The sequence below is a fragment of the Castanea sativa genome, chromosome 10 (assembly GCF_040712315.1).
Source record: "Castanea sativa cultivar Marrone di Chiusa Pesio chromosome 10, ASM4071231v1".
Lineage (NCBI taxonomy): Eukaryota > Viridiplantae > Streptophyta > Magnoliopsida > Fagales > Fagaceae > Castanea > Castanea sativa.
In genome coordinates this window covers 6,555,337-6,627,425 of record NC_134022.1, presented here as the reverse complement: position 1 = coordinate 6,627,425, position 72,089 = coordinate 6,555,337, and the positions used below count along the sequence as shown (strand labels likewise).

At 32.0% G+C, this 72,089-nt stretch overlaps 3 protein-coding genes and 3 long non-coding RNA genes across 6 annotated transcripts; 5 read left to right on the top strand and 1 right to left on the bottom strand.

Annotated features, from left to right (window-relative positions):
- Window positions 1-973: 973 nt before the first annotated feature.
- LOC142612583 (akuammiline synthase 1-like) lies at window positions 974-2,590 on the top strand. Its single transcript, XM_075784683.1, has one exon. The coding sequence runs from the start codon at window positions 988-990 to the stop codon at window positions 2,314-2,316; it is 1,329 nt and encodes a 442-aa protein (XP_075640798.1). The 5' UTR covers window positions 974-987; the 3' UTR covers window positions 2,317-2,590.
- A 31,587-nt stretch (window positions 2,591-34,177) lies between these two features.
- LOC142613787 (7,8-epoxymelianol synthase CYP88A154-like) lies at window positions 34,178-37,562 on the top strand. The gene is made up of 8 exons (XM_075786288.1): window positions 34,178-34,453; window positions 34,880-35,357; window positions 35,690-35,959; window positions 36,197-36,286; window positions 36,526-36,604; window positions 36,692-36,798; window positions 37,040-37,161; window positions 37,279-37,562. The coding sequence occupies exons 1-8, from the start codon at window positions 34,221-34,223 to the stop codon at window positions 37,370-37,372; spliced, it is 1,473 nt and encodes a 490-aa protein (XP_075642403.1). The 5' UTR covers window positions 34,178-34,220; the 3' UTR covers window positions 37,373-37,562.
- Window positions 37,563-44,003: 6,441 nt separating this feature from the next.
- LOC142612716 (uncharacterized) lies at window positions 44,004-47,359 on the bottom strand. The gene is made up of 2 exons (XR_012840176.1): window positions 47,149-47,359; window positions 44,004-44,156 (listed from the first exon to the last, which is right to left on the bottom strand). It is a non-coding gene; the product is annotated as an uncharacterized LOC142612716 (long non-coding RNA).
- Window positions 45,958-46,599, top strand: LOC142612717 (uncharacterized). The gene is made up of 3 exons (XR_012840177.1): window positions 45,958-46,091; window positions 46,195-46,276; window positions 46,468-46,599. It is a non-coding gene; the product is annotated as an uncharacterized LOC142612717 (long non-coding RNA).
- A 2,154-nt stretch (window positions 47,360-49,513) lies between the features above and the next one.
- On the top strand, window positions 49,514-50,868 carry LOC142611936 (uncharacterized). Its single transcript, XM_075784085.1, has 3 exons — window positions 49,514-49,766; window positions 49,869-50,029; window positions 50,146-50,868. Exons 1-3 carry the CDS (start codon window positions 49,514-49,516, stop codon window positions 50,866-50,868), a joined length of 1,137 nt encoding a protein of 378 aa, XP_075640200.1.
- Window positions 50,869-62,286: 11,418 nt separating this feature from the next.
- LOC142611761 (uncharacterized) lies at window positions 62,287-63,439 on the top strand. The gene is made up of 3 exons (XR_012840113.1): window positions 62,287-62,486; window positions 63,090-63,141; window positions 63,279-63,439. It is a non-coding gene; the product is annotated as an uncharacterized LOC142611761 (long non-coding RNA).
- The last annotated feature ends 8,650 nt before the right edge of the window (window positions 63,440-72,089 follow it).

Sequence of the window (72,089 nt, the reverse complement as noted above, 5' to 3'; positions counted from 1 at the left end):
TAAGATATAGCTATCTTTTTTATTAAATATTGTATAATTTAAGTTTCTTAATAACCACCCTAAAAGAAATTTCTGGAGCCGCCATTGAAAGTAACATGCGTAATTATTTTAAGTGATAAATTGTTTGGTAATTAATATGCGGTGTCTTGTACTGGCTTGTTCCAAACTCTTTAGTTTTAATGCAATCTAATATATATATATGTGTGTGTGTGTGTGTGTGTGCGCGCGCGCGCGACAATGTATTTTAAGAGTTAGGTTCTTTTAGATATATACTAATGAGTTGAGTTCAAGTTACACCTAGTATAACTCTAAGTAATATTATACTACTCAATATTTTTTAATTGGATGTAAATATTGACAAATCTATCGTTAAATTAAATTATCTTTGTATATTCTTCATGCTTGCAAAGTTTCAAGGTGTTCAAAAATTAATAACATATCGTCAATCAATTGTTTAAATTCAAGTTTTTATAGTTTAAGATAATGCATAAAAAACGAGTTTATAGATTGAATGGTAAATAACGTCCAATTGATATAAAAATTGGTATATATGTTAAGTACATATAGAACATGTAATTCAACAGCGGAATTTTCAAAATATAAATCTTATAACAAGTTATTCGGTGATATGACAATATTTAGAATTATACTAGGTGTAGCTTGAACCCAACCGTATACTAATATCAATTTATTTAAGATATTCTTCAATCTCCTCATGTGTATTAAAATACTTAATATTCTAAAAATAAATTAAAATAATTGTTCGGTTGGTGATACAAAATACTTAATTTTATGCCCTATAACGTGAAAGCAAATCAAAACTTTAATATCATTTGTTTTTTGTTTGACTAGTTTTTGTAAGTAAAATATTTCCACTCTACCCATCTTCCCATGTACTAAAGTCCAAAAGGCATATTTCTCCTTCCATCTATAAAAACAAAGAAAGGCCTACATAATGCATAGTCATAAAATCAAAAGCAAGCAAACATGACTCAGATGAAGACTAAGATTGTTTCCAGAACTTGCATCAAACCTTCTTCACCTACTCCTCACAACCTCAGAATCTTCAAACTCTCTCTTCTTGACCAGCTCTCTCCGGCCATCCATGGCAACATGACCTTCTTCTTCCCCGCCGATGCCGCCGCCACCACCGACCCTGATTTGGAATTCTCACGCAAATCCCAACTCCTCCAGGAATCCATATCCGATACCCTCACCCGCTTCTACCCCCTCGCCGGCCGCCTTCTTGACGCCTCCACCATCAACTGCAACGACTCTGGTGGGTTCTTCATCGAAGCCCAATGTGATAGCCCGCTTTCCGACTTCCTTAGCAAACCAAACTTTGAGACACTTGATCAATTCCTTCCCACCACTGACCCTCAAACCATGGAATTGTCCAAGGGTTCCATGTGGCTTATTAAGTTCACTAAGTTCAGCTGCGGTGGCACCACCATTAGTGTTTCCCTCACACACAAGATCGCCGATATCGCTGCGCTACTAACGCTGTTAAAGAGCTGGACCGAGGCATGTCGAGGTTTGAGAGAACCTACTCTCCCCGATTTCACCGGATCTTCTCTCTTGCCGCCTAGAGAGATTCCAGGCATGTCCGGATCTCTGAATATTGCCGGCGATAGGTTCATAGCAAGGAGGTTCGTGATCAGTGCCTCTAAAATTGCGGAGCTTAAAGAAAAAGTTATAAGCATGACTGGACGAGAGCAGTACTATCCTTCACGTGTGGAATTAGTACTAGCAAAACTCTGGAAATGTGCAGCAGCGGTTGTCAAATCAAAAACCGGGTCTTTCAAGCCCACCGCGTTGTTTCAAGCAGTGAACCTCCGAGGTAGAATGGACCCACCTCTGCCTGACGCGGTGTTCGGGAACTTTGTGTGGCCGTTTGCAGTGTTTGTTGAAGAAGAGAGCGACCTGGAACTACACAAGCTAGTGCAAAGCATGAGGGAGACAAAGATTGACTTCCTCAACAACAAGGCAAACAAGTTCAGAGGGGAGGGAGGTTTCTCAGCTCTAATGGAAGCTCTCAAGGAGAGGGCAGAGATCTTCAGGAATAGGAAGGAATTGGTGGTATACAAATGCTCAAGTTGGTGCAAATTTCCATTGTATGAAACCGATTTCGGGTGGGGCAAGCCGGCATGGATGACAAGTATAAACAAGCTTGTGAGTAATACCATTTCTTTGCAGGACACGACTGACGGTGCAGTTGAAGTTCTTATGACCTTGGATGAGGAAGAGATGTCCATATTTGAACGCCACGAGGAGCTCTTGGAATTCGCTTCAGTCAACCCCGGCATTGATGTTTGATTTCGTTTATTACTGCTTAAATTTGATGGTTTCAGGGTTCTCCAGGTGTTCATGAAACTTGTAATTGTCCTAGTTTATTACATGTCTTGGCTTTCGTTCATGAATAAGTGATTATTTTTATTTATTTTTTTCTGGAGAAAATAATTATGAAATGTAAAATACAAGTTTAGTTTGGTGGGGTTGTAAGAGGACTGTAATTTTATATTGGGTAGGATTGTTTTCGGGCAATGATAATCTCACATATACTATTTTACATCTATTTCTTTTTCATTTACTTTCATGTTGTGAATGTGGACCTAGTTTTTTCGCCTTTTAAAATGTGCTCATTTCAACATCAATTATGTAAAATGGAGGATCTACACAGGGAAATAGTATGTTTGCCTCAAAAAGTCTTGTTTGAATGAAAGTAAAATTTGGGTTTCGTAATAGAAAGATATATGAAGAGCGCTAAAGGTTATCTTTTCAAGACATGGATCCAATCTTAAATTAAAATTGAAATCCGTCCCAGAAATATAAAGTTAACACGAAAGCAACTAATAAGTCCTTGCATAATCATTTAGCAAAAACAAAAAAGTCCTTGCAGAGTCGAAGTTAGTTGAGACCGGCACCTTATCCCTGAAACCCATCTTTGCCTATTCCAATTAAAATGAAATAAAGTACGAAAAAAATTTTAAACTTTTATAGTAAGTAAGAAAGAAATTAATAATTTTTTAAAGGAAATGGAGAAATGTGAGTTATATTTAATTAGAGTTAATAGAATTTTGATGTTTAAAAGAGAGTTGAATATCAAAATTTAAAAATATTTAATTTCTTGTTTTGTAGTAGTTGGTAGGCACGTTGAGTAAGTCAAGTCTTTTGTTTTGTTTTGTTTTTTTTTGTTTTTTTTTGTGACTCACCTTTAGGAAAAATGGTCTCATAGGAAACTCACCTACTGCCCACCTGATGTGGCCCAGCTGACAGTCAAAATGTTCAATGTACATTTTTAGACTCTTTAAACACAAATAGATTAACCTAGTTATTTAGCTAAGTGATTAACTGTAACAGTCTAGTCCAAATTAAGAGAAAAAAAAAGAGGTCAAATATTTTTTTAAAGAGCCACACGTGTCACCCACCTACCCCACTCCCCTCAACCACACATTCTCACCAATATCACCTCCTATCTCACCCTCTTGGCTGGTCACCTCTACCTCATTTGCTTCCTTCTTTGTCAACCCTACATACACTCCTCTTCCCCACTTTCCCGCTAGTAAACTCCATAGCACCACCTCCACCATTATTTTTCCGGCAAAGATCACCGGAAAACTTCATAGGAAAAACTAAGGCTCACTCATCTCTACTATTTGAGATAAAAATTTCTAATCTTTTTATGGGTATTATGCTTTTGTTAGAGGTTCTCCTTATCTAAGTTTTGATAATGATATTCATGTGATTTATGGGCTTTGGAAGTAATATTTATGTGTTTAAATGTATGGGTTTTGGTCTTGGTCGATGAATTTGATGAGTGGGTTTATGATTTTTACAATGGTGGTTAGCTAAGTGGTGAAAATTTGGGGGTTTTGGCTTTTTAATGTGAAATAAATGGTGAATATAATTTTTATTGATTATTTGGAGCTAGTTAACTATTCAAATCATTTGTCTTGGAGGATATTATGATATTTGGTATCATGGGTCTCTTATTGATGTGGTGTAAACCTTGTGGGAAGTATACTTAGAAGGTGTTGAGATTTCGTTGTTAGAGATAATACCTTCAATGGGTTAATTTTATAAATTGGAGTCTATGCCTTGTGAATGAATTGGTTGAAAAACTTTGGAAGTGAAAAATATTATTTGTGAGGCTAAATACTAGGCTTGCCTAATCAAAGTGCTTATTTGAAAATTCTTAATTTGTAGCTAGATACAATTTCAAGCTTTATGCTTGTTGTGATAGGTTTGCCTGATATTGTTTAGGTTCTAGTTAATCTCCTTTGGAGCTTGGAGAGTTAAGCTTTTTAAGGGTTGCAAGGTAAGTAGTTTTTTAATGGGATTTTTTACCATGTTGCATAAAACATTATTTTTGGGTAGTTAAACACATTTTGGGAAGTTGTTATGGAAATTATATTTTCCTAGAAAGCTTTACGTGGCAACTTTAATGTATGAGATTATTTGTGAAGAAGTCATCATATTTGGCAATGCATATGGGGAAATGCATGATTTGTTAGCATGGAAAATATTAGCATCTTTGATTAAATTCTTGAGAATGAATTTTACTGATTTATTGCATTATTTGAAAATTTAAAGATGCTTTGATAATTGGGAAAGTTGATGCAAAATATTATTGACAAGAAATGATTTTGGAAAACTTGAGAACCTTGTGAATATATTAGGTATTTCAAAGGTTTTTGTGAAACTACTTGAAATTGAACAATGTTTTGATTTCATGTAAACTGTGAGCTCTTTATGTTTTTATCCTTGGGCTACGACATGAGATTACCTGGTGATTACCCAGCCAGATGCCGTAATCTTTGTGACATTGATATCTTGGCACCTCGTCTTTGTGGCGGATTGATGTCTTCGTGGCAGAACTTGATGCCTTCGTGGCATAATTGATGTCTTCATGGCATAACTGATGTCTTTGTGGCTTAACTTGATGTCTTTGTGGCATACCTAGCATCTTTATGGTGGCTTGTCATGTGGCCTTGAGTTGGATTTTTAGGTTTTAAAAAGGGTATTTTGATAGCTCATAGTAAATAGTATGTAGTTTCATGTTGAAATATTTGGAGAAAGCTTGGTGCTATATTCTTGTAATCATTCTTGTCAATTTATTAAGAAAAATGGATTTGCATGATCCTAATGGAAATTCTCATATTATAACATGTTTTGTAACTTGCTTATCATTATGAAACTTGCATTTCCCCCACCCCCATTAATTTTGCTACTTACTGGGCTTTGTCTCATCCCATTATTTTATAAACTTTTTAGAGCATGTAACAATCTTTTGAGATAGCTTTTTGGTGGCTAACAAAAGTTAGACTAACTACTGATGGAGGCTGAACTTTTTGAAATGGAGATATTAGATGATATACATCTTAGAATAGGCTTGACTCTTTTTTCTTTTTTTTTTTTTGTATATTATAGTGGTTGTGAGGTTATTCCCACTGATGGGATAAGCTGATGATATGTAATTATTAATTCAGACCTCTATTTTTTTTTTGTGGCCTATGGTGCTTGTAATTATTGTTTAGAGCTCTGATTTACTTTTGAGAATATATTCAATGGAATTATTATGATAATTATCGATGTTGGTACTTGATATGATTTATGTGAATTGAATTGTCAAAAAGGAAAAAATCTACAGGCACTTTGAGACGTTTTCTCATGCTTTAGACCTTTTGGGGTTTGGGGCATGACATTAACTTAGGTAAATTATTCAAATCTAGGTTAACACAAGTAAATCATATCATTGAAACAGTGTAAATCATATCATTGAAACAGTGTGGAAACTAAAGAACACAACGATATGATAACCCAGGAAAACCAAATCGGTAAAAAACTTGGGGATGATTTAACCTAGCTATTCTCAAGGTAAAACAAGATTCCCTATGAAAGAATTGAAGTTTTACAATAGCAACTTAAACCACTAACATCCTATTACTACCTCAAGTAGAAAACTTAATACCACGACCATGTGACAACTCCAAGTCCACGGACTACTTCTTTCTCAGATCCATACCACTTGTTTTTCTTTAAGCTCTTTATGCAGCAATTGAAACAATCATCAAGCTCTCGTCATCAATCTCGATCTTAATAACTCTAAGTACGTATGAAGGCAAACACCCCTCGATCTTACAAGAGATTCACACACATAGCATAAACAAAAACTACAAAACGTGGCTAGGGTTTTTTCTTTTATACTTAAGGTAAAACATCAAACCCTACACGTTATATGGGTTTGGGCTGAGTTGGGACTTCTGCAGAAAAAAAAAAAAAAAAAAAAAAAAACATTCTGCATGAACTTCAATCGATTGAGTCTAATTTTCGATCGATCGATCGAGCCTTGCAGAAATTGAACAGTAATTTTCTACAATTATTCGATTCCAACTTTATACATACGTCACTTTGAGCAGCCTAAATCTAGGCTCTAAGTTTTGATCATGATTTGCCAACATTACATATTGAAGTTCTAAAATATTTAGATCCTAAATTCTTAGAACCTAACGTTCAACTGCATATATTAGTAGGAATAAGAAACATCCAAAAGATGTTATTTCTTCCCAAAATGCCTTTTGATTCAAGCTTTGGGGTAGTAAGAACCATGTTTTTAAAAACTGGTATGGTGAAAGAATCGGAAAATGAGCTAATTACCAGTTTTATGGTTGGACAGAGGTCTGACAGATGGTCGAACCGGTGACGTCATAAATAATTTAATTATTATTTATTTAAATTATATAAATAATTAATAATTTTTTTAATATACTAAAACTAACAACCCAATAGTAATAAATATGTTTCCTTTTAAAAAAAATACAAGTATATAAGTATATAACATTTTTTTAAAGAATTTAACATAATAACATTACAAAACAATCATCCTTAACATAATAAACTTTCAACAACACCAAATAAATAAGTTCATTAGTCATTACATTTACATGATTACATCCAAATGGCAAATAACAAATAAGTTCATTACATCCAAATAGCAAATAAGTTTTAAAATTTCAAATAAACAACTACTAAGTTTTAAGACCCAAGCCTCATTTGTTATGAAGAAAATTGTAATCAATATCATCATGTAAACCAAATGCTCCACCACTAGCATCATTATCATCATCGTCATCCTCATCTTCTTCATCTTCGACATGAATAGGATGATTTTTATCTCTAAATCCGGGAGGAGCATCATCTTCATCACCAAATTATTCCAAATTGATATCATCATCATCCTCAATCACTTCATTGTTCATATCTATACAAATTCCAAAACCAAAGAACAATAAATGAAATAACAATTCTAATAATCATTTCTAATAAATTATAAATAGTGTAATTAAAATATGCAACTAGGCAAAGAATTGTAATAAGCTAACCTCTTTGTACATGGCTAGAAGACTCTTCTTCGATTGGATAGGCTCCCTCTTCATATAATGCATTCTCTATCTCCTCATGATCCAAAAATGGAGGTTCCTCATCTTCCACTACCCAAAATTCATTTTTATCGATACTCGCATAATCAATAGGATCAAAATTGAACTTCTTCCTTTTGACTCTATATCATAAGATGAACATAATGAATAATTAGTAACCAAATCACTTATATTTCACAATCACAAAAGATCTCACTTGACCAAATCAGTGAATCACTCATATTTCCCCACAAAACATTGAAACAAAGAGATTATATAATATATACTTTTCTTTCAATCGGTAATTATAATGAACATACACAAGATCATTAAGTCGTTGATGCTCTAGTCTCTTTCTTCTTTTGGTATGTATTTGTTCAAAAACACTCCAATTCCGCTCACATCCTGAAGAGGAAGCTGTTTGGCTAAGGATCTGAATTGCAAACTTTTGTAAGGTTGGAGCACAAGATCCAAACAACTTCCACCACTCATCTAAGTTCCATATACAACACAAAAGAAAGATACAATGAATCAATAAACACAGCTATACTTATCCCAATAATTTCAAACTGACAGCAACTAGTTTATCAACAAATAAATTCATCAACACAACATACACAAACAATGTCAATAATTTCAGACTGGCACAAACTATATTTCCCAGACAATAATACTTTGTAAATCAAATCCATAATGTTAGGACATATGTGTTTCACTTATTTAGAACATATGTCATTAATTTATGTAATTGGCTAATCATTTGACAAAACGCACTTTACTTGTAATTGGGTAGAATTAGGATGAGTTTTATACTTCAAGAAACTGTGTTTCAAGATCAAGTGTTGAAGTCATCAAGTTTGTCCAAGAAACAAGCTGAAAAGTGCAAGTTTATTAAAGCTTGACAGCTAGCTCGATAGTTAGCATGTGTCGAGGTTTAAAGAGATGTTCCAGCCCCGTGGCTCGACAACTGTTCGACAGCATCTCAATACCTCTATTTGTCGAGGTTTAAGAAAAACAGATTCTGAGTTCTGTTTTGATTCCAATCTGTGGATGTGTCTTTGGGCCTTTTTTTCTCCTAACCCTAGACATATAAAAAGATTATTTTAAGGGCCGTCAAAGGGATGCAAGTTGCACAAGTATTGAGAAATCCTTTTTCATGCAAATTGTGACTTGAGACAAAGTTCTTGCCCTAGTTCATCTCTCATGTGAAGAAGTTGCTGTGTCTTTGCACCGTAGGGTTTTGTAACCAAGCATCTTCTTGATCTTCATCGTGTAGATGAATTGAAGAACTTTGCAGCCAACAATCTTTTCTAGTTGGTGATTGAATTCGTGTACTGGGATCCGCGCAATTGGTTAGTCACGTGCTTGGGAGCCGTGCATTGAAAGGAGAAATTGTCACTACAGAACAAGTCCAATTGGGTATTGGGGTAACGGTTCAACTGTAGGTTGGTAAGGTACTTGGGATTCTTTTACTTGTAACCGCTTGTTATGATAATAGTAGAATTTCGGGAGTGGTGACCTTAAATTCACCCGGTGGGGTTTTTGCCGTGTACGTTTTCCTCATTCGTAAACAAATCACCGTGTCATTTAATTTCTGCTGCATACTTAGTTTAATTAGTGATTTGTTTGTGCTACCACGCGTTTGCATGTTACCTTGATTAATTAATAACTTGGCTAATTAATCAACTTAATTCATCACAAGGAGTCAATACATTTTTGGCCTATCACACAACATACACAAAATCACAAATGAACTAAAATTCTATTGTAAAATAATAATTGAAGCTACTAGTTACCACTTACTAGTGAAGTCACGAAAGGAGAACTTGAGATGAAGCCGAGAACATGAATTGAGAATTTGAGATGAAGCCGAGAGAAATGAAAAAAAAAAAAAAAAGAACCGAGAAAATGATCAAAATCAACATTAAGTAATCAAAATCATAAAAAAGAAAAAGAATATTAATTATTACTTGATGAAGCCGAGAGAAATGAAAAAAAAAAAAATTCCAAACCAAAATAGAAAAAGAAAAGAATATTACAGAATGATGCGTGAGATGTAGCAGAGAGTAGACTACAGAGCTCAATGGGCGATGGCATGCCGCTATGCGTGAGGCGGAGATAGGGGTGTCATGCGTGCCGCTGTGTGTGAGGCAGAGAGAACGGAGTGAGGTAGAGAGAAGCAGAGAACAAAGTGAGGTAGAGAGAACAGAGTACGCTTCAGTTGGGAGCTTGAGGTGAAGGCGTGACGGATAGAGTGAGGGCATGAGGACATGAGGGCGTGAGGGAGAGAGTGAGCCTTGACCTTGAGAGCTTGAGGTGGGGCGTAAGGGCGTGAGGCCGTGAGGGAGAGAGTGAGGCAGGGAGTTTGAGAAGAGGAGGCGTGACTGCGTGAGTGAATCGTGAGGAGAGATTGAGAGAAGTGAGAGGGCTGATCAGTTTTTAGGATTTAGGGTTAATTTTGTGGGGCAAAAACGACATAGTTTTGTCTAATGAGCAAAATTGGTTCGACCGATCCGGTTTACGGTTCTCAGGTTGAATCGGCCGGTTTGCACTAGTTACCGTTTTTTATGTTATTTCTGATTTTTTACCATAACCAGACTGGATTGAAGGCTGGTTCCTAGTTGAACTGGTCGCTCCAGCCCGGTTTTTAAAACTATGGTAAAAAAAATGGTAAAGATCGTAGCCAAAATAACACATCCCCTCTTAAGAGTACCCTAGACCATTGAGGTGTGATGCCCTTTTATAACAAGTGAACCAAGTGGATACCTTTAGGTTGAAGCTCTTGCAAGAACTATTCCATAACTTTGAGCTTAAATGATGGGTCAATGAAATGACAATGACAGTAGTGCTAGGGATGGAACCGCTTAAATGGAATCTTGGGAGAAAAGATCGATCATGACAAGCCACTCAAATAGCCAAATCTTCAAAATAGAAAAAAATAAAAAGGTGAGGTAAGGTGCCTCTTGGTACTTGCAAATAAGAGTTTGAAAGGCAAGAATAATTTCCATGGGTTGGGGGACTTCCCCTCATTGGGTCTGTGATTCCAAATTGTCCATAGGATAGTGAACAAGGATTGCAAATGGAGCATCTTCCTCTGGTCCATCAATTTATAAAGCATGTTGCAATCTACTATCCATTGCTTAGCAAAGATTTAAATCAAGTCTAATGTTTTAATTGATAAGGGAGACATATGCCAGACTTCTCCAGCTAGAGGGACGTGCATAAAAAAGTGTGAGATAGATTCCTCATCCTCTTTACAAATATATAGGACAGGTGCTAATGGCTAGGATACCCTTGTTACACTATCAAATTGACTGATATGCAATCTTATAGAATTTTCATCATGTGAGTCCTTGCCTCTCTTGGTAGACTTTGAACAAATCCTTCTAGCTCTCCTTTTCTTATTGGTTTTTTTCCTTCACCAGTGTGTCATCTATGGACCTCTCATACACCACCTCTTGAAACCACATGTCAACCTTACATATTCAACCCTGATAATTGGCTCGCATGTCCATATCCACGAGAACCTTGCCCGCCTTTTTCTAGGATCATCTCTTTGCAAGCTTTATGGACTTGAATTATGCAATAAACACTTGTGTGAGCTCCCAACTACACACCCCCAACCTGGCTTGAACTGCAATAGGGACCCTTAACACCTTGCTACCTTGCCACACACCATCATAGACTCGAATACCTCTTTTTGGAGAGATAACACATTGGGTAAACATCAATAAAGTAGTTAGTTTAACATATAGGAACATCACTTAGAAAATTGTATCCCAGGCTCTTCATATACCTATTTTTCATGATCCTACCTAACCATACAATCCTACTCCTCATACTGATGATGTCATGTCTCTTTTTTGTGGCAAACCTGTCACATGGGGTTCAGAACCAAGAATTCATTCTCATGAGATAATTTAGTATCACTATATGCTCTTTAGGATAGCTTGTGATAACATCTTCCCTATCTCTCATGTACATGCTATTCTTATAAATAGATGTGTTTTCATGTATACTCTTAATACCGATGGTTCTATTGGTTTTCACTCTCTCTTCATTCAAACCATCGTAGAAGTACATAGGCGTAAATCTAAGAAACATGCTTTCGACTTCCTAGTTTTCATACATAAGATCTTAGAATATCTTCAGCTTAAGGATTTTCCTGCCTTTGATTCTGTATACCTCACTGCACCCATAAGAGCCTCTTTTCTTAGACAGCAGAGTACACAATTGAGGACGGTTGAGCCAAGTGCCTGATCCTTCTCAACCACTTGAGGAGAGACATTTGGACCCTACAGCTACAATAGCTAATGATGATGTGGATGAGGTAGATCTTGATGCTGATGGTGTTCAGACTGCTGATCCTTCTGTTCCTCCACGTCTCTCACTTAGATCTATGATGGAGACGTTCATGGCTACATAGGCAGCTCAAGGACAGCTTCTTGATGAGTTTCTTATAGAGAGTGCTGCCTTGAGGATAGACTTTGATGAGTATAGGAGTGTTTTCCCACCTCCTCCACCTTTAGACAGTTGAGTGTTGCTTTGGCAATGCGTAACAAAAAGGGGGAGTAGGAATGTGTGTAGCTCTTGTACTTAGGGGTAGTGAACATGAGAAGGAGTTTTTTTTTTTTTTTTTGTGCTTATGTACTTACGGGGAGATATTCTTTTGTGATTTTTTTATCTTTTGTTTTGTTCTTGTTTCACAAACAGTTTATGATTGACTATGATAGTTTATTTGATGATTATTCATTTGAAATCTGCCTATTTTTATATTTTGTGAATTCAAGTTTAGTTTTTAGATTTTGGATTTATACTGCATTTTTCACACCTGCATTTATGGTTTGTTTCAATATTTCAGGAATTTACAGGTTAATTCTTTCTCAACTAATGTCTATTCTAGCAACTATTAGTTAGTGTATTGTGATAGGATTATACTAGGACAACACTTTGTAAATTGGGCTAGTTCTTAAGTTGAGCAATTCATATATATGTGTGTATTTTGTCACGGATTTTCAATGGGAGAGATTGTTAGGTTATAAATATTTAAGATTAAATGTTTAGAGTCCTAATTTGTTTAAGTTAGCAAACCAAGAACAAAAATATGTCTAGAATGAGTGTTAAACATTGCTCAAGGTGATTCAAGTTTGGTCTCAAGAACATTCAAGCAACAGAAAAAGAATTCAACAATTGAAAATTACATTCGACCGATCGAAAATCGCAGAAATGCATATTTAGCAGAATTTTCAATCAGACCCAAGCCCATGAAAACGTTTAAGGTTTCAGTCCAACACTCTTAAGTATAAAAGAAAACCCTAACCACGTTTTGAAGACTCTTGGAAGACTTGTGAGTTACTCCTGTGAGATTTGAGAGGTTCTGTACCTTCTAACTCAACAAGCATCTACCAGATCAAGAGATCTACAATCAAGAATTGGTGAAACCAAGTTGCTGCTGCAAGATCAACTAGTGGTGATCTAAAACCTTTGAGTGAAATTTCAAAGTCATAAGCGTGGGAGCTTGTGTGCTGCAAATCCAAGAGAGAAGAGTTTGTGAATTTGGAGCTTACACATGGTCATGTCAGTAAGTTACTACTGGAGGTAGCAATAGATTTAGAGTTAAATTTTTTGTAAAAACTTCAATTCTCTATTAGTGGATTTGTTTACCTTGAGGATAGGTAAGTCAAATCCTCCCCAAGTTTTTACCTTGAAACAGTTCGTTTTATTGGTTTTCTTGGGTGATCATGTCTGTGTGTTATTTACTTTTCCGCTATTTGCATGATATAATCTTTCACTGTTTAACCTATATCTCATAATTAACTTAAGTAATCACTTGGCTAATATATTAGGCTAAACAATCTATTTTAAGAGGTCTAAACAAACAAACAAACAACATCCACAATATTTTACCACTATTTTACAACAAATTCTAGTTGCGAGACCCACCACTAACATAACTTTTTTACTCACAAATAATAGTCTTTCAATTAGAATTTATTTTGAAATTGTTTTTAAAAGAATGTTAACATAAGATTTCTCCTTGAATCTATATGCGAAACTCATCCTGACCAATAAAAATTTGTGGTTAACTAAGTAGTTAAAAGAGGAAAGATAATATATGTTTTCTAAGTCTCTCTCTTTAATAACAAATTCTTACTTTCTTCTTCGCCATCTGCTTAATTATATATATATACACATATACCAATTTTAAGCCTCAAATAAAATACTACCATTTTTATATATACATTTATGGGTAAAAGAAATACTATTTGAGAACTTCTCACCTTATAAATAGTGTATACTTGTAAAGGTATACAAATTAGTAGCTGGAATAGTTGTATCTTAGGGATAGCATGCAAAATTGTTAGTCTATTACACTAAAAAAAATTATAAACGGTGTGTGAAGCGTTGTCAAGAGAACGACCTAATTTGCACCTCAAGTCCACCAACTTTAAATTTATGGAATTGATGGTAATATTTTCTTATATTATGAGATACATTCTAGCACCAACTAGGTAATATCTCTCAATATATTCTCCATTTTATGGTAAAATAGTGTATATGGAATAACATTATATAAATTATGAAATGCATTTTATTTATTAATTTATGCTCATAGGAACAGTATATAGTTGGCAACTTCAATTCTCCACTACCCCAACCCAGGAGTTAGTAACGTACACACTAAGGAACACCTAGCCCTAACAAGTTTCATGGAAAAACCTAAATGCGATCATTCGAAAAGAGGTCTGAGATGGTATGTGTGGGAAAATTATATCACTGGTGGGAAAACATATTAAGTACTTGTTTCGAATAATTTATTCTTTAACTTTTCAAAAGTAAAATATATATATATATATATATATATATATATATATATATATATATATATTATTTTAAAAAATATATATTTTGAAAAGAAAACTAAACAACAAGAAAGTTTTATCCTAAAACAACGTGAACATAGCAAGGTAGTCAATACTGTACCGGTACTAGCCGTACAAGCCGGTATGTACCATACCGGTATGTATACTAGTTTCGGAACATCAACATTTCGTACCGGTTTAAATACTAGCTAATTTCGGGCAATACCGATCGGTACAAAAATTTTTTTTTTTTTTTTTTAAAGTTTCGTAATTTCTAAATTTTTGTTAAGGCAGAATGGTAACTTATTTGTATTAACTTATTAGTATTATGTTTTCTTAGTATGCAATGGTAACTTTTAAGCTTTCTATTTTTTATATTATGTTTTTTTTTTTCTTTTAATTGATACTAAAGTCTAAAACCATGAATAATTTGTTCTGAATTGAGGAAATGTTTTATGGTAAATTTTTATATTTATTATAATATATATATATATATATACACACACACGCATACATATATATATATATATATTTATAAATATAAAAAATAATAGTACCCAAATTTATCGTTCTACTAGTCAAACCGATACAACTTTCAGTATGAGATTGACTCCCTTGAAACATGATCTTCTTGCATGCGAAGGAGAAAATGAGTAACTTCTTGGGTGTTGATGCATTGACTATTTCGTGATAATTATGGACAAAAACTAAAAACTTAAAAAATAAAAAAATAAGCAATTGAATATATATTTTACCTCAAATATATATACTCAAGCTAGATCGTCTCACAAGGTAGGTGAGCCGTACATACGACATGAATTTGGCAAACCAAGGCCTGCAAAAAAGTCAGCATGATGACAAAGTCCCGTAATTATCTTACAAAAGACGTGCATGTAAAATAGAGACATGAATGCCATAACCAATGGATAGGATCCAGTACAGGACCCAATCATTACCCATACAATAGTATAAGCTCTAGACTAAGATGATTTTCCATTATCAAAAACTATGGTATACATTAACATGGCAACTGATATTTCCCAGAAAAGAAAAAAATATTATAAAAAAAGAAGAAGGAAGGTTTTGCCTATATTCATTAGTAAAACTAAATTCGAAAGGACCAAGAATAAAACAAAAGAAAAAGAAAAGTTTGACCCTTAAAATACTCGATTCAAAACAAATGTAATATAACATGGCCTTCTTGCAAAGTTGAAAAAAAACTTGTGGCGCGTCGTGGATGAGTCAGTGAAGTGTGGATAGGATTAAAAATTATTAAAAAAAATATTAGGGAATTGAATAATCAATCATTCAAGGCCGCCAGATAAGATCACATCAAAGTAGGTGAGCCGTAAACCACAAGTATTTTCATAAGGAATCACGAAACTGATTTTCAAATTCCCTATGGGCCTGTTAGAAAATGATCACCACGACTAAGCTAGTCATTTAAAAATTTTAGATTTTTTTTTTGAGAAGAGATCTTATTTTATAATCGTATAATTTATAAATACAACCAAGAATCAATTATCACAAACCTGTTGTATAGATTCAACTTAAATGGTGATTCATAGTTCCAGGAGGCGGAATGATTAATTAAAAAAAAAAAGGAAAAAAATTAAACAAATGTCAGGTACTTACTAGTGAATCATTTTAAAAAAGATGTTATGGCAATAAATTTTATAAAAAAATTATTCTTATTTTGACAACTCTTTCTATATTGTATAAAAATGATATCAAAAATTTTCTAAAATAATTCATTAATAAATGAATTGAGAACATCCGTTAACTAGATCCAAAAAATAATAATCAAATAAAATAAAAAGTCTTCCACTACTTACACTCATTGGCTAGAAATTAAAAATGGCCTTACCTACTTCATCTATGGATTATAACTATTCTAACAGTGAAGTCAGACCAATTAAATTCATATCTAATGATTCTAAATACCAAGTTAAGCTGTTTCTGTGACAATATAATATATATATAATGAAATTGAAAGCAAGAAGCACGAACTGGTTAATGGAATATGTATAGTTTTTCATCAAGAAAAGAGAAAGTAATAATAATAATAATAATATGTATAATGTAGTTCATGAAGGTGAAGATAGAACATTAAAAAGTGAACATATGAAGAATTTATCCCCCAACAACAAACCAAGATCGAAACAGATCAGTTAAAGTGAACTACGTATTTCCTATTGCTGTTGCCTTACAATGGTGTCAATACTCAAATATATATATATATATATTTTTTTTTCCTTATATCACGGTCTAATCGAAAGTCAGCAGATCTTAATTAATCAATATATATATATATAAAATACATTTGAACTAAGAACAAAGCGATTTCCGTGAAGTGGAGCACATGAACAGCATTTCCTCGAAACTTAAGCTGTGTTTGTTTGAACAGAAAGTCAAATCCGGGCAGAAAATAATTTCAAGGGAAAATATTTTCCCGTAATGAAAATGTATTCAAGCTGTTTAGTTGCATTACGGAAAATATGGCAGAAAATGAATTCCAATGTTTGGTTTGTTCAAACATTTTTCGGAATTCATTTTATGGTATTCATTTTCCCATGTTTGGTTTGTTCAAGCATTTTTCAAAATTCGTTTTACTGTAATCATTTTCCCATGTTTGCTTCGTTCAAACATTTTTCGAAATTCGTTTTACAGTATACGTTTTCCCATGTTTGGTTTGTTTAAACATTTTAGGGAAAATATGAAATGTCTTACAAAGAAACACCTGCATTTCAAAACAAACCTGTACCAGCACAAAAATAATCATCTACTGCAACATCAACAAAGAACATCTGAATAATTACATAATATTTATAGCAAAACGCACATAATGTACTTTCACCATTGGCATTACACATCCATGGTGTACAAAAATGATACCTACACGTGGTATCTGAACAGTACACGTGCCCTACACATCCTACAGTCAACATACATAACTTCGGCAATTGTATCGTCCCAATAATACAAAAGACTACACATCCTACAGTCAAGGTACATAATTGTTATCCCTTGGAGCATAACAGTTTACAAAATATGCGTACCATCAGCATATGTCGAAGGTTAGAAATACATACACAACCTGCTTACCGATAATACAATTGTGTCAAATATAGAATACAATGATAGGTAAATACTAGTACTACAACAGATGACAATCCATAAAGCTACCATCACAGCCAGCACCAAACAGACAAGTCAGAGTCGAGTGAGCAAAAAACCATCCATCCAAAGGTTCCTCAGCTTAGCATCTTGGTCAAAAATCCCCGGGCTGCCTTCTTATTTTCACAAAGATGGTCAAAGGCAGTAGCGAGCATTTCGTCACTATACCCATCCGCAGCCATAGCCATCACCTCCGAGTAAAGACTAGTGTAATCGATAGGGCCCCGGTTGATTTCGTTCAATGACACAACAATTTCCTTAAGCTGATCGATCAGACAGCTTAGTCAGAGCACTATCATCAAAGGGAGGTGCACGGCCTCTTTTGCAGGACTTCGAAATTGTGGACCCACTTGTGGATGATTCGACCACATTCTTTCCTTTATCCACCACACCATCCTCCCCATTGTTAGCCACATTCGCAGTGCTCTCCCCATTGTCTTGCTCTGTGTCGATATCAACATATGACTTTGCAAAGCTACCGGTGGCCGTATCCTTACTGACTACAATGGCCAACTCGTCATACAACTCTATTTTCTTGTTCAAATACTCGGCATGCTTTCGATGTGTCTGTAAGGGAGGAAGGAACGTATAATAACAATGCAACAATCACTTCAGTCATAAATTCAATATTCAATTCAATATAAATGCCATTAGATGATTTATGTCAATGATATACAATGCACACATGCTAACACCATATTTTACAATAGATCCTCAAATGAAAGTTACATTTCAAAATTCGTAAAAGCAATGGAATCCTAAAAAGAATGACACTGTAAATTTCATATAAAGAGGGTATCCATGACAATTAGGTAGGGTATCCACTTGGTGTAACCAAGCCTGTGTGATGTGATGCACAGATTAATTAAATAAGTTATGTATAAAAGAACAAAATATTTTACAAATATTATTGAGAATATCATAATAATTAGTAGCCATGTAATGTGCAAGTTTTATTATAAGAAAAAACAAGATTATGACAATTGATTAAACTAATTAAAAGAAGTATTAAAGTTTATTTTATATATCTTGAAATTTTTGGTAATAGAATTTTTGTTGAAGTTGAGTTTTAAATTTCTTAAAACTTAGATATTAGAGTCTTATTTAAATTAATTTATCCTAATCATTAATAAGATAAATAGAATTTTAGTTGGAGTTGAATTTTTAATTTTTTGAAATTTACGTAATAGTATTTTAGTTATATCAAGCTATCCTAGCCACTAATAAGATAGACTAATTTAACCATTATTGATTGTGTAGCCACTTGTATGAGATAGAAGATAGATTCCGGGCATAACCACGGTTTTTAGAACCTAACTTTTATTATAAAATATATGATGATTAAAATACTAAAAAATAAATACTGAAATTTCTTCTATTCTAAAAAAAAAATCTGAAATTTCTTCAAAAATTTTAGTGATTGAATTTTAATCAAAATAGTAATTTTAGTTTTTAGAAATTTGAGGATAGAGTTTCACTTATAATAGAATTAGGTTAACAATTTTAAAGTACTTATAGTGTGGCAAGGACTATTTTGTTAGTTGTAGCAAAATAATTATCCACATGAATTTATATGAAAAAAAGAGAAGGTGTTTACTCAATATAAAAATTTTATTATATACTAAGTCATAACCCCTGTATATGAACTAGTATACATAATTAAGAATAAACACAATTTCATATATATATATATATATATATATATATATATATATGTAGGGTCATTTGGGCCTAGGAATATGTGGGGGTGGCCCAAGAGTATTCTTTGGGCTAAAGGCCCAATCCGAGGACACTGAATAGTCCGAGAAGTACGAATGACAACTCATAAAGCAATACTAAATAGTAAAGAGGTAATGCCTGAACATGTATGTCCAAAAAAATAGTCTGAGGATGATTATGTCCTCGGCTATGTAAAGCCGAGCCAGGTAAAGGGCTGGTTAATATCCACAGGCAATATCTAGAAAATCCTATGGGTAGGGGTAAACATGGTAAACGTGAAAGCTAAGAAGAAGGGCGGTGGAATATCTAAGATAAAGTTGTTATCACCGCCCCTGCATTGAATGCTTTGCAACTGCTATTCTGGCCGCATTAGTGGGGAAGTGAGACTTGAGCATTAGAGTTTAGCCTACCTCCTGTCTCCAAAGACTTCATGGGAGGTGGATGGGACAAGTATCTAATTCAGCAATCTAACCCTGATGTGGAGGATGAAGAGGAAAAAAAGGAGGAAATATAAAAGAAAGAAGGGACCTTCAACAAAGGGGGAGGAAAAAACAGAGAAAAAAGACTGTATACCTCACGATCCATAATTGTAATCTATCTGAGAAGAAATAATATAAATTATCCTCGGCTAGTATCTGAGGAGAAGATTCTTTCATAATTACAGTTTCTTGTGTGTATCGTTGTGATCAAAGCCCATCATCTTTGTTATCTAGACATCACTAGAACCTAGATTTCAAGCATACTCTCTACAAATTTTATTGTAAAAGGCCTTTCAGGCCCATCCCCCTCTGACTGTGGGTCCAGGCTCCAATTGTGGCCTTACAATATATATATATATATAGTGAATGGGTTTAAGTTACAATTGATGTAATTTAAGTAATATTACACTACTCAATATTTTTCATTAGATATGCTTTTTACAAACCTATCTTAAGATTACATGTTCTTCTTATGCTAGAAACAATAATTGCCTCATCTATAAATGTGTAAATTTAAGCTTTTGTTTTTAAAAAGTATGTGTAAAAGATAAGTTGATGGTTTGAATATTATATATCTTATTGACATAAAATTTGACATACGGGTTAAAAACGTGAAAATCATGCAATTTAATGTTGAGATTTTTAAATATTAATCCAATAAAATTTATAAGGCGGTGTAATATTAATTAAAATTATACGAAGTGTAACACGATCTTGAAACTATGTATATATTGTTTCTACCAAATAAGTAACACATTTTACACATTTATAGTATTGCTATTATATAGAAACTAATAATTTTGAATTAATCATTTTTATATTTACGAAGTTTAGATACATGACTTTGGATATTAATATGATTGACACAAAAGAGTATAATTGAAAGGAAATGGGCCATGAAATTGGAGTTACACACTTGGCATCACATTATAAGGTAATTAGAAAGACACTTGAAACAAAATTAAAGTGCAATTGGAATCTAATTTGGATTCTTAATCGAACTTCCACTTTCATGTTGTAAACAACTAAATTCAAGTTTGAAATAAATAAAACAAGTAAAGTAGTTTCACAAATGATAATTTATATTGGTGAATAAGTGGTACTATTCGTAGTAATCACAGAAGAATGATACTTTGATTTGATCTATTTTAAAATTTTGTTAATTGTAATTGTAAGCATGTAATCTTGATTCGAACACTAAATATCCTTCAATTTGATTAAGGAATGGATCAGAGATCTTCAAAATGGAATTACAAAGAATCTTTGGCTATAAGCTTGTTATAAATTCTTTGTTTTTTGCATTTTTCATATTCTTTGTGCATTCATCGTGTTCTTCGAATATTCTATTTTTTTGAATATTAATGGTGGAAGTTCTTCAGGGTTATGGAGGCTTGAATCTGTAAAACTTTACTAATCTGTAATCTTTTGGTGTTTTGGGAGGCTTTTAACCTTGATTCCATTGAAATTTGAGATCTAAGAAGATAATTTGGATGAATTCTATTTGAACTTTCTTTATATTCAAAGGTTGAAATTCTTAAAGTTCCTAGAGGCTTTAAGGGCTTGATTCCAGAGGAGTTTCTAAACTTTTGAATGTATCTTAGACATTTGAATGCTTATGGGTGTCTAAAATGCCTTAGGAAGACTTATATTTATAGGAGTTTGGAGAAGTTAAGCAACATGTGAACGAATTTGATTGGTGACAAATGTCACAATCTAAGTAAAGAAAATTTAAGACTTTTTTCTCCAAGACACTTGGCACTTTTTGATTGACTAAAATGTCTTAATTTTCAAAATGACACATGTTAGTACTCAATTGGATTGCTTGTGTCATTGCCAATACGTATAGACATGTGATTGATTCTTGTATGCTTCTTTTGCTTTTGTTCCAGTGACACTTAGCAAATTTCTGTTGGCCTTTGAATAGTAGCGGTGGTATCCACTAGTAGTAGTGACACTTTGTAATTGGCCGTAGTATACAAACTTGGTGGTATAATGTGGCAAGTTGTGATTGGTTGAGAATTTTTTTTCTTTACAAACATATTATTATGTATTATATGATATGAAATGAAAAACCTAAAAAAAGAAAGCCAACTTACAAAATTTTCCCTATTGGTGATGAAAAACTGTTTTAATTTATACCCATAATCTATTGGTCAAATGACTGTTCCAATAATGTCTTCCACGGTGTGGCCAGGGTCCATTCCGATCATATAAATGGAGTAGGATTAGGGGGCATGTTGACTATGGTGTTGAGTTGGGTAAAGAAAAACCAAATATAATCGTATAGAGGAGATTATAAATCGACTATCTATTAATATAATATAATTCAATTTATAAAGTTTTTGTTATCAAACAAAGGGCATTAAATCAATTTTTAACTCCAAGATGAGAGAGAATTAAAACTAATTTACCAATTGGTGCTAGTCAATTCAATTTTTCAAAAAGATTCACTGAACAAGAATTGATTGCTTGAAAAAAGTTTTTCTATAAGACGATAATGTAATCTAACAAGTTATCGAGTGGTGTAACTCTAAGCAATGTTATACCACTCAATAATTTCTTATAGAATTCATATTTTGAAAATCTTACTGTTGAAATACACGTTTTATATGTTGTTAACATTCATGCCAATTTGTATGTCAATTGGATGTTATTTACCATTCAATCTATAAATTCATCTTTTATATATTATTTTAAACTATAAAAACTTGAAATTAAAACATGACTATTAAGCTTTGATCACCTTGAAATTTCACAAGTATAGAGAATATATGAAGAAAACGTAATCTAACGGTGGATTTGTAAAATTTCACATCTAATTACAAAATATTAAGTGGTGTAATATTGTTTAAAGTTACACCTTGTGTTACTTTAAATAATATTATATCACCCTATAATTTCTTATTATAGAATTCATATTTTGAAAATTTCACCATTAAATTACATGTTCTATATGTTCTCAACATTCATGCTAATTATCATATCAATTGGATGTTATTTACTATTCGATCTATTAACTCATATTTTATGCATCATTTTAAACTATAAAAGCTTCAATTTAAACAATTAATTGATAACATAACTATTAATATTTGATCAACTTGAACTTTTTCAAGCATGAAGAATATACAAAGATAATGTAATCTAACGATGGATTTTTCAAAATTTGCGTCCAATTAAAAAATAATGAGTGATGTAACGTTATTTAAAGTTATACCAGGTGTAACTTGAATCCGTCCCTTCTATATAGGGTTGGGTTCAAGTTATACCAGGTATAACTCTAAGCAATGTTACACCCCCTAATAAGTTGTTATAGATTCATATTTTGATAATTCCACCATTGCATTACATGTTGTAAATGTTTTTAACATTCATACCAATTTTCATGTTAATTGGATATTAATTACCATTCGATCCATAAACTAATCTTTTATGCAATATTTTAAACTACAAAAATTTGAATTTAAACAATTGATTGATGACATAACTATTAATCTTTGATCACATTGAAATTTTGTTAACATGGACAGTATACAAAAATAATGTGCTCTAATGGTAGATTTGTCAAAATTCGTATCCAATTAAAAAATATTGAGTAGTGTAATATTGCTTAAAGTTATACCAAGTGTAACTTGAACCCCTATTTAATTCAACTGGTAAATTCTCTAATGGTTGAATAAGAGATCTGAGATTCAATCCCTGCCTATACCAAAAACCAATTAGTGTCTTGGTCTAATGATAGAGCTATCATCAGAAACGAATGCCATAAGTTGGATCTCTAAAAAATAATTAAAAAATGTGTAACTTGAACCCAACTTAATACAAGTATTGGGTTCAAGTTACACCTCGTGTAGTACTAACCAATATTACACTACTCAATAATATGTTATAGAATTCATATTTTGAGAATCACATCGTTGAATTACACGTTCTATATGTTTTTAACATTCACGCCAATTTTCATATCAATTGATCATATTTACCATTCGATTTATAAAGTCATCTATTATGCATTATTTTAAATTATAAAAACTTGAATTTAAACAATTAATTGATGGCATGATTATTAATCTTTAATGACCTTGAAATTTTGCAATCTTGGAGAATAATATAATGTAATTTAACTGTAGATTTATCAAAATTCGTATCCAATTAAAAAATATTAAGTGATGTAACATTGGTTAAGGTTACACCAGGTATAACTTAAATCCAACTCATATAAAGGGTTGGATTCAAGTTATACCAAGTGTAACTCTAAGCAATGTTACATCCCTAATAACTTATTATAGAATTCATATTTTGAAAATCCCAATGTTGAATTACATGTTTTATATGTTTCTAACATTTATGCCAATTTTCTTGGTCAATTGGATGTTAGTTACCATTTGATCAATAAAATAATCTTTTATGAATTATTTTAAACTACAGAAACTTAAATTTAAGCAATTGATTGATGATGTAACTATTAATTTTTTTATCACCTTGAAATTTTGCAAGCGTGGAGAATATTCGAATATAATGTAATCTTACAATATATTTGTCAAAATTCGTATTCAATTAAAAAATATTGAACGGTGTAACATTGCTTAAGATTACACAATATGTAACTTGAATCCAACCCTTCTATATGGTTAGGTTCAAATCATATGCTATATAACTCTAATCAATGTTACACTAGCCAATAAATTGTTATAGAATTCATATTTTGAATATCCCATCATTGAATTATATGTTCTATATGTTTTTAATATTTATGCTAATTTTCTTGTCAACTGGATGTTATTTACTATTCGATATATAAACTCAAAATATAGAAAGATAATGTAATCTCAAAGTAGATTTGTTATAATTCGCATCCAATTTAAAAATATTGAATTGTGTAACATTGCTTAAAGTTATACTAGGTATAACTTTAATCCAACCCTTCTATAGGATTGGCTTCAAGATATATGCGATGTAACTCTAAGTAATGTTACATCACCCAAGGTGAAATCGGTCATTTATCACTTTTCGCGGAAATTATTAGCAACATACCATTGTTTGTAAAATAAGTAGCAATGTACCATTTTTTGAAACTTGAGTTCATGAAACTCGAGTTTGCTATGTAAATCGAGTTTTAAACACTCGAGTTTCATAAAAATAAAAAATAAAAAAAAAACTTGTGTTAACGTGGATTCTTTTAATTGAAAAAATGCCACATGGAACTCGAGCTTGGCAAACTCGAGTTCCATGCAACAAAATATTCGAGCCTACTAAGCTCGAGTTCTTTGTAAATACAACTTCTATGGTACTCGAGCTTACCAAGCTCAAGCTCCTTGTAATATGAAACTCAAGTTTGGCAAGCTCGAGTTCCTTATACTTTCTTTTCCCGATGATCAACAAATAAACATAAACATAAAAATAAGTTTTTTTTTTTTTTTTTTTTTTCATTTGAACGCACAAACATATGCAGTGAACAAAGAATAATTTATGCAAAAAAATAGTGAACAATTTTTTAAATAATGCTGAACAGAAATAATTTTATGCAGAATGCTAAAAACAATTTATGCAGAAAATAGTGAACAATTTTTATGAGAAAATAATGAACAGTTTTAATTAATGCAGAAAACAAATTTTATGAATGCAGTTAGCAGATTTGAATATACTAAAAAACATGATGTGCAAAGAGCAAATTTTAATAATGTAGAAATAGATTTTATCAATGAAGAAAAACAGATTCGATTATTGTGAAATTTAAACATGAAAAAGCATTTAGATTTGGCTATTCACTACATATGTTTGTGCGTTCAAATGAAAAAAAAAATTACTTATTTTTATGTTTATTTTTATTTGTTGATTATAAAAAAAAAAGTATAAGGAACTCGTGCTTGCCAAAATCGAGTTCCATATTACAAGGAACTCGAGCTTGGTAAGCTCGAGTACCATAGAAGAACAAAAAAGAGCATTACGCTTGAATTTTGTCTTTACAAAGAAATCGAGCTTAGTAAGCTCGAGTATTGTGTTGCATGGAATTTGAGTTTACCAAGCTCGAGTTTCATGTGGCATTTTCTCAATTAAAAAATTCACATCAGCACAAGTTTTTTTTTTTTTTTTTTCATGAAACTCGAGTGTTTAAAACTCGATTTACACATACACAGCAAACTCGAGTTTCATGAACTTGAGTTTCAAAAAAGTGGTACATTGCTACTTATTTTGCAAACAGTAGTACGTTGCTAATATTTTTCGCGAAAAGTGGTAAATGGCCAATTTGACCCATCACCCAATAACTTGTTTTAGAATTCATATTTTGAAAATTCCACTGTTGAATTATATGTTCTATATGTTCTTAATATTTATGTCAATTTTCATGTCTGTTGGATGTTATTTACGATTCGATCCATAAACTCATCTTTTATGCATTATTATGAACTACAAAAACGTGGATCTAAACAATTAGTTGATGATATAGTTATTAATCTTTGATCGCTTTGAAATTTTGTAAGCATGGAGAGTATATAATGTAATCTAACGATAGATTTGTCAAATTTTGCGTCCAATTAAAAAATATTGAGTGGTATAATATTACTTAAAGTTACACTAGGTATAACTTGAACCCAACCTTGTATGGAGTTGGATTCAAGTTACACCTCGTGTAACTTTAAGTAATATTATACCACCCAATAACTTGTTATAGAATTGATATTTTGAAAATCACACCGTTGAATTACATGTTCTATATATTTTTAACATTCATGCCAATTGTCATGTCAATTGAATGTTATTTACCATTCGATTCATAAACTTATCTTTTATGCATTATTTTAAACTATAAAAACTTGAATTTAAACAATTGATTGGTGAGATGACTATTAATCTTTGATCACCTTGAAATTTTGCAAGCATGGAAAATACACGAAGATAGTGTAATTTAATTGTGGATTTGTCAAATTTCATATCCAATTAAAAAATATTGAGTGGTATAACATTGCTTAAATATTTACTATTCGATCCATAAACTCATCTTTTATGCATTATTATGAACTACAAAAACGTGGATCTAAACAATTAGTTGATGATATAGTTATTAATCTTTGATCGCTTTGAAATTTTGTAAGCATGGAGAGTATATAATGTAATCTAACGATAGATTTGTCAAATTTTGCGTCCAATTAAAAAATATTGAGTGGTATAATATTACTTAAAGTTACACTAGGTATAACTTGAACCCAACCTTGTATGGAGTTGGATTCAAGTTACACATCGTGTAACTTTAAGTAATATTATACCACCCAATAACTTGTTATAGAATTGATATTTTGAAAATCACACCGTTGAATTATATGTTTTATATATTTTTAACATTCATGCCAATTGTCATGTCAATTGAATGTTATTTACCATTCGATTCATAAACTCATCTTTTATGCATTATTTTAGACTATAAAAACTTGAATTTAAACAATTGATTGGTGAGATGACTATTAATCTTTGATCACCTTGAAATTTTGCAAGCATGGAAAATACACGAAGATAGTGTAATTTAATTGTGGATTTGTCAAATTTCATATCCAATTAAAAAATATTGAGTGGTATAACATTGCTTAAAGTTACATCAGATGTAACTTGAACTCGAACCTATTTTATATATCAATAGATGATATAATGGATTCTTGACCCAAAAAAAAGATAGAGAAGATAGAGTGGATTTAATGGAAGATAGATAATTTCCTTCCACTGTGTAGCAAATTGGGCCAAGGAGGCTTCCGTATTATAATCATTTAAAATAAATAAATAAATGAGTTACCTATAATAAATCAGGGCTGTAAACAAGATGAGTTGAGGCAAGTATTAAAAGTTTAGTTTTGTTGTTCTTCTTCTTTTTCAACATGAGTGGAGTTCAAGTTCATCACCAAAAAATTTTAAATGTTTAAGCTTAGTTTATTTTCTTGTCGACCAAGCTTGAGTTTTTTGATGAGTTACTTAATTAATTAATCATTTTTTTTTCATATATAGTAATTGTAGTGGGTAAAATCTATTGAATAAACGTTTGGGCTTTGGGCCTGGTCGGTTGGTACCAGTCTGTTTTGATCAGGGCCTCTAGGCCCACAAGTCAATCCACATTGTAGTAGTCCGAGGAGTTGTCCGAGGAGGAGTGTCTCCTCGGACAGGTCCAACAATGACCCTGGGACTTGCTAAGTGGGTTAGAGGCAGAACTCCGGAAGAACTGGTGGGAAAGAGGGTGATCCAAGCACCCTTTAGAAGCAGAGACATGTGAGAAATATCTAAGGAAAAAGCTGCTACCACCTCATTAAAGGCCCTGCATCTACCTTCCTGGCCGCATTAATGGGGAAATAACCTCTAAACAGTAGGATTCAGCTTCCCTGCTATTATTTGAAGACATCAAGAAGGTGGTGGAATGAACAAGTATCCAAGGGGAAGATTTGTATGACACGTGGATTAGTGAAGAAGAAGTATATAAGGAAACGAGAGAGGAAAGAGAAGGGGCATCTGCACTTTCTGCTGAGAGAAAACAGGAACTAAGAATTGTAAACTTTGGCATAGAAAGATAATATATATTCAAATTGTCCTCAGCTTACGTCCGAGGAGGTTTCTTTGTCATATTCGTTTACCATTTGCATAGATTGTGGCACTTTAGTCTGTTAGTAAAACTTCCAACTTCCCGAACCTAGATTTCAAATCCATACTCTACAAATTTTATTGTCTAAGGCTCATTGGGCCCGAGCCCAACACTTGTTTTTGGGTCCGGGTACAATTGTGCACTTACAGTAATACCATGATTAAAAACATTTTACCCCTTGAAAAATCCATTAATTTCACTATTAATTAATCCATTCATATTGAAAATTCATGGATTGTTTATGTTGTCAGTAAACTATAAATAATAATTGATATGAATTTATTTGGCTAAAAGGAAAAACTCACCTTCTAAATTTCGCCATTTTTCATTTCAGTCCTCTAAGTTTGCATTTTGTCATATCAGTCCTCTAAGTTTCAATCCTCCTTAATTTAGTCTTTCGTTAATATTCCATCCATGCCTACCATTAACTTGTCCAAAAACGATGTCGTTTTTCCTTTTCTTTAATATTTAATTATTCATTTCTTAATTAAAAAAATTAAAAAAAAAACCCAGTCCATTCCCCATCTGAAGAACACGAACAATCTGAAGAACACAAAATAGAAACCCCACTACCCGCTCCTGCCTACCTGCCTAACCCATCAACAATTGAGATTGAGAGGGAGACAATGAGATCAAGAGGGAGAAAAAGAGATCAAGAGACCGAGAGGTCAAGAGATTGAGAGGGAGAGAAGGTATTCCAACAGCTCCGCTCTTGGTGTATTCGGCATCTTGGCACAGGCCAATCCTTGGTGGCTCCACTCCAAATGTACTTGACTCCGGCCAAAATACCTCCTCTCCCTCTCGGTCTCTCAATGGCGGCGCCTGTGTTCTCGGCCATTGGAGTCATGGACCATGAGGCTAGAGAACCTTGGGTGCTTGAGCATCACTAAATTGAGTACCTAGGTTTAGTCTGGGTCTATGGGGTTCTTTAACCCGATTTCACAGTGGATTACTTGGTTTATTTCAGGTAGGAGGAAGAGCCTTCCTGCTGGGGTTAGACGTGCTTCAATCTCTCACTTTCTTCCTCATGATCTACTGGTATTAGAGCCTTACTGGGTTCCTCTCATTTGTTTTTTTTTTAAAAAAAAAAACTTTAAATTAACGTTTTTCTTTAAAATTAAGGGAAAAAGAAAGTTAATGGCAGAAATTAATGGCATATTAACAGAGTACTTAATTGAAAAGGAATGAAACATAAAGGACTAAAATGATAAAACTCAGACTTAGAGGATTAAAATGAAAAATTTTGAAACTTAAAGGGTGTGTTTTGTATTTTGGCCAATTTATTTATATCGTAGCTTGCACAATTCAATCTCAAGTCTATATAAGTGTGTGTGTGTGTGTGTGTGTGTATATAATATGTATACTATATATAGTTAAATCGAGTCTCACGTTCACTAAGTTGTTCATGAACATATTATTATATTATATCTTAACTCGTTTAATATTCAAGTTTAAACTTGGACTTGAGCTTGACTTATTTGCTAAAAAAAATGAACATAAACAAGTATCTTTTCAAGGTAGGTTCGAGTTGTTCACAGAAAATTTGATTCATTACAAACCTACAATAAATTAGTGTTTATTTATTATTATTTTTTTTTTGTGCGTATTCTTGAGTTCACATTGGTGAATCAAACTGTTAGGACATATGTGGTTCACTTGATAAGAACATATGTCATTCTTTTATGTAATTAGCTAATCCTTTGACAAAACGCACTTTACTCATAATTGGGTGGATCCAGGATGTTTTTAATACTTCAAGAAACAAGGTTTCAAGATCAAGTGTTAAAGTCATGCAAGTTTGTCCAAGAAACAAGCTGAGAAGTGCTTATCATTAAAGCTCGACAGCTGCATCTATCAAGCTTTAAGAAGCTGTTCCAGCCTCGTGGCTCGACAGCTACTCAACAGCACCTCGGCACCTCTTTCTATTGAGGTTTAAGGAAAACAGATTTTCAGATCTGTTTTGATTCCAATCCGTGGATATGTCTTTGGGCCTTCTTTTCTCATAACCTTAGACATGTAAAATGATTATTTTAAGGGCCGTCAAAGAAGGCACAAGTTGCACAAGCATTGAGCAAAGTCTGTTCAAGCAATTTGTGACCGGAGACAAAGTTTGCCCTAGTTCATCTCTTTGTGAAGAAGATGCTGTGTCTTTGCACTGTAGGGTTTTGTAACCAAGCATCTTCTTGTTCTTCATTGTGAGGATGAACTGAAAAACTTTGCAGCCAACATCTTTCTTAAGTTGGTGATTGAAATCACGTATTGGGATCCGCGCAATTGATTAGTCACATACTAGGAGCAGTGCATTGAAAAGGAGAGATTGCAACTACAGAACAAATCCAATTGGGTATTGGGGTAAGGGTTCAACTGTAGGTTGATATAAGGTACTGAGATTCCTTTACTTGTAACCGCTTGTTGTGATAATAGTATATTCTCGGGAGTGGTGACCTTAAAATCATCCGGTGGAGTTTTTACCTTGGAGGTTTTCCCCATTTGTAAACAAATCACCGTGTCAAATGTATTTTCCGTTGCACTTTAGTTTATTGGTGATTTATTTGTGCTACTACGCGTTTGCATGTTAAATTGGTTAATTAATTGAACTTGACTAATTAATCAATTAATCCATCACAAGGGATCAATATGTTTTTGGCCTATCATAAATATTTTAGTAAAATAATCCTTTATCTCTACCTGTATTAAACTAAGATAGTACGCATTACGTAATAAAGGTAAACTGTGAGAGAGTGATGACTACAACAATAGAAAAGTATCATATATTGAGAGATGAAGCATAAAAACTTAAGCTACAAATAAAATTTGTTTTTATATTGATTAACACTTAAGGATGAATTTATTCAACAAATTCTTTTATTCAACAAACTTAAGCTACAAATAAAATATTTAAAATTATCAGCTTACCTTTATCTGAAATGTCAAGCGGAAATTGGAAATTATTTTTCTCCAAAAATTTATACCAAGTCTGCACTGTTAGTCAAAAATAAATAAGTTTTCTTGTGAATAACAAGTTTGATGAGAGAAAAAATAAATAAATAAAATCTACGACCAAGTCCTAGAGAGACTTAATAAATTTAATAATAATATCGGCTCTAATTTGTTATAGCTAGCCCCAAACATGAATCATTCCTCTCACACAAATCTATGACAACAAGGATAAGTAATCTATGACGCGGAGATGGTGACAGCTATTATAAAATAATTTATAAAATGGTAAAATTTAGATACAAATCACGATGCTTAGGTGCAACACACACACGCATATATGTATATAATTATATTTTTTCTTAGTTTTTCGTGTGTGTGTGACACACACACATACATATAATTATATTTTTTCTTAGTTTTTCGTGTATGTGTGAGTATATATATATATATATAATTATATTTTTTCTTAGTTTTTTGTGTATGTGTATATATATATATATATATATATATATATATATATATATATATATATATAGAGAGAGAGAGAGAGAGAGAGAGAGAGAGAGAGAGAGAGAGAGATTAGTGCAACACACACACATACTTGATTTCTGAGATTAGTGCACTCAAGGATAAGCAATCTATGACGTGGAGATGGTGACAGCTATTATAAAATAATTTAAAAAATGGTAAAATTTAGATACAAATCACGATGCTTAGGTGCAACACACACACGCATATATGTATATAATTATATTTTTTCTTAGTTTTTCGTGTGTGTGTGTATATATATATATAATTATATTTTTTCTTAGTTTTTCGTGTATGTGTGTGTATATATATATATATATATATAATTATATTTTTTCTTAGTTTTTTGTGTATGTGTGTGTGTGTGTATATATATATATATATATATATATATATATAGAGAGAGAGAGAGAGAGAGAGAGAGAGAGAGATTAGTGCACTCTCCACACTAATGTCAACATGTACATTTATGTGTGGTACTGTCAATTGATACTTTTGGGTATAGTTTTTATATAGCTTCTTTGTTTTTATCTGCTATATAAAAGAGATAAATCATGGTTTACGATTTAGATTTTATGATTAAGATAGAATCTTTTTTTATTGGATTAACCCTAATCATAATTGGTTTCATTAAATTATCTATATAAATTATTATTATTCTTGAAAAAATAGATAATTATTTTTAATAATCTAGAAATTTCAAATTATCTTCTTGGATAATCTCATAATTAATCTTGAAGTGTTTTTTGGCCCAAAGAAGTTCAAAGTTTTTAATATTGGACCGATCATGAAGTCAAATTGATGTTCAAGGTTCAAAGTTTTTATTGTAAATATATATAATAATATGCTTATTTGTCTAATATATACTATAAATCTTACATTGATAGGTAAATGTAAAGAAATAAATTAATGTACCGAATGGGTGGGTTTGTACTTTGTAGAGTTAAGAATTACACTAATCACTAAAAAAAATTAACCAAGAAACACCTATTAAAAAAAATTAACCCAGAAACAAGTTAACAAGAAGTAGGACGTCCAAAACTCTTTTTCAGTCTCGTGTGGCGTGCAAGCTTTAAGTAAAAAATAAAAAAATAAAAAAATAAAAAAAATGCAAACAAAAGCAAACAAAATCCCAAAAATTCACAACTAAAAGTCCACTATGTCTCTATCCGAAAATTATTGTATATACTGATAGTATTATAAATATATATTTTATCCTTTCATATAAATTGTAGATTTTACTATAAATTTAATTAGTGAGACTCACAATTATATGAGCGAAAAAAAAATATATTTATAGTGTGATAGTCACTTTATAAGTATAAATGCTTATAAGGTATGGGGACAAAACTCTTGTGGCGTGCAAGCTTTAAGTAAAAAATAAAAAAATGCAAACAAAATCCCAAAAATTCACAACTACAAGTCCACTCTGTCTCTATCCGAAAATTATTGTATATACTGATAGAATTATAAATATGTATTTCATCCTTTCATATAAATTGTAGATTTTACTATAAATTTAATTAGTGAGACTCATAATTATATGAGCTAAAAAATATATATATTTATGGTCTGATAGTCATTTTATAAGTATAAGTGCTTGTAAGGTATGGGGGCAAAAGCCGAAGTTTAAATTTCTAGAAACAAATTTCTCACACGTATATACTTTAATTATGTTAAAGTAAAATTTCTATATCATATAAAAATAAAAATAAAAAATAAATCTCACTTTTATCTCTTGCTCTCATTGGACATCCTCTTCTCTTGAAACAACAAAGTCAGGCTACTTCAAAACTCACATTTTTCAGTTTTTGCCAGCCGCACGGTAGCCATCAACATTATCAGTTTTTGCCAGGCACATGGTAGCCATCAACAGCCAGCAAGGGGTCTACTCCACAGCAAAACGACAGTACACTTCTCTTTTAATCCTTGTTCACGTCGGCATCTTTCATGGTTTTTAATCCTTGTACACTGGCTTGGTTTTTTTTTTTGTGTGGAACGGGTTTTGGAGTTTAAAGAACGGTTCCCCGTTCCGGCTTTCAAAACCATGCCGGCAAGGTCTACTTCCGTGGAATAAGTGAAAATGATACTTTATGTTAATTGGCAGGCTCCGGCTGATCACTACGACCATCTTTATTATGGGAAGGGGACGACAAAGAGAAAAATATTAGGGACCAAGAACCAACTCAAAAATTATTAAATGTGTATTACTAATAAAGTGACCAAAAGGATTTTCTTTTGAAGTTTAAATCATCGAAAGGGAGCAAAACATAACAACAATACAAATATAATAATATTAATGATAATAAGAAAAATGGATTAAGTCTTCTCAAATAAATAAATAAATAAATAAATAAACATGGACTAAGTAATGAGCATTGAACAGTCACGAACGGTTATAAAAACTCCCCCTTATGGGAACTTGAACTTATTGTACGTGTTTCCTCCAGTCCTAAGAAAGAGAGGAACTATAGATAAAATGGAGATAGAGCTGTTGTGGTTGATACTTTCAGTTCTGTTGGGTGGCTATGTCTTTGTGTTTGGGTTTCTCAGGAGATTCAATGAGTGGTATTATGTTAGAAGGCTGGGGAAAACACAATATCCTCTCCCTCCTGGGGATATGGGGTGGCCTTACCTTGGGGGTCTTCCAACTTTCCTCAAAGCTTTCAAATCTGATGACCCTGATTCCTACATATACAACCTTGTTTCCAAGTCTCTCTCTCTCTCTCTCTGTCTCTCTCTCTCTCTCTCTCTCTCAAACACCCATCACACAGTATTTTACATGCATGTAAACTGTAAAGGCATTCTTTGTTTATTGACCTCTAAATTATGATTATCATTTAGTAACATGATTAGTGTAGCATAAAGTGAAGTACAAAAAGTAGGTTAAAAGATTTGTTCAAATTAGTGCAACATTACTTTCTTGTTGGGATCACCACTAAATCATTTTTATTGTACATTAATAACAACCTACAACCTCAATAATTATAAAAAATGTGAAATTTGCTATGATATTTAAGATTTCATAAATAACAAAATACTGCTTAACTTTCAAGATGCCAAGCAAATGGAATTTTATTGTTAACGAATTTTTTTTAAGCACATATTTATACTTTTTTTTTTCTTGTGGAATTACAGATATGGCCGGACAGGTATCTACAAAACATACATGTTTGGGAAGCCAAGTGTGATTGTTTGTACCCCAGAAACATGTAGGAAAGTTTTGACAAATGATGACCAATTCAAACTAGGTTATCCTAAAGCAACAACAATCCTTACAGGTAAATCCTTCCATGGCATTACAAATGCTGAGCACAAACGATTGCGCCGGCTAACCACAGCTCCCATCAATGGCCATGAGGCACTGTCTGGATATATAGATCTTATAGAGGGCATAGTGGTTAGTTCTTTGGAGGAGTGGGCTAGCATGAATCGGCCAGTCGAGCTCTTGGCAGAGTTGAGAGGGGTTGCCTTTAAAGTCATTACAAACATTTTCATCAGTACATATAGTGAATCAGTTATAACATCAGTAGAGAACTTGTACACAGACTTAAATGCAGGAATAAAGTCTCAGGCCATTAATCTTCCGGGATTTGTATTCCACAGAGCACTCAAGGTAAAGTCTCATCAGCAAAGAAAACAATAAAAAAGAAAGACCTAATGTATGCCTTGCTACTTTCTTTTTTTAACTTAGTTAGGGCTCTTTTTTGCCCATTATACTGTTTTCAAAAATAATTTTGTTATATGGCCTCAAACGAAACTATTTTGTTATGTAACCTCATTTGGAACAAATAATAATAACAATAACAATAATAATAATAATGATAATAATATCTTACTATCTCTATTTTATGTAGTAGTCGTCTAGTAATGGATGAAAATTGTTAGTTTCCAACTTTGTTGTATTTGTAAAACAAATGAGACTTCATGGTGGTTTTCTTTCTTCAGGCACGAAAGAAGTTGGTGAAGATATTCCAATCTGTACTAGACAAAAAGAGGGTCACGATGAAAGACAACACCAATCAAACAGATGCGAAAAAAGATATGATGGATTTACTTATGGGAGTCAAAGACGAAGATGGTAAACAATTGGCGGATTTGGATATTATAGATTTATTAATCGTGTTCATGTTAGCTGGTCATGAAAGCTCAGCCCATGGTGCATTATGGTCAATCATTTATCTATCAGAAAATCCAGAGGTCTTCAAAATAGCAAAGGTTGGTTTGTAGTATGTATTGAAATAGTATACTAGATCGTGTAACGTGATACCCAACAGAGCTAGATGCCTAGATTGGAATAAATCTTATCTTAAGAGAGAACATATAGTTTAAAGGCACAGTTGAATTAGAATTACTTCTCACTTAACCTTTGCTTCTGGCCAATTAGATAAAATACAAAAAAAAAAAAAAAAAAAAAAAAAGATTATTTCACTAAACTTGGATTCCACTTTTCAGGAAGAGCAAGAGAAGATCATGAAGAGAAGACCATCTACACAAAAAGGGCTTAGCCTTAAAGAGATTAGACAAATGGAATATCTTTCAAAGGTATGCACGCATTGAAGAAGCATGCAATTCCTATCTAGGGAAGAGAAATTATTCAAGATTGTTTTAAAAAGCATATGAGGCATTACTGTTCTTATAAGAAAACTAGTACTAATGATGGGACAATCTAAGGAGTAGAAAATGATTATACACATGTGAAACAAGTTTATGTCAAATTCCTTCAGGAAAAATGATGAACGAGCTAAACAAAAATTAACAAGCTCCAAATTTTTATGAACTAGGTAATTGATGAGATGCTGCGCAGAACTAGCATCTCATTTTCAGTTTTCAGAGAGGCGAAAGAGGATGTTAATATGAATGGTTAGTTCTTCAATCACCTATATATTTTCAAACTCTATCATCCCTCTTTTATATTATGGCTTCTTAAAGAAATTTATTTACTTGTAGGTTATCTAGTTCCAAAAGGATGGAAAGTTTTAGTCTGGAATAGAGGTGTTCATATGGATCCTGAAACCTATGCAAACCCAAAGGAATTTGATCCTTCAAGATGGGATGTAAGCTGAACAAAGTTTTAGTATCTTACAATTCTTTTCTTATTCCCTTCTGTCGGTTACTTACATTTCTGAAAAAAGTTAATTTGGTTGAGAAGTTTCTTTTTGTTAAGTCTTTTAAAGAAGTCTTTGTCAAAAAAAGAAAAAAGAAAAAAAAAAAGAGGTATTTTGAAGAAGTTATATTATTACTATTTAATAACAAGTCTAAAAAATTGATAATCATGTTTGCTCAACTTTTGTCTAGAATCATAAACCCAGAGCTGGAAGTTTCCTTCCATTTGGAGCAGGAAGTAGGATATGCCCTGGAAGTGATCTGGCCAAGCTTGAGATCGCCATTTTCCTTCATCATTATATCCTTAACTACAAGTGAGATTGCATGCTTTCTTTTTGCAACCTTTAAACATTAATTAGTTCATGTCAAATAAAATTAACTTTTTTCTCTCTGTATATGTTTACAAGGTTTTTTTTTTTTAATTGGTACAGTGTGGAGCGACTTAATCCAGGTTGCCCAGTGAAGTATTTACCGGTAGCAAGGCCTACAGACATGTGCCTTGCAAAAATCATCAAAGTCACATAATTATTTACATTGCCAATAAAGTGAGAGGCTTAGGTCCAGTGCATATAATGCACTGAACTTGTTAAGAGGGTGACATATATTCAAAAGTGAATACGTATTATAATTTTAATAGGTTCAATGTACGTAACTGGACACTAAATTCAAACCTCACCCACATATATAAATACTCTCTAGTTTAAGTTGGAAACCACCCTAAATTACGTGGGACAAATTTAATATATATATTTCGTGCTAGTCATAAAGCCTTGTATGTGCACTACAAAAAACTTGATTTTTAACAGCGGTTGTAACCACTTCTAAAACTATTAAAAAATGCTGCTAAATGTCATAGAGGTCTATACCAGCAGTTTTCTAAACCACTACTACAACTTGAATAACCGCTGTTAAGTTGCCGTCGCTATAGGTTACTATAGGTTATAGCAGCGGTTTTAGGAATCGCTGGTATAGAAAACATCTATAGCAGCAGTTTATAAACCGCCTTGAAGGAATTAAAAACTGCTAGTACACAACTTTACCTTTTGGAATTAATTATTTATACCAACGGTTATGTAACTGCTGCTATAGATTTTTTAGTAGCAGTTCATAGAACCACTGCTAGAGAATTAAAAATTGCTAATACACACGGCCCTTCCTTTCAAAATTAATTATTTGTACCAACAGTTATGTGACCGCTCCTATAGATTATTTAGCAGCAATTCATAGAACTGCTGCTAGAGAATTAAAAAAAAAACGCTAGTACATAGAGCCCTTCTTTTTGAAATTAATTATTCATACCAGCGGTTATGTAATTGCTGCTATAGATTCTTTAGCAACAGTTCTATAAACCGCTACTAAACAAAATTAAAAATGTTTGTAAATCCTTCCCTTATTTCTAGCATGAATTATTTTTAACAGCGATTTTGTGAATTGCTACTAGATATTCTTTAACAACAGTTTTATAGAACACTGCTATAAAATAAAATAAACCACTAGTTCTCCCATTCATACACTTTGTTATAAATTAGTTATTGCAACAAAAAACAACCGCTACTATAGGATCCATATAGGAGCAGTTATAAAAACTGTTACCGAAGGTATAAACATTATTGAATATTACAAAAATATTTTTATAATGAAATTTTCCCTGAAAATTAGTAATATAACATGTTTGGAATGTTATTAAAATCCACAATTCCAAAAATCAAAGTAATAAAATAATTGCAAATAGTTAATAATATTGATCCAAATGAAGAAATAAAAATTTACAATTCGAAGTTTGAAATCACAAATAGCTAAATAAAAGTATAAACAATATTTTTTGGTACTTAAGATAAGACAAGGATAAAATAATTGTAAACAACCTACAATAAAAAATAAGAATATAAATATTCCCTTTGAAGTATGCCAAAAGTCACTCCAGCATGAAACTTGGTCTCCCTTTATATTCCAATGTATTGTCTTTGTTTCCTGGAATACAATAAACCATATATATGCATTAGTGAAAACTGTATATATAGGCAAATCTTAGAATACATCAAATGGCTATTGGAAAAAAAATGATGACAAATACATATCTTCTCATGTGCATTATTTTTATTGTATTACCTCTAAACCAAGAGTCAACAAGCTTAGCATAATCTTGGCGATTTACTAAATTTGGAGCCTCAGCCACTATTTGTGTTGCAGTTTTTGACTTATCAAAGTGTTTTGCTTTCAAAGCATGCTTCCAATTCATCCATTGATCAGCCAATCTCTTTAAATTATGATGCTTGATTATCTCTCTTGCAATCTCATCTTGGGGGAAGTCAAACTTTGTCTGAAACACAAATACATATTAAAAAAAAAAAAAAAAAAACCATAACGACTATGTAGAAGCATTCTTTCTATATATATATATATATATATATATATATATATAAATCAATGTAGAAGCATTGAAATTCTAGAAAGAAGTATAATATATGTTACTAAAATTTTAATACCTCAATTATATTCCAACAATTTTCTTTGTAGTCATTTGGCATTGTACGCCAACTAACAACATTAATAGAATTGATTAAACCTATAGCTTTCACGTTTAGTAGGCTAGAAATAACGGTCAAAAGACAATTTAAACTTAAATTTGTTTATGCACAAAAAAAAAAAGTAGTCAACACCACAATCATACTTTTAATTAAGTGTTACGTGCTACAAGGACTAAAAACATAAGTAATCATAGTCATAGATAGCTGTAATCATATTCATAAGACATTTTAGTTTTTTTTTTTTTTTACAAAAAAATTTAGTAATTAATCCTAAAAAATATTAATTTTCACTAATATTTGATTAAATTAGTATATATTCATGAAATTTAAGAATCACATGCACATATTCAAAGTCAAAACTAAGCCTCAATTCAATCATTACTCATTTTATTTTAAAAAAAAATGCTAAATCTCAATAGATCAAGAAATACAAAAAAAAAAACCCTAATAAAAAAACTAATTAAAATTATTTTGTTTTATTTATATGCTGTATAACATATTTATTTATAAAAAAATGCATAATACTTTAAAAATCTTGATGTTTACCTGGGGAGTAATGGTTAAAAACCATACATTCAATCACTCTTCAGTCTCCACTCTCTTAGATTTGGAGGAAATAGCATTTCTCTGAGAAAATTGTAAAAAAAATATTGAAGATTAAGAAAATTGATGAAGTGGGAGACAAAGAGAGAGGGGTTAAAAACTCACCCGTGAGTTGTTGTTACGACTCCTTCTACAAGAGTTTTTTTTTTTTTTCTTGAGGAGATGAAAATTATTGGCAGCTAGGTTTTATTTTTTAACATGGCGGGTAACTACAATTTTGAAATAAAGATAAAGAAGGTCAATATCAGAAACCAAGATAAGATAAAGACTTTTAAAAAGTTAAAAATAATTATACGTAAAAACCAAGATGAGATAAGAATTCAATGGGTTAATAAATAAATAAATAAAAAGGCAGTTAAAAAATAAGTTTATTTGGGAGAAAAAAAAGGAACTTGAATTTCACTTTCCAACCCACGTTTATTTGGGAGGGAAAAAAAAAAAAAAAAAAAAAGAACACTTCCAACACACGTTCATTTGGGAGGGAAATTAAAAAAAAAAAAAAAAAAGAAGGTAAAAGAAACTTCCAGCACACAGGTTTATTAGGGAGGGAAAAAAATAAAAACACACGTTTATTTGGGAGGGAAACAAAAAATAGAGCACTTACAACCCACGTTCATTTGGGAGGAAAAAATAAAAAAAAACTTCCAGCACACAAGTTTATTAGGGAGGGAAAAAAATAAAAAAGAAATTGAAAGAGTTCCAATTAGTAGGGATCGAACCCACCTTCTCAAGGTAAGTGTCCAAGATAAGAACCAACGGACTAAACACTAGAATTGTAAAAAAAGCTGGCAATCTATGAGTATTAACTATAATTTAAAGAATTTGAAAAATTAAAATAATTTATGACACCTACTAATTAATAAAAATATAAAATACATAAGCTTATATATAAATTTTTTATTATAAATAATATATTTAGCATTAATCATTATGTTTTATAGTTGAAGGATTAATATTTTAATTTTAATTTTTTTATATGATTTATCATTCTATATTTTTATAATATAAAATTATTTTATTTCTTTATATTTTTAATCAATATTGGTCATTTGTACAGAAGGTGGCAATTCGTGTTTGCGAATTGGGTTCATGTCTTGTCGAGCCATGAATATTAGGTTATATGGGTTAACCCGAACTCGACTTGTTTAGTAAACGTGCCAAGAATTCTCAACCCGAACACGACCTGTTTATCAAACAGGTCAACTCAACCTAACATGTTTAACTCGTTTAATTAACAAGTCATGTAAAAGTCAATGCAAATGAGCCATTTTAAATAATCTATTTGATTAGCAAGTCATACCTAACCAATATAATTTTTATCAATTCTCATATATAAATAAAATTAAAATATAATTACAACCATAAATATAGTAATAAACATATAAAAATTACCATAAATTAAGCAATAATATCAAAAATAATTAATAACTTTAAAAGCTAAATGAGTTAAACAAGTTAGATAGGTTCGCATGTTGAACACAAACATGACCCGTTTATTAAACGGGTTAGCCGTGTCAACCCAAATATGTCCCAAATATATTCAGCCTCAACTCATAACCTGTTTATAAATAGGTTAATCGTGTTAGGTTCACGGGTTGTGTCAGATTTTGCCACTCCTTTTGTAGAACTTTGTTCCATTTTAGTATTTTTTTTTTATTAGTGAATACGTATTTCTTGTACTTTATCCCAAAATAGATTTGTTGTTCACTTCGATGAATTCTAGTGTGTAGATAGAAGTTCGGGACCGTAAGTTCAAAGCTTTTGAGATTCTCTTTTCAACAATTAACAATTGATCTCGTAATCCCTTAACATATTCCCTCTTGCAACTCGCAAGACACAATATGTCAAAGTTTGAAATTTTCAATTTTTGTGAAGTTAATTCCATAACATCAATGAAGTGAGTTTTGGTTGGCAAATTAAAGAAATTCCAAACAAAATCTTGAAACCAAGCAGCTTGAATAAAAGAGCATCCCTGTAATAGGTGAGAGGTGGATTTCGCCCCTTCATTTCATAGAACACAAGCGTAACTAGGAGAAAATATTTCGATCAAAGAGGACAATATCATCATGCACATGGGGGCAGGGCGTGACAGATGGTATCAGAGCTGAGGACGGCTCTCCTCTGAGAGTGTGGGTGAGGCATTGGGTGCCAAGAGTCCCACATCGCTTAAGTGAGTGTCCAGAGCCTAGTTCATAAGGGGTGCCCTCCATTAATGCGTATGAGGCATTTTCCCACGAGGCTTGGTGTCATGTGGGAAGAACAAAACCTTGAGGGACTAAGAGAGCCTTCGGGCCGCCCATAGAGGACAAGATCATGCACATAGGGGTAGGACATGACAGATGGAATCAGAGCCGAGGATGGCTCTCCTCTAAGGGTGTGGGTGAGGCACTGGGTGGAGCCCCACATCGCTTAAGTGAGTGTCCAAAGCCTAGTTCATAAGGGGTGCCCTCCCTTGATGTGTAGAAGCCTTTTCCCCAGAGGCTTGGTGTCATGTGGAAAGAATAAAACCTTGAGGGACTAAGAGAGCCTTCAAGCCACCTAAAGAGGACAAGATAGTATCGTAGGTGTAGCCTGATAGCCTTTATTTGCCTGTTTACATTTTTGAGCCTATCCTCTTCCTCGACACAGGCTTTTGGTTCAAACGTTCCTTGGGTTGGTCTTATCAGAATTCTAGATAATGGTTTGTTTTCAGACAAGTCTTCTCTGGGCTAATTCCCTTGACCTTTGGGCCAAAATGCTTGGTTTGAGCCCATTCACTTTCCTTAATACATAATTGGGCCCCTTTGGGCTCAACCTAAGCCCAATCCTCTTTGATATTTCCTTCCCCCCCTCCCCACCACCCACCCACATTTATAATTTCATTTGCTTCTCAATAATGCACTCAAATTTTTGGTTTATAATTTGAAAACTTCATTATTTATATTGGAAGTTTTTTGGCCCTAGCCTTTAGACCAATGTCAATGTTAGCAGTTTAGTTTCTCTTAACTAAATTTGTTATATTATAAAAATAAAATGCCTAGATCTCACCGCATTGCACTTGGCCTTAGTATGGTCGAAACCCATGGCAACAACTCAACAATAAGGACAACGGATTTTGAACAATGAAATTTGCCCACCTCCATATAGTTACGTTATTTTTTTTTTTTAAATGAGTATTTTTAATCAAAATAACAAACTATCATATTTTTAGATTTTTATATTGGTCATTATAAATTATTTTATTTTGATAGGATTTTAGACTAACGGTTCTTGAAGTTATGAAATAATAAATATGGTACAAGTTAATTTTAAGACCGAAAAAATTGAGTATGTTGATAACATAATCAATTTTTTTTCATACTCCATATTATAGTCTTGAGAGCTAAAATTATTTGTTCTTAACTATGTTATTAATTATATATAGAAGAAATTATTTATTTCCATAAAAAATAAAATGAAAATTATTTGTTTCACCAAAAAAAAATTAATTTCTTAGATAAAACATGACCCACGTAATAGCCTGAAGATTATTTTGCTCTTCAATCGTTAACAATCTTCATTTTGAAATAGATGTCTATCAAAAACTAATATTTATCCCATTAAAAAAAAAAATAACTGTCATCCGTAATACCCAAATCTTAGATTTATTTTGGCGCAGGCGCGAAATGAAATATTGCTTTGCTGCTTTCACTTCTCTTTTGTCTCTCTTCCGTGTCTGTCTTTCACTTCTCTATCGCAAGGAGGAACTAATTTTTCAGAAGGTTTGTAATTTTTTCATCCATTTTTATTCCTCTTTCTAATGTCATAAATTGTACAGAGGTAGTCAAAGTATGCTAATATTAAGATAGTTGGGTCTAGCCTTACTCTGTATACTTGGCTTAGTCAAATGAAAGTTTATATCGTTTCAGGTTAAAAAAAAAAGACTTATTTTAATGGTGGTATGGTGTTTTCGGCTAAACATTGTTTGTATGCTGTTTTGATTTATATGCTTTACATCTACTCATTGAAGTCTCTTGGCCTTGATGTCAATCACGAGAAATTGGCTTACAGATGTAATTGTGTATGGGTTTGATGAATAAAGAAGATTCAGTCAATGCAATAGATTAATATTTTTTAAAAACTATAAATACACAAGGAAAATCCTTCACACTCTCTAATCTTACCGCTAGCATTCTTTCACCAGCCTGCATGAAAACTTGCTGTGTACACAAAAACCATGATTAGTATCAGTTCAATGTAACCCCACAATACCAATTATCTGAAAAAAAAAAAAACATTCTTATAGGGTGAAAAATTATTAGTTAGGTTTGCGTTATTGCTATACGTTCCTTGTTGGATTTATGTATAATGAATATGTGATTTGTGTTGATAATTATCTATATTGATACTTTTCTAAATAGATAGGGGAAGGAAACGGATTCGTATAGTTAATGCTGAAATTGAGCCACAACCACAAGACCCATCACAGGGGTCATTAGGGCCTAATCAGTCACAAGACACACTACCTCTTGATCAATCACTTGGCCCATCAGCTAATCGATCAAGTGCCCTATTAGTGCCTCAACCTCAAGCAGATGATAATTTAGATGAGGAATCTACAGAAATAGAAGTTCAAATTACAGGTATTATGAAATTAAATAAATATTTTCTATTGTAGTCATTTTTCACAATACAATCTTAATTAAAAGTATGCTTTTGTTGTTGACCACATTTTTTTTTGTATAAATAATAGACCATGCAGGTGTACGTAGCACACGTGGGATAACACGTATGTCTGAGATATGGAATTTAACTGATGGGAAAAAAGTTGAGTTATCTTTTAATGGCTGTTTTCAGCCAGTTGAGCGTGAAGGTATTATTTTTAATCGATTTGTGGGCACTGTTGCAAGAAAGCCCAACTTATGTCCAATTAATTATTTTAATTGGCGTAAAGTGCCTACTGACTACAAAGATAAATGTTGGACTATTATTGAGGTATTAAAATTCTAGTACCTAAAGCTATATTTATTTTTTGAAATTTTTAATGTTTCTTTCATGTGGTTATATATATATTTTTTTTGTATTTATGATTCAGTCAAAATTTCACATTTCCAAAAATGAGGAAGAAAGAAAGATTATCAAACGTCTGACTTTAAAGGGTTTGGGTGAAAAGTGGAGGAATTGGAAGTGCGCCTTGAAAGCAAAGCATTATGATGAGTCAAAAACTGCAGCAGGGATAGTAGCTGAGGCCCCAAGTACAGTGAATCGCCAAGATTTTGCTACACTTGTAAACTTTTGGTTTAGTAGAGATGGACTGGTATATATAACATTATCTTATACATTATGGCATCTAATGCTTTGGTAGAACACTTATTCATAAATACAAATGAAAAGAAAAGTGAATTAACTTTAAGTTTAATCAGTGTGTTTTTATGTTGAATCTAGGAACGTAGCAGGGCTGGTAAGAAAGCCAGTAAAAAGAAAAAAGATGTACACACTGCAGGATCAAAATCTTATGCACAACATGCCTTTGATATGGTAATTACAAAGTTAGTACTTGGAAATAGTTTGTGTATTTTGCTTACATTCATTTGCATCCATTAAAATAATTAATATATTTGTGATGCAGTTCAAGAAAGATGGGGTTGCACCAAATCGAGGGAAGCTATATGTAAAGCTTCACAAAAAAAAGGATGGGATGCCTGTTAATGAGGATGCAAGTGAGAAAATTGTATGTGTCATCATATTTTTTTAGTATAAGAAATTTATTTCTACCATTCTCCATTTTTTTTTTAAACAAAATTTATAATTATTATCCTGATTCTTAGGACAAACTGAAGGAGTTCATGAGTCAAGAAGCTAGTGACTTGCCTGAAGGTGCAAATGGAAGTATAGCATGGTCTTCCACAGATGCGTTTTCTAAGGTAATGGGTAAAGAGAAACATGGTCGTGTGCGGGGTTTGGGATTTGGGCCAACTCCTTCTAACCAAAGTGGCTCAAAAAATAGCTGTTATGGAGGGATAAAGATAACTAGTGAAGATGAGAGGTTGAAAGATGAAAAGATACGTCGCTTGACAGATAAAGTATCAACCTTAGAAGATAAGTTGGCAATGGTTATGCAGCATATTCAACTCCCTGCTAATACTAATTTACAGGTTATAAATATGTGATATATTCTTTATGCTTTGCATGTTTTGTTAGGATTACTAAATTATGTTATTTTATATCTTTATATGATTGTTTTACTTTATAATTTAGGATAAAGGTGTGGCTAGTGGTTCCCCTCATCAACAATCTCCATGGCATCCCTTTGCTGCAACTGATGAAATGGAAATCTGAAGTAAGTTTTATTTTATTGTATTTCTTTCTAATTGATAATTGATCAACTTTTTTTTATTTTTAAAAAAATTTTTGATTTAGGATTCTAACCAGAAAGAAAACCACTTAATATTTTCAAATGTTATTCAATAGAAGTATAGTGAATGACAACATACTTTGTCTAATGGAGATATATTGTTTCTGATATTACAGGAAAGAAGAAAATATATTGGAGAAATAAAGAGGGAGCATTGGAGCAATGAAGAGGAAGCATATTTCACTGTTGTAGTGATTCTTGGTGATTAATGCTTTCAAAGCAGAATATTATGGCCTTAATTTTTATTGTTGCTTGCCTAATTAGTTTATGTTTGCTTGGGTACCAAACTATATTGTTTTTATTATGTGTCTAGATCACTATTTATTTTGGATTTTAAACAATATTATTGTCTGCAATTAATTTTAAACTATACTATTTTATACATATGTAAACTTACTTCTTTGCTACGAGCTACCAGTTAACATGACCGATGAATCTGCAGCAATAGCATTATCATCAATAATGCTTTGCACTTCATCAACTCTTGATATGGCTTTCCTTTTTGGGATAGATTTATAGGAATTTCTCCTAGCTGAACTATCATCTATGTCCTTAGGCTCTATATAATCTTATGCTACTAAGCTAAAAATGAACAGTAAAATTAGAAAAGGGGAAAAAAAATATATTTTTTAAAGTAACCAAAAATTATGCAGCAATGAGGAAAAATGGAATACACGTGAATGATAAAAATTTGAGTGCAAAAATTCAGAAAGAAATGGCAAAATATATAAAACAACAATAATATCAATGTTAAAAAATATGACCAAACAAACAAGATACAATACAACTGGGTTTACCTGTTACTTTGAAGCTTTAACGCATCTAACCTTATCTCAGTCCTTTGATCCTGTGTTTGTGTTTCTCTCTCGTGTTTGTTTTATGATTTACTCATCGCTGCTCTCTGTCAATCAGTGGAGTAATTGGTAAAGCAGAGTCCTCTCCAGCGTTCTTTTTCTCCCTCAAACACATGTCCTGTGTTCGTGTCAATGAGTAGAGCTGTTGGCTGACCACAAAGGCTACCAAAGAGATAACATCAAATAAATTAAGAGAAAAAGACTAAATAAACCCTTTCAGCCTGGTAGTATATTAAGGGTAAAAAAGTCATTACAATTATTAAGAAAATAATAAAGAAAGATCCAGAAGGTGCTGGACAAAGTCGGTCAAAAAAAGAGAGAACATGAAATAAATTAGGGGCAAAAGACTAAACAAATCCTTTCAGCCTGGTTGTATATTAATGGTAAAAAAGTCATTACCATTATTAAAAAAATAAAAAAATAAAAAGATCCAGAAGGTGCTGCTGGTCCTGCACGGTAAAAAAAAAAAAAAAAAAAAAGGTGGACAAAAGAATCCCACAAACAATAATGTGGTGCAATCAAGGACATCCTTGTTGTGTACAAATTAGAGCCACAGATTTCTACAAAGTCAAGCCAACACCAAATAGAATAAATATCCCAAGAGACGTTGCCACTATATATATATATATATATATATATATATACACACTCACACAATAGAATTCTACCACTACTATATAACATCACATATTTATATATTAGAGAAGGTCGGTTCATGCTTGTGACCCTTGTTGCTGTACACGAACAACAACAATTCAAGATTAGAGCCACAGACTCGTACAAAATCAAAGCCAAAACCAAATAGAAAAATAAATCCCTCTCTCTTTGGGACGTTGGCTCTCTATATACATATATACTAAGCACTCTCAATCTCTCTTTCTCTTTGGGTGTTTTGATCTCTCCACTGATTCGAGGTAAATATTCTCTCATTCACGCTTTTATTTTATTTTTATTTTTTTGTGTGTGTGGATCTTGGATTTAAACTTTAAAGTTTATATACAAAGCTAATGTCTTTCTCTATTTTTGTTTTGTAAAGATTTTATTTTATTTTGTGTCTGTGACTGTTTATGGTTCCTTTTCATTGTTATGAATTCAAACCTAATAAAACTTAATGCAATTTTTCTCAAAAAAAAAAAAAAAAAAACCAAACCAATTTTATGGACGGTGCTTTGATGTATACTTATAAAAGATTGATTTTTTCATAAAGACGGCTTTGGTTTGCTTTTTATGTTAAAATATCCACCCGTTAAAAAAAAATCTCTATACTTTTACTTTTCATTATGTTAGAAAATTTGCATGACTATTAGTGTTATAAAATATGTAGAAAAAAGTGTTTATTAGGTATTATGTTTTTAGAGAGTACTTATATTACATTAATTGTAATACATTCTAATACCATAATTTTGCAAATAATTTCTTTCAGATTTCACTTCTAATAGTGTTTGTGATTAGTTTAATATATTCCAATTCACTTAGGTAGGTCTACCAATAAAAATTATTTGGCTGACCAGATTAAACTAAACCAGACTTAGACCGTAATTGATGGTGCAAGTTTGTAATTTTTTGGGCAAGGATTTATCATGTTCCTACATTTAAAGGAGGTAGGCCTGATAATGGTGCAAGTTTGTAATTTAATGTTTTTTTTTATGGTCTTATTAATTTAATTTCAGCTTTATTTAATTTATCTTGTAGAACAATTGATACCCATGGATAAGAGTTGGATGAAAAAGCCTAGGCATTCAAAAGAGTATGTACTAGGGATTAATGACTTTTTGAAGTTTGCATCTAAAGTAAAGACTATAGATGGGATGATTTCATGTCCTTGTGAAAAATGTGTGAATTCAACTATGCTTGATGTTAATACTGTACGGGATCACTTAGTATCTTTTGGATTTTGCAATGGTTATGAATGTTGGTTTTTCCATGGAGAACCCTTGACTACTACAACAACTTCTTGTGAAACTAGTACAAGTCATGTCCAAGAGACCTTGAATGCACAAGAATTCTTGAATTCACAAGACATTTCCACTGAATATGGTGATATACCTAATATGATGCATGATTTATTGCGTGGCCACATAGTGAATGAATCTGGAGATAGTAATAATTCTTCAGTACCACTAGAAGAAGTCCCAAATGTGCAACAATCTAGGCAAGTTCCTAATCAAGAAGCGCAAAGGTTTTACAATTTACTTAAAGATGCTGATCAACATTTGTATGAAGGGTGCAAGAATTTTAGCAAGTTGTCGCCATTGTGCATTTATATCAGTTAAAGTGTCTTAATGGTTGGAGCAATAAGTCTTTTACAATGTTGCTCCAGATTTTGAAAGATATGCTTCCTTTGGATGCGAAGTTACCGAAAGACACATATGAGGCTAAGAAAATTATTAAGGATTTAGGACTTGGTTATGAGAAGATTGATGCATGTATAAATGATTGTATGTTATTTTGGAAAGAGATTGCCAATGATGAAGAGTGTAAAGTCTCGTCATACTTCCAGTGGGAAACAAATGAGAATGATAAGAAAAATAGTGGAAATGATAAGGAGAATAATGGGAAAGGTAAGAAAAATAGTGGGAAAGATAAGGATAATTTGATGAATGCTTCACTCAAGACAAGAAAGAAAAAAGTCTGCTAAGGTTTTGCGTTGGTTTCCTTTAAAGCCAAGACTACAAAGGTTGTTTATGTCTCCCAAAACAGCTTCTTCAATGAAATGGCATGCCGAGGGTCGCACAAAAGACGGAATAATAAGACATCCCGCGATTCTCTTGCTTGGAAAACATTTGACAATCATTATGTAGATTTCTCATCCGACCCTCGCAATGTTAGACTTGATTAGCGGTCGACGGATTTAATCCTTTTGGGAATATGAGTACTAGTCATAGTACATGGCCTGTTGTTTTGATTCCATACAATCTACCTCCTTGGATGTGCATGAAGAGATCTTCTTTCATGTTATCCTTGCTTATACCTGGGCCAAGTTCACCTTTAAATGATATAGATGTGTATTTACAACCTTTAATAGAAGAATTGAAGGAATTATGGGATGATGGAATATCAACGTACGACGTGTCTTCTAATGAGAATTTCAAGATGCATGCAGCATTGATGTGGACGATAAATGATTTTCCTGCATATGGTGATTTATCTGGTTGGGGCACTAAAGGGGAATATGCGTGTCCTCCTTGTAATTTTAATACTCGATCTCAGTGGTTAAAATATGGAGGAAAATATTGTTATATGGGCCATCGACGATTCTTGGAAGAAGATCACAGCTTCCGTAAAGATAGAAAATTTTTTGATGGGACCGAGGAAATGGAAAAAGCTCCTGTTATACCATCTGGCATTGACATCATGGTGCAAACTGAAGGCATTAATTGTATTTTTGGGAAGAAAAAGACCAAAGTCCAAAAAAAAAAGAGAAAGAGAAAGGAAGATGTAGACCAAGAACCAAAAGGATGGAAGAAGAGAAGTATATTTTTTGAATTGCCTTATTGGGAGAATCACATGTTGTGGCATAATCTTGATGTGATGCATATAGAAAAAAATGTTACAGATAATGTACTTGGCACAGTTCTAGAATTGCCACGCAAGACTAAGGATAACTTGAAGGCACGTCTTGACCTAAAAGATATGGGTATAAGACATACACTTCACCTTTAAAAGAGGGGAGATGATAAGACATATATGCCACGATCTTGTTTTACAATGGTCCAAAAAGAAAAGGATAGTTTCTTGAGAGTTTTGAAGAAAATAAAAGTTCCAGATGGCTATGCTTCAAACATTTCACGTTGTATCCAACTTAAACAACGCAAAATTTCTGGCTTGAAGAGTCATGATAGTCATATTATAATGCAACAACTTCTTCCAATAGCAATAAGAGGAGCTTTACCAAAGAAAGTCAGTATGGCTTTAATAGATTTATCTTGTTACTTTAGAGAAGTATGCTCCAAAGTCCTACAAGTAGAAGATCTTGAGAAACTTGAGTCTCGAATTGCAATGATATTATGTGAATTGGAAAAAATATTCCCTCCTTCTTTCTTTACTGTCATGGTTCATTTAGTTATCCATTTGGCCACTGAAGTGAAGATTGCTGGACCAGTCCATTATCGGTGGATGTATCCCATTGAGAGGTAAGTCATAATAATTTAAAATTATGTGCGTAATAAAGCTCATCCAGAGGCGTCTATTGCTGAAGGATACATTGCAGAAGAGTGCTTAATATTTTGCTCGCGATATTTGGAATCAGTTGAGACAGTATTCAATAGACCCATTAGAAATGTTGATGATGCTACAGGAGCAATGTCGAATATTCAACTTGATTCAACTGAATGGGTACAAGCACATCGTTATGTTCTATTCAATAGCAATGAAATTATTCCATTTCGCGAGTAAGTAATATTGATAAATATGATTCATATTTAATCATGTTAACTAAATGATAACTCTTAATAATAACACATGCTACATTTGTTTATATAGGTTACACAAGGAACGAATAAAGAGCAGAATACGTCCACGTCGCGTACCAGAAGAAGTTATTAATAAGATCCATATAGAAGAGTTTTGTGACTGGTTTCGAAATTATGTAAGTAATTCATTACTAATAATTTTCAGCATACAATAGAAGTAGTATAAGGGTTACTTAACTCATATTGATATATCATATATAATTTTAGGTTGTGGCCATGAGTAATACTGAGAAGGTGAAACTTACTGATAAAGTTAGATGGCTTGCTTAAGGACCCAATACTGAAGCTAGACGGATGAAACGATATGTTGTCAACGGTACTAAATTCTGAACAAAAGATAATGAGGAAAATAAGAAAACTCAAAACAGTGGGGTCAATGTAGAAATAAAAGGAGGCATTACTTACTACGGTGTTTTGTTTGACATAATTGAATTGAATTATTATGATAATTTGAGATACATATTATTCAAATGTGATTGGGTTGACGTTGATACAGGTAGGGGATATAAGATAGATGAATTTGGTTTCCCCTTGTCAATTTTTTCACATTTAATACATGTTGGGAAGAGAATAACAGATGACCCATTTATTTTGGCATCTCAAGCTTCACAAGTATATTATGTTGAAGATGAAAGAGACAAGGATTGGCTTGTTGTTGTCAAAACAAAACCAAGGGATGTGTTCGACGTTGGTAATGGCGATTTGAGTGATAATGATGTAGACATTTATTGTGATAATGAGCCATACGATACAGTGATTGAAAATCCACCTAATAATGTGAATGACGACCTAAATTGGGCTCGAAATGATGTGGATGGAACCATAGTCGATAGACCACTTCCACTTGATGAAGAGAATTTTATGGATGATTCTGAGTATGAAGAAGATTACTAGTCACAAGAGGGAATGTGTTTCATTGTTTTAGTGATTCTTGGTGATTAATGCTTTAAAAGAAGAATATTGTTTCATTGTAGCTTGCCTAATTAGTTTATCATTGCTTGAGTACTAGTTTATAATTTTTTTTATTGTAATGTGTCTAGTGACTATTTTGGATTTGAAACAATAATATCGCTTGCAATATTTACTTTGTTAGTGTGAATTTTTAAATTGTGGATTTAAAACAATATTTTCTCAGCTACTAGGACTAACCTTTTTGCCAAGGTGTATGAGCCATTTTATTTTCAAAAATTTTATTAGACTAATACATAAATAGCATTATACCTGGTCCAATAGCTTGGAAATTTATGCTCTTCTCATTTCTTTAGTGTTAGTTGAGTTCCCGCACAATGGGCGAGGAAAGTTATCATTAGTTTTTTCCAATATTTCAATAATTTTAGCCAAGAATCTTATAGCTAATTAATTGGTTGGCACATTTCTAATAGAGAAATACAAGGTTCAAATCCTCCACCTCAACAATCGATGTATAAAAAAAATTATTTCAATAATTTTTCGAGTAAAAAAATTATAATATTTAGTTATTTTATATACAAAATAGAAAGACAATAAGAATATTGTAGTGATTTGATTATACTATATATATGTATGTGTGTGTGTGTGTGTGTGTGTTTACAAATTGAAAATTGCATGATATAGTAGCTAATATAGGCAAAGCATGTTTTATGCCTACTAAAGAAAATGCAAATATCATTTAATTATTATTATTTTTACATTCTTGATTGTGTGTAACTAAATTATTTTTTTCCTTTTTGTTTGACATTGTTCCAGTTGTTGCAAAACCAACTTAATTTGAGCAAGAATACCATATTTCAAACCAATTGTTTCTCACCTATAAAAAAAATTCAATTGTTTCTTGTATAAATCTTAGAAAAATGATATTAAAATTTCATTATGCTTAAAATAAACAATATAACAAAATAAACATATTTATTCTATTAGTAATCTTTCTAATCACATAAAATAAATACTAAGTATTAGTCCCCCCCCCCCAACACACACACACACATATATATATTACATGTCACTAAAATGAGTTAGGAAATTATGGTCTTTTCAATAGATGTTTGACACCGCACTAAGATTGTTAAGGATAAAAATCTTCACAATTTAAACCAGTAGATAATAGTAGTAATACTATGGTTTGGGGGGTATTTTTATCATTTAGTGATTTTAGGGATTTTTTTTTTGTTCATTGTAATCATTCCTAATGTATTTTGTAAATTTGGAGGTCTAGGGTATATTGTTCATTTTGAAAAATTTAAAAATATTTCACCAGTTATGGAGATTCTAAAGATATTTTGGTCATTTTACAATTCTAGGGGTATTTTGTGTCATTCGGAGTATTTTAGATGTATGATGTTCTCATTAGCGTATTAGTTTTTTACATTGGAGTATAAAAATAAAAATAAAAAAAAGAACAAAAATGACTAAACTTTGTAGTTTTGTATTTAGAAAACACCTATAGAAGCACAAAAAAAAAAAAAAAAAAAGTATATTGTAGCAGTTGGGAAACCGCTCCAAAAAAAAAAATTGTAGTTTTATATTTAGAAATCACCTATAGAAGCACAAAAAATAAAGTATATTGTAGTAGTTGGGAAACTGCTGTAAAAAAAAAAGTATATTATAGCGGTTACAAAAAAACTGCTGCTACAAAGAGACTTATAGTAGCATTTGAAAATCCACTACAATAAACATTCTATAGTAGCATTTTTGGTAAGTGCTACAAAAAAGACCACTGTTATATCTCATATTTTTTGTAGTGGTGTATTTTTATATGGAATATAATATTTGTAATGGTTGAATTTATCCATTAAAATAAAAGTTTTGATGGCTTTGGGTGAACTGTAGCTGCTTGAATGATTACATCAAAATTGACAGGGCTTAGATTCTTTAGAACCACAACCACCACCTGTATCTAATTCTTAATTCCAGCTTTTGAGTTAATTTTTACTTCATTCTTATTAAACGACGTACTCCGCAAGGAACGGTGAAGCTTATAAAGTGAGTAATATTGTATATAATGTACAAAAGTGCAGCATTATCTTTGATAGTAATCACCATATATATTTGTTTAGTTGATCTTTTCTAAGACGGAACAATAAGAATATTTGACTGACTTGGAGTCTTCAATAGCTATATATATAAAAAGTGCCAATGAGTAAAGGAACATTGCATTTGGTTTATTCAAGTGACACTGTTACTGTTCCGCTAGCTTTTTTTTTTTTTTCTTTTTTAATTTTAAATATTGCCGGTTCAACTCTATTAAAACAACAAATTTTCACAATTGTTAGAAGTGTTAAATCTTTATAGGTCAAAATAAAATAACAAAAATATCATACTGAGATCTATCATAACTAAAAATAAAAGTATTGTAAAAAAAGAAGTGCTACATTTATAACATTTTTCACAATATTTTCATAATAAATCGTAGTGATAAATTGTTATTGGTTCTCATTTAAATTTCTATATATAAAAAGTATAAATGAGTAAAGCAACCGTACATTTGATTTGTTCAAGTGGCATTGTTTTGCTGGCCCTTTCTTTTTTCTTTTTCTTTTTTGTTAATATTGCATGTTGAACTCTATTAAAATAACAAATTGTCACAATATTTTCACAATTTTTAGAGGTGTTAAGTCCTTATAGGTCAAAAAAAAATTTTAAAAAAAATCATATTGGGACTAACCTCAACTAAAAATAAAGGTATTGTGGAAAAAGAAGTGTTACATCTACAGCATTTTTCACAACATTTCTATAGTAGTAAATTGTTATTGGTTTTAATTTAAATTTCTATATATAGAAAGTGTAAATGAGTAAAGCAACCTTGCATTTGGTTTGTTCAAGCGGCACTGTTCCGCTAGCCCTTTTTTTGTTAACATTGCCTGTTGAACTTTATTAAAATAACAAATTGTCACAATTGTTAGAGGTGTTAAGTTCTTATAGGTCAAAATAAAATTATAAAAATATCATATTGGAATTAACCACAACTAAAAATAAAGGTATTGTGGAAAAAGAAATGTTATATCTACAACATTTTTCACAATATTTTGATAACAAATTATAATTGGTAAATTGTTATTAGTTCTAATTTAAATTTCTATATTTCAAAAAGGTCAATGCTCAAAGCTACAGTAGCAAAGCTATAATAGTTTTGGTTTATTCAATCCAAACTGTTTCACTAGTTTTCTTTTTTCTTTTTGGAAATATCGCCTATTGAACACACTTTTTATTTTATCTGCATATGAGCTGTTACCCTAAAAGAATAAAATATCATCAAAACAAATTGCCACAATATTTTCACAATTGTTGAGGTATTAATTATTTTTAAGCTAAAAAACAAAAACAAAAAAATAGCATACTGGAACCAACCACAACTAAAAATAAAGGTATTGTGAAAAAAAAAAAATGTGTGACATCTACTACATTTTTTACAACACTTTTATAATAAATTATAAATGGTAAATTATTATTGGTTCTAATTTAAACTTACCAATGAAAATTGTTAGGTTCTAAGACCTTAGGGACTAATGTATTAGAACTTCAATGTGTATTGTGTTGGCAAACCATGATCAAAACATTTAGTCTAGGTTTAAACTTGCTCAAAGTTTGGTTTAATGTAAGTTTGAAATCGAGTAGTTGCAGGAAATTACTGTTCTATTTCTGCACGGCTTGATCGATCGAAGAATAGACTCGATCGATCGAGAATCGTGCATCACGAATTTTCTGCAGAATTTTAAGTCGGCCCAAACACAGTTCAAGCCCATTAAGGATTAGGGTTTCTGATCTACTTCTCCCACGATATAAAGGAAACCCTAAGCACTTTTTTAAAGACTTTTAAGAGAGAGAAGAGTGTGCCTCTTTTTGTTTTTAAGGTTTGTACTCAAAAGCTCTCTAGAGTCTTTATTGCTCATATTGCTGTTTGTGTGAATCTCTTGTGAGTTCTGAGAGGTTCTTACCTTCACATAAGCTTAGGATTATCAAGAAAGAGATAGCTTCAAGAACTTGATGATCATTCAGTTGCTGCCATAAGAGCTTAAAGATACACAAGCAGGGGTGCTTGTACTTGCTGGAGAATCCAAGAAAGAAGGGGTCTGTGGTCTCAGAGCTTGCACGTGGTCGTGTCAGTAAGTTCTACTGGTGGGTAGCAATAGGATGTTAGTGGTCTAAGTCGCTATTGTACAACTTCGATTCTTTCATAGTGGATTCAGGTTTACCTTGAGGATAGTTAGGTTAAATCCTCCTCAGGTTTTTTACCGGTTTGGTTTTCTTGAGTCATCATATCTTTGAGTTTTTATATTTCGCACTTTACATTGATACGATTATATGATTGTGTTAACCTAGATTTGGAATTTGGACTAAGTAATAACTTGGCTTGTTAACTAGGTTAATCCAATTGTGTGTTTAAGGGGTCTAAACAAACTCTACAAGTGGTATCAGAGCAGGTAGCTCTTTTGTTGTAGATCTTTTGATCTTTGAGTTGATCCTTGACCCCTGTTATCATGGATAATTTGAAGTGTCTTTCTGCTCATGTTTTTGATGATTTGAATAAAAAGGACACTGTTGTTTCTGTTGATTTTATTGATGCCTGTGAAACTCTCCGTAAGGAATTATTGAAATCTTTAAAAATTGCTAAGAAATTTAAGGAAGAGTTAAAATTGGCTAATCTTGAAAAAGAGGAATTGATTGTGAGATTAGATGAATCTAATAAAAATAATGAATTTTTGAGAAATCAAATTTCCTCTCAAGATGAGAAGATGAAAAGCTTGGAACAAGAATTAATTGAATCTAAGGCTCAAATTGAAAATTTGACTAGTACCAAGCCTGCTGTTGATAATAGAAGTGTTTCTATTTCTATTAAGCCTAAAACTGAGAAAGTTTATATCCCTCATTTCAAGAGGAATAATAAAGAAAAGACTTATTTTGTTAGGTTAGACAAAGGTAAAAATTCTGATGTAGATGCTGAAGTTTCTAAACCTATGTCTAAACCTACTGTTAGAGAGCATAATAAATCTGTTTTTGTGCCTACTTGTCACCGTTGTGGTGTTGTTGGTCATATTAGACCAAATTGTTTTGTGTTGAGGCAAAAACCAAAATCTGAGACTAGATTTGCTGTTAAGAATGCTGATGTTCCTAAATTTGTTTCTGTTTGTCACTTTTGTGGTGTCTCCAGTCACATTCGTCCTAATTGTCATAAATTGAAATTTAAACATTCTATGTTTCAATCTAGGATATGTGATGATATTTCTTCTGCCATAAGTCTATATAAATTGTTTCATATGCTTTTAAAAAATTTAAGCTTGTTGGCTTGTGAAAGGAATTTGCAAGATTTTAGTCTTACTCAGAAGGTTGGTGTAATTGCTCAAATACACTCTGTTTCTCATAGATTTTTACCTACAAAGCTGAAGACTCGTGCTATATGGGTGAGAAAAGATTCTCTAAGGTGAGTGTTGTTTACTTGTCCTTGATTTAATTCTTTCAATTAATTGTGGACATGTTTTCTTTTAGTTTTTGGGTGTTTTATTTTCTTAGGTTGTTTTGATTATTCAAAAATTCAAAAACATTGAAAATTTTCAAAAAGACAAAAATATTTTATTTTGAGTCTTGTTTTATTTTTCTTGAGGATTACATGATTTATAATATCTCTCTCTTAATTTAGAACATGTTTGACATTGTGGAGAAACTTGAATAATATGTGTTATATAAGTACTAAGCTAAATCTGATTTTGTGTGAGTATGTACTAGTTTGTACATGTACTCAATGGTTAATTAAGAAATTGATATTTCTTATTTATGTACCCTCTATAGCTTAGTTAAGCACTGTCATGCATTGCATTTGCATTTTTTTAATCATTTAGCATAATGTGTGCATTTAGTTTTGGTTATAAATTTTTTTAAAACCAAAAAGATTTTTGTGTTTTGTATTACATATCATGGATTTGTAATTAAGGTTGGCCATATTATGTTTACATAACATATTTATATACCTTGTTTAGCTTGGATGAGCTTATTTTACTGCACTTTACTAGTTTGAGCTTTGTAGTGCGTGTTGTGTGGGAAGATGTTTATAGTTTTTGATCACATGATCTTGATCTTGAAATCACATGCCTTTGATTGTCGGACTTGATCTTAATGAGAAAGGTATAAATAACCATCTCACCACTGTTTACTAGCCAATCATGAATACCTTAGTGCATATCGTAAGATTTTGTGCTTGAGAAAGTGTAGCACATGCACAAAATGAATATAAGGTGTAGCCTCGGTTTAACGCTAAAATTGGTGTGTATATTATTGGACTATAATTAAATCAATCAAATAAAATTGGTGTGTACATTATTCTGGCTATTTTCTAATAAGTTTCTGATTAAATAAAATTGGTGTATACATTATGAGGCAAATCAAGAAACTTACATGATTGCAAGCTTTTATTCTAAGAGATATGAGAGTTATATGATGTAACTCTTTGAAGGATGGTCTCTTTTGATTGTATGTGATGGATTCTGTAGAAATTGAATTTAATTACTATTCACATATCACCTCACATGTCTCTCAAGTTCTTGCTAGTTGCACACACTTCATAAGTTACTCTTTGCTAAACTTGGTAAATGTTATTGTGTGTGATCTTGTTGTGGCCATCCAAGATTATGTTTTCTATGGTGTTTGATGCAAAATATGGTTAAGAGTTTGAAAATCTTTGTTTTAAAGATCTGAGTTGAATTCATGTATTTTTTAAAAAACTTTTAATCTCATACCATGCATACACTTTGCTAAATTGGGTACTCAACTTGATTTAAAAATTGATTGATTAATTTTTGAGTCATTTGTACATTCTAGTATATGCTATTTTTATGTGTGAACTATAGAAAATATTTTTCTTAAGAGATATGATGGATAATCAATGTGCAAATATTTTCTCTACTCATGCAACTGTTTATGGGTCACATAGTGTTAAGTTTGCATTTATTGAAAGAGAGAATATTTTTCTTTATGTGTATCCTCAACTTAATTTTTTAAGTTAGATTTGTGTGTTTTTTATTTTCCCCACCTCCTATGTTTTCCCCAAAACTGTTTTTCCCAAAACTTATTTTGTTTTTCCTATTTTTATAAGGGGAGAAACTTGTTTTTAACCTTTGCTCTTCATTGGGGGAGTTGTCTCTATTTTCTATAGAGTTATCTTGTTTTTTGTTCCCTTAATTCTCTATTTCCTCTTGTTCTCTTTTGAGTTGTTACTCTTTGTTTGAGTTATCTTTGTCAATACATGACAAAAAGGGGGAGATTTAAATGAAATGTGGGAATATGTGTGGAAAATACAAGAATGTTATGTTTAGGGGGAGTTGAAATTTTTTTTTGATGTATCTAACTTAGGGGGAGAGTTAGTTTGCATATTTGTTGTTTTACTGTTTTTCTGTCACACATGCGTTTATGCGTTTGTTGAGTGTTTTAGGAATATACAGGTTAATTCAGTCGTGGCTGCTGTCTACACTTGCAACTAATAGATAGTGGTTAGGTTGAATTGAGTTTAGTGCTTTTAAAATCTGATTGGGCTTTTTGTAACTTTGAGCATATCATGTTTGTGATGTGTTTTGTCACGGATTGCCAAAGGGGGAGATTGTTAGGTTCTAAGACCTTAGGAACTAATGTATTAGAACTTCAATGTGTATTATGTTGGCAAACCATGATCAAAACATTTAGTCTAGGTTTAGACTTGCTCAAAGTTTGGTTTAATGTAAGTTTGGAATCAAGTAGTTGCAAGAAATTAATGTTCTATTTCTGCACGGCTCGATCGATCGAAGAATAGACTCGATCGATCGAGAATCGTGCATCAGGAATTTTCTGCAGAATTTTAAGTCGGCCCAAACACAGTTCAAGCCCATTAAGGATTAAGGTTTATGATCTACTTCTCCCACTATATAAAGGAAATCCTAAACACGTTTTTAAAGACTTCTAAGAGAGAGAAGAGTGTGCCTCTTTTTGTTTTTAGGGTTTGTACCCAAAAGCTCTCTAGAGTCTTTGTTGCTCATATTGTTGTTTGTGTGAATCTCTTGTGAGTTCTGAGAGGTGCTTACCTTCACACAAGTTTAGGATTATCAAGAAGGAGATAGCTTCAAGAACGTGATTGTCATTCAGTTGCTGCCATAAGAGCTTAAAGATATACCAGCGAGGGTGCTTGTACTTGCTGGAGAATCCAAGAAAGAAGGAGTCCGTGATCTCGGAGCTTGCACGTGGTCATGTCAGTAAGTTCTACTGGTGGGTAGCAATAGGAAGTTAGTGGTCTAAGCCGCTATTGTACAATTTCGATTCTTTCATAATAGATTCAGGTTTACCTTGAGGATAACTAGGTTAAATCCTCCCCAGGTTTTTTACCGATTTGGTTTTCCTGGGTCATCATATCTTTGTGTTTTTATATTCCGCACTTTACATTGATATGATTATATGATTGTGTTAACCTAGATCTGGAATTTGGACTAAGTAATAACTTGGCTTGTTAACTAGGTTAATCCAATTGTGTGTTTAAGGGGTCTAAACAAACTCTACATTATGATTTGTTATGAAAATATTAAGACATTTTGTTATCATCATAATATTTTCACAACTACTAAAGTATCAATTCTTTACGAGTTAAAATATAATATAACAAAATTATAATGGCATTATGAAAATGTTGTACCATTATGTTGTGTTTCTAGAAATGTTTTTTTTGCTTTAGTCAACTTTATTGAGCCAAAATTCACTAATTCACATACAATTTCCTTGGGTTGAATTTTTATATTTTTTTATTCTATTTTTATCTTTACGCACTATTTTAAGTAAAAACACATAGTTTTACACACAAAAAATAAATAAATAACTTAGGATAAAAACATTTTTCATCCTTTATGTTTGGGGTAGTTCACAATTCCTCCTTAAACTTTAGAATCAAACAATTTTCCCTTTAATATTTTGGAGAAGAAAAAATATGTCATATGATTATTCTCTCAATTAAACCTTATTCAAAGTTTATGATTCTTAAAATATTAGATTGTGTAATATCTAAAATACTCCCACTAAATTTTAACATTTCAAATTTTCTTCACGTATTTTGAATTTTAGATGGCAGTAATGCTTAAAAAGTTGGAATGGTGATATAAGGTGTTTTATTTATTACCTAGAGAACATTGATTTTCTAGGTTTAAATGTTCGAAAATTATAATTTAATGGAAAATTCGATGACAAATGTCTTTTGTTATCCTTTTTTTTTTTTTCTTTTCTTGCTTAAAATGGGTGTTCATTAAAAACTAAGTAAACTAAATATTGCACCTAGACTCATGTAGAATGATAAAGAAGAAAGTATGAATGAAAAAATTTTCATTGTGTATGGTTGAAGGTATTTGATGAAAAAACTTCAATTGTAGCATATTACATCATTCATTATGAAAGTTTAAATATTTTGACAATGTCTTAGCAAAACTTAGTTGCTTATTGTTGGAAGATAATGATATTCATTATCATTCTTAGAAGTTTTTAGTGAGTAGATATTGCCTTTATCAAATAAGAACTAAAAAATTGTAACGTCTCAGTCAGCCCCAAAATAAAAAATAAAATAAAAAATGTCAAATTTTTTAGTTCCCACGTGCCCCATCTAACCCCCTTCCCCACCACTCATTTTCACACGCCTCTCTTCTCTCTTTTGGGCGGATATCTCTTTTCTTTCTTTCATTTTCTTTCTTTTCTCTTTACTTAAACACACACACACACACTCACTTCCACACTCACCCACCGGACTCCACTCCAAACCACACCATCTCACCATCATTTTTCCGGCAAGATCACCAGAAAAATCCTTAGGAACCCCTAAGCATCTTCATCCTTTTATTTGAGGTAAAAATTTCTAATCTTTTTGGTGGGTTTTACACTTTTGCTTGAGGTTATTTTTATCTAAGCTTTAATAATGATGCCCATGTGATTTATGAGCATTGGAAGTGATATTTATGTGTTTTTATGTATGGGTTTTGTATTGGTGGAATTATTTGATGAGTGGGTATATAATTTGTGCTAATAATGACTACTTAAGGTTTATGTATGGTGAAAAATTTAGGGGTTTTAAGTTATAACATGTGATGGTTGGTAAATTTAATTTTTCCATTGCCATTGGATTTATTTGAAGTTAGTTGAAGTCCTAAATTTCTTGTCTTAGAGGATATTTTTATTTTGCTTTCATGGGTCTCTTAATGATGCAGTGTAAATTTTATGGAAGTTAGTCATAATGTTGGAGATGATATTAAATGAGTTAACTTTATAATTTGGAGTTGATGCCTTGTGAATCAATTTCTTGAGAAACTTTGGAAGTGGAATATATTATTATTGATGAGGTTAAATACTAGGCTTGCCTAATCAAGTGCTTATTTGACAATTCCTAAATTGTAGCTAGATACAATTTCAAGCTCTATGCCTATTGTGATAGGTTTACTTGATATTGTTTAGGTTCTAGCTAATCTCCTTGGAGCTTGGAAAATTAGGCCTTTGCGGTTGCAAGGTAAGTAGCTTTTAATGGGATTTTTGAAAAATAACTATGTTGCATAAATGTTGTTTTTGGGTTAGACATGCTTATTGTAGCTAGATATAATTTCAAGCTCTATGTTTATTGTGATAGGTTTACTTGATATTGTTTAGGTTCTAGCTAATCTCCTTGGATCTTGGAAAATTAGGCCTTTGCAGTTGCAAGGTAAGTAGCTTTTTAATGGGATTTTTGAAAAATAACCATGTTGCATAAATGTTGTTTTTGGGTTAGACACGCTTTTAGAAACTACTACCTATAGAAACTATATTTTCCTAAAAACTATTGTATCGTAACCTTAATATATATATATGAAAATGCATCACATTTGGTATTGCATTTGGGGAAATGCATGAATTGTTGATATGGAAAAAAAATGAGCATCTTTTATTTAATCTTTGATAAGGAAATCATGGATTTTATGGTATATTAGAAAATTTAAAGATGTTTATCTTGTCTTGTTATGTGAGAAATTGATAGAAATCTTTTGGCAAGAATGAAGTTGAAAACCTTACAAACTTTGTGGAAGTTAGACTATTTAAGGTTTTTCTGAAACTACCTAGATATAAATTATGTGTTTTAAAGTATATGTAACATGTAAGTTTTATGTTGTTTTAACCCCATGCCATGTGTGATTTCCTAGTGATCACTGGATTCGGTTTTCGTAGTCTTTGTGACAATGAAATCAAATTTAGGTCAGTGCCCTTTCACTTTGAATGCATTCTTCCCTGCTGCCCATGGGGGGAAGAGGTTTCTTGATTGTGTGTAGGTGAGGCTGCTGCCCATGGGGCTAAGAGACCGCATGTAAGAGAGGTCCTATTTGACGCGCTCTCTCTGCTACCCATGGGGAGAGACAAAAACTTTGAAGGTATAGGTGAGGCTGCTGTCCAAGGAGCCAAGAGTCTACATACCAGAGAAGACAATATCATGCTAGTTGTGAATGGGTGGATCCCCTGACCGATCTATGTGGTGGTATGGTATATTTGTAATAATTTACCGTATGTTAGATTTTATGGTTTTGAAAATTATATTGTTAATGCTCACAGATTATAGATTATGGTATATAGTTTCAAGGTATTTACTTTGAGAAACTTTGTACTTCATTACTTAATCATTCTTGTCATATTATTATTATTGAAGATGAAACTTGCATTTCCTCCACCTCCATTAATTATGCTACTTACTGGGCTCTGTCTCATTCCATTATTTTATAAACTTTTTAGAGTAGGCAACAATCTTTTGAGACATCTTTTTGGTGGCTAACAATAGTTAGGCTAAATACTGATAGAGGCTGAACTTTTGTAATGGAGATTTTAGATGATGTACATCTTAGAATAGGCTTGACTCATTCTTTTGTATGTTATAGTGTTTGTGACTTTATTCCCACCGATGGGACAAGCTGTTGATATGTAATTGTTTATTTAGATCTCTATTCTTTTGTGGCCAATGGTCCTTGTAATTAATGCTTAGAGCTCTGACTTACTTTGAGAGTATATTCAATGAAATTATTATGATAATTTTTTATGTTGGTACTTGATATGATTTATGTGAATCGAATTGTCAAAAAGGAAAAATCTACAGGAACTTTGAGATGTCTTTCTCATGCTTTGGACCCTTTAGGGTTTGGGGTGTGACAAAAACTATTATAGTAAAATAGATATTCATATGTTAAATAACTACCATAACTTTAATTTGTGTGTGATTAACTATTAAAATTACTATAAGAATAAAATTAACTTTGTATGACATATATTTTTTATGTATATAATTTCATACTTCTTCAATAGAAATTTTATTTTAATTTTCTCGCTCAAGATCTAGCACATGCCTTGCACATGCCACCCTACCTAGTAAAAGTAAAAGGGTCATCACAATATATAACAAAAAATAATTAGAGTAAAAAAAAAAAAACATGTTACTGTTTATTAATTTATTCAAACAATTAATATATAGGTGAAATGGGTGAGTTTACAGTTTAGCTTCATATATAATTTTGAAAGGACTATAAGAAATCGCAAAAGTAGGTGAAGAAAACGGACAAACATTGCATTTAAGTTGGCCGCTCTTTTGATTCTCAAAAAAAAAAGTTGGCCGCTCTTTTACAGATGTAGGAAACCTTGGCTGCATAAGTAGGTGGTAGCATAAATGGTTGGTGTGCAATTATTATTATTATTATTATTATTATTATTATTCTTGTTGTTGTTGTTCTTGTTGATGTGAACCTCATAAATGGTTGGTTCATCTGGTTGGAACCAATATTTTTCAATGAACAAGGACAACCACTCAGCCGAATGAAGCTTGAATGAAATGGGGTACAATTTTCAAAATTTTATATGTGAACATGAGAACTTATTGGATGCCATGCCCATGAACGTTGATGCTAATTAATATTGAAGTTGCATTCAATTTTGAATAGGCTTTGTTGAGTTAAAATGAATTGACCCTTGTAAATTAATTAATTAATTATTCAAATTAATGAATTAGGTTCAATTACATGCAATGACATGGTAGCACAAAAAAATCACTAACTAAACTAAATGCAGAGGAAAATAAATTTGACACAGATAATTTGTTTATGAATGGGAAAAATCACCGAGGCAAAACCCAACCGAGTAATTTTAAGGCTACTCCCAAGAATTTACTATTATCAATCACAAGCGGTTACAAGTATAAAGAATCTTACCAAACCTTTTGGCCTATCCCGAAATACCAACCTACAGTTGAACCCTTACTTCAATACCAAATTGGACTTGTATTGTAGCAGCAATTTTTCTGTTCAATGCACGAATCCCAGTACGTGACTAACCAATGATTCACAAATTCCAGTACGTGACTAAATCCAACAACTTGAAGAGGTTTTTGACTGCAAGGTTCTTCACTTCATCAACAATGAAGATCAGGAAGTTCCTTGGTCACAAAACACTTAGCATAAAGACACAATAGTTTCTTCAGAGAGAATAATGAACTAGGGCACTATTTGCATGTATTCTCTTGTGTGACGGCCTTTAAAATAAGCTTTATATATATCTAGGGTTGCAAGAAAAGAAACCCTATACAAATATATAAGCATGGGCCAAAAATCAGATCTGGAATTTTTGATTTCGTAAGTCTCGACAGAAACAACTTATGTCGAGCTTCAACATTAAATCTCGATAGAAGTCTTTTTGTCGAGATTGCTGTCGAGCTTTAATGAACAGCTCTTCTTCACTTATTTCTTGGTCAGATCTTCATGGCTTTAACCCTTGACTTGAACAACATATTTCTTGAAGTTTTAAACCCATCCCAAATCTAACCAAATACAAGTAAAGTGTATTTTATTAAAAGATTAGCTAATTACATAAAATATGTCCCTAACAGACCTGACAAGTTTGACTCATTAAATAAATGCGGAATTGACTCATATTTTTGGTAGAATTGTTCATGTGAAAATGGAAGTTTTTGGGGTTGATCCATGTCTTTTTCTTTTGATTCCTCTTCCTATTTCTCTCATTTACTTATTTATGAGCAATATCCATTTCTTAATTTTTACCCTAAGTAAGTTGTAGAAAAAGTTGTATAATTTTTTAAGGTTCTAACATTTTTTAACAAACAAAGTTATCTAGATTTTTTTTAGTATTTGACTATTTTCTTGAGCATGTGCATATAATATATATATTTTTAGTGCAAGTGAACCATCACCTCATTTGTTTCCTTCTTTTCTTTTCTTTTATTTTTTTTGAGAATTACTTCATTTGTTACCTTTATTTTTTTAATTGATCCCAAAAAAAGAATTGGTTTTTTTTTTTTTTCCTTTTGAGTTATCTGTCAACTCCAAAGATATGTCTAGTTATAATAGAAAATGTTCATCGATGAACATTTTCTATTATAAGTGAACATTTTTTTTATTGTTATTATAAGTGAAAGATTCTACGAAAAGCAGGCATGCTAGAAAAGACCGTTACTCATAAAATTGATATATTATTCATTTAATTGCGCAGAAATTTTTAATCCTTCTCGCCGAATTTTGTGTATTCCTTTGGATTCTAATTCTAAGAAACTTCTTGGCTCTTGCCTATGATCAGTCATTAGTTTTCATATGGAGTAAATTGATATTCATTATAAAATGTGTCTGAAAACGAAAGGTACCCTTAAGAAATAGTAAATAGACACTCTTAAATAGTTATTCTCACCAAGATAAAATGTGTGTGTTATATATATATATATAGAAGAATTCTAATTCTAATATACTTGTTGCATGTGATCAATGATCTCTTTTCATATGGAGTTGAATTCATCTTCATTATAAAATTGTGTCTGAAAACAAAAGGCGAAACTACACTATTGATCTCTAAAGTTTACCCTGTGTGCGCAATTGGTCCCTCAAGTTTGAAGTGAGCATAATTAGTCTCTTATGTTTTAAAACTGAGTTGTATTGGTCCTTTTACTAATTGCTGTTAACGGTGTTACTTACGTGGCCAACGGAACAATGATTTGACATTTTTTTTAATGATGTGACATGTTTTTAACTAAAAAATTACAAACTAAATTTACATGTGGAAAAAAAATATTCACGGGTACCAAATTAAAAAAATGAACTTTCTATCTGCTGTATATATATTCACGGGTACCAAAGTTCTTTTTTTTTTTTTTTTCCTATCACTTCTGTCAAAAAAAACAAAAGAAGTTGAATTTGAAAAATCTGTTGGAACAATCCTAGGCACAGGAAATGCTAGCTAATGACTATTCTTATTGGGAAAAAAAAAAAAGTAAAAACCCATTTTATAATAAACTTCAATAAAATAATTGAATTTGAAACAAAAGATCTGGTCAAAAAAAGAAAATGAATTTCTCTCAAACTCTTCCCCTCAAATTTGGCGAACACCCACCAACATGCCGCCTTTGTTCTTGGCCTTCACAAGTGAAGTATGAGGGGGTTGGGATGCCTCACCCATTTTTCTAAATGTCGTTGCCTCACCGATCTATAGAGCTTGGTAAGTTTTGGTTTTGGAGGGGACCCACATGATTCAAGGGGATGAGTTGACGGTACTACTACTACTAATACCATTTTGATGTTGTGGTTGTTGATAAAACTATTGGTTTTAGAGCTAAATCTAAGCTTGGAATTGGTAGATCTGAGATGAGTTAGTTAGTTTGTTAAAATGGTGTTTAGTTGCTCCGGCAGTGTTGTCTGAACTCGGAAACTTGTCAGCTTGGCAGCATCGTCAGAGGCGACGCCAGAAGCTTCTCGACTTGGTGGCATCAATCATCATCGGCGGTGCAGCAACATCTCGAGAAGCAAGCTTTGGAGAAAATCTGGTCTTCTATTTTTTTCCTTGTTATTTTATTACCGCAAGTGTAATACTCTAATATGAATATTGTAATGTTATTGTTTACCAAATTAAAAAATATTCACGGGTACCAAAGTTCCTTTTTTTTTTTTTTTTATCCCTTCTGTCAAAAAAGAAAAAATAAAAGAAAGTTCCTTTTTTTAATTTGGCACCTGTGAATATTTTTTCTCACATGTAAATTTAGTTTGTAATTTTTTAATTAAAAACATGCCACATTATTAAAAAAATGCTAAGTCATTGTTCCGTTAGCCACGTAAGTAACACCGTTAACAGCAGTTAGTAAAAGGACCAATACAACTCAGTTTTAAAACTTAAGGAACTAATTGTGCTCGTTTCAAACTTGAGGGACCAATTGCGTACACAGGGTAAACTTCAGGGACCAATAGTGTAGTTTCGCCAAAACAAAAAGTACTCTTAAGAAACTGTAAGTGGACACTCTTAAATAGTTGTTCTCACGAAGATAAGACGTGTGTAAATATATTCCTTGGGACCCCACTAAGAACTCTAATTTTGATAGACTTCTTGCTTGTGATCAATCATCTCGTTTTATATGGAGTTATATTCATCTTCATTATAAAATTGTGTCAGAAAATAAAAAGTACTCTTAAGTAAAATTTTCACTAAGTTCTTCACACAGCTACATTTTTTTTTTTTATCAGCAAAACCTCTCTCTAGAAGCTACTATCATAAAGAAAACGTTTTCAAATACTTTTGAAAATTGCTTGTTATTTATGTTGTGATTACTAAGATTCTATTATGTTTTTGGTGTGAGACACGAAAACATAAAAAAGTAGAACATATTTACTTCTAGAAAACAAAAAATAAAACACAATTACTTTTGAAAATAACCTCGAATCCACGAGGGTTTTTTGAATCTACTAGAAGAAAGGGTTCTAGAATTCACCAGAAAAATAATAGACAAAAGTCTAAATTTTTATTAATATCAATAATACTCTGAAAAACGTTTAGAGACTTAGGGACCGATTTAAGGGCTCAATAAAACTTGATAGACAAGAAAATATATTCTAAAATAACTCCTAATTAATACATAACCATAACGGAAACCAAATTTGACCTAAAAAGTGTTGGGAAATTTAGACCCCGGTTGATAGAATTAACAAATTTTAAATCCAATTTGTTAATTAGATTGATTATGAATAAACCTTGTTAAAACAAATTAACATTAATATCATGCACAATAGAAAAGTAAATAAGACAAGATATGATGACCCAGGAAAACCAATAAAACAAACTAATTTCATAGTAAAAAACCTTAGGGAAAAACCTTCCTAAAAAGCAATTTACTATAATAAAGAGAAGTTTCAAATCTAGTACAAAATTTTTTTCCCTAGACTCTACAATCCCCGTAGATGAACTTACAACAGAAATCTTCTACCGCTTCAGAATCTCTGAACTCTTCAATATATGAACGCCACCCTTTTGCACGGATCTTAGTACGTGACTAATCAATGATGCACGGCTCCCAATACGTAACTAACTCACCAATTTGAAGAAGATACTGGCTGTAAAGTTCTTCACTTCATCAATAATGAAAATCAAGAAGCATTTGGTTATAAAACCCGAAGGCGCAAAAACGCATTAACTTCTTTCAAAGAGAATAAGCACTCGGTCACGTTTTGCATATATTCTCCTTGTATTCTATTATGTGATGGCCTTTAAAATAGGTCTTATATATGTCTAAGATTGTGAGAAAAGACACTTTACACATACATGTCAGCATAGCCCGAAAACGGATATGGAAATCTAAATTTTGTAATTCTCAAACTTGATAGATATAGTTGTCAAGCTATCTGTCGAGACTTCGATAGATATATCTGTCAAGTTATCTGTTGAGATTCATTAATCCTTGATAGATTTTATCTGTCGGCAGCTGTCGAGAGTCTGTCCAGCTTTAATGAACAGCTTTTCTTCACTTGTTTCTTAATCCAATCTTCATGGCTTTAATACTTGACTTGAACTCTTGTTTTTTAAAGTATTAAACACATCATAGATCTACCCAATTACAAGTTAAGTGCATTTTGTCAAATGATTAGCTAATTCTATATGACATATGTTCATAACATGTTCCATATATGTCCTAACAAAAAGCATTAAAATCACCTAAAAATAAGGAAATAAATCACCTAAACCTAAAATAATGTTTTTTTACATAAAAATACCAAAATTAAATTATAGATTTTGTCCTACATCAGATCTCTCTACTTGAAACAAACTCGTCCTCGAGTTCATCTTTGAAATTTGAAATCTTCTCCTCCAAATAAACAAATCATTCGAATGCTTGAGCCCCTTGAACTACTTTCCATACTTGGAACCCATCATTGAAATAAAAAAATCAACTTGAAATTTTTTTTCCTTAGTTTTCATGTAATTGTAGAGATTTACCAAATAAGAATTGACAATTGAATCAAATCTATGAACCCCAATTAAATCAATAAATTTCGGTGTATTGCTTACCACCAAAATAAAAGGATCTTGAGATTGACTATCATATGATTTGACTTCATTGAGATCCTTGAAACTTTCCTCTTCAATTTCTTCCTCAATGGTCTCTACCATCTCGACTCCAAGATATTTCTCTATAATAGGATCTTCATTATTCTCCTCCACAATAATCTTGATTTTAGGATCTTCTTCCATAACAAGGCCTTCATTAATTTCCTCATAAATCTCTATATTTTATTCTTTGACTTCTACATAATCTTCAAGAACAATATTTTCTTCAACATGTAATTCTTTCTTTAATGGTGAAATATATGGCTCTTCAAAATAATTCAAGTACAAGCTTCTTGGTCAATAATAATCTTGTTTTGTATACGACAAATGTTCATCACAATCCAAAGGATAAAAGTTGATAGCAAACATCTTTTTCATCTTTGGTCATGAACGAATTTTGTCTTTACCTTGTCTAATTCTATTGGAGTGCATGTATTCGTTCCCACCAACATAATGCATACTCACTAAGTTTATACAAAGCAAGTTTAACTTTTCTCTCATAATAAATATTCTCAAAGTCAAATAAATTATCTAGATCAAGTAACCAACCAAGAAAATCTTCCTTTAAAAATTAACCCTTAAAACTTTCTATTCTTCTATAAGGCCTATATGAAATTTGTTTACCAATAGGTTGCTCGTGAGTTATGTCTCCACAGAAATTATCCCTATTGTTTCCATACTCCAACGACGGAATCCTAGCAAAGATATTTGTGAGTGATGGCCATATGTCACGTAATACTTACAAAGTTTTCTATCATTGGAATTGCTATCGTCTAATATGTTAGCCACCAGACTAGGATAAGTTAAGACTCTGATCCCAATTGCTACGTCAAGAAGCACAACATATTTACTTCTAGAAAATAAGAAACAAAACATGTTTGCTTCTGAAAATAATCTCGAATCAACGAGGGTTCCTTGAATCCACAAGTATCCTTAAATACACAAGGAGATAGGATCCTGGAATCCACCAAAGAAATAATAGACAAAAGTCTAAATTTTTTATTAATATCAATAATACTTTAAAAATAGTTTACAGACTTAGAGGCCTATTTAGAGCTCTGTAAAAATTGTCAGACAAGAAAACAT

Coding starts and splice junctions, on each gene's coding strand:
- LOC142612583 (XM_075784683.1), top strand. CDS start 988: ATGACTCAGATGAAGACTAAGATTGTTTCCAGAACTTGCATCAAACCT.
- LOC142613787 (XM_075786288.1), top strand. CDS start 34,221: ATGGAGATAGAGCTGTTGTGGTTGATACTTTCAGTTCTGTTGGGTGGC. Junction 36,799..37,039: donor TTGATCCTTCAAGATGGGAT/GTAAGCTGAACA, acceptor ACTTTTGTCTAG/AATCATAAACCCAGAGCTGG. Junction 37,162..37,278: donor CATTATATCCTTAACTACAA/GTGAGATTGCAT, acceptor TAATTGGTACAG/TGTGGAGCGACTTAATCCAG.
- LOC142611936 (XM_075784085.1), top strand. CDS start 49,514: ATGTTGCTCCAGATTTTGAAAGATATGCTTCCTTTGGATGCGAAGTTA. Junction 49,767..49,868: donor TAAGGAGAATAATGGGAAAG/GTAAGAAAAATA, acceptor TTTCCTTTAAAG/CCAAGACTACAAAGGTTGTT. Junction 50,030..50,145: donor TCTCATCCGACCCTCGCAAT/GTTAGACTTGAT, acceptor ATGTGCATGAAG/AGATCTTCTTTCATGTTATC.